General features: G+C 41.4%; 1 protein-coding gene and 1 long non-coding RNA gene across 2 annotated transcripts; both read right to left on the minus strand.

Moving 5' to 3' along the window:
• Window positions 1-812: 812 nt before the first annotated feature.
• Window positions 813-47,518, minus strand: LOC106568709 (fibroblast growth factor 12). Its single transcript, XM_014139284.2, has 6 exons — window positions 46,203-47,518; window positions 44,727-44,774; window positions 40,032-40,142; window positions 25,593-25,696; window positions 5,101-5,299; window positions 813-4,016 (listed from the first exon to the last, which is right to left on the minus strand). The coding sequence occupies exons 1-6, from the start codon at window positions 46,399-46,401 to the stop codon at window positions 3,904-3,906; spliced, it is 774 nt and encodes a 257-aa protein (XP_013994759.1). The 5' UTR covers window positions 46,402-47,518; the 3' UTR covers window positions 813-3,903.
• LOC106568710 (uncharacterized) lies at window positions 20,900-22,989 on the minus strand. The gene is made up of 3 exons (XR_006758739.1): window positions 22,672-22,989; window positions 21,135-21,979; window positions 20,900-21,011 (listed from the first exon to the last, which is right to left on the minus strand). It is a non-coding gene; the product is annotated as an uncharacterized lncRNA (long non-coding RNA).
• Window positions 47,519-72,089: the final 24,571 nt, after the last annotated feature.

The following is a 72,089-nucleotide window of genomic DNA, read 5'->3' on the forward strand; positions in this document are numbered from 1 at the left end:
ACTGTATATAGACATATGCCATTTGAAATGTCTTTATTCTTTTGGAACTTGTGTAAGTGTAATATTTACTGTTCACTTTTTATTCTTTATTTCACTTTTGTTTATCCATTTCACTTGCTTTGGCAATATAAACATATGTTTCTCATGCCAATTAAGCCCCTTGAATTGAATTGGGAGAGAGAGAGAGAGAGAAGGGTGCAAGCCTTTTGTGAGAGGTGTGCATGTGTGTGAGGGTTTTGTGAGTGAATTGTGTGCCTGTGTATATGGGAGCAAGAGAGATTAGAGCGATAATTGGGTCTATCTAACCCTCTCTCTCTCTGTGAGTATGTGGGTGTACACTCATCCCTTGTTGAAGTGCTGCATTTCTTTCAGGTGCTAACCTAAAACAAGGGAGAAAATCCAAATATAAAAAAAGAAAACTCGAACCCAAAAAAAGAAACCGTTCTCTGTGTAGCAGTCATGGCTGAGGAGAAGACAGCCCTGAAAGTCATGGGGCCTTCATCCTCCTCATTCTCCTTGCAGACAGTAGGGAAAGTCTGTTTCCATGACAACAGTAGAATTAAGGGGCGCAGGAGCGCAATCCCAAAATGACACATTGGACTAGAGCCTAAATGATATGATAAATCACCTTCACTGATTTGATACTGGGCGCTCTCTCGCACATAAAGGATACTACCTGAAATCTGGGAGAGAGGGTAGAAAAAGTTATACTCTACATGAAATAGAGTATTTTTGGGGATGTTGTTATCAGGGGGAAGAATACAGTGCACAAGGTTATCGACAAGAACACAGCGGTACAATAAATAAGTGAAAGCTTTTGATAATGTATTTTTATTCTTAAACAATCACTAACTTCATTCTGATTTTTAAATATCAATGCATTTTTTTCATCTCACAATTCATAATGCATATATGCTTGAGTTCCATTTACGGTGAAATCATTTGCAAACAAACATAAATATAATATCTCTTTACACAGTATTGAGCCCCTGCGCTATCGCTCTGGCATTTTAATTTTGTCCCCCAAAAGTGATCTCTTAGTTCACTCGCATATCCCCTATTTTACTCTCACTCCCTATTCTTAACCCCTCATTTCTATCCTCCCTTCTTCTCTGCCAGCAGGTTATGTAAAGTACATCCTTTTGAGTAGTATGAAGTTGATGCTGATCCAAGGTCAGTTTTGCGTCCCTATCCCCTAATGGTTAAGGTTAGAACTGAGGGAGAGTAAGCCGATTACTAGATCTGTGCCTTTGGGCTATTTAAACTGGAGCAACTACTGCAGAACTGAGCCCAGCTCTCTCCTGATCGCAGTGGAAGACTTGTGCTGGTCTTCTGCCATGACCTGCCGCAGTTAATTGAGGAAGTGTCTGACATGACACCCTGACATCCCCTATCTCATGCCCTGGCCAGATCCCAAGACTTCCAGACCCCCCACTCTGCCACCAACACCCCTGACCCAACCCCCCCCCAAGACCACACCTTTGGCCAGGCTTTGTGCATTAGGTGCTGGGCAAGGGTGGCCCGCCTTGTTGTCAGACTCCGTTCATTAGACTGGAGTGGGACTTCCTGAGTTAGACGAACGATAGGATCAGTGGACACGGTGACTTCTCCATCTTGGTGATGGGGGAGATTCCTCCCTGCCTTCCCTACTGGTTTAACCAGCCTTTTTACTCTTCGTATATACAGCCACTCTCCTACATTTGATTTATGAAATGGCGGAGGCTCATTTCCACAATGCAGCAATCGGCTCATTTCCACAATGCAGCAATCGGCTCATTTCCACAATGCAGCAATCGGCTCATTTCATGGCTCACAAAACCTACTGAGATGGAAGCCATTGGGATGCCAGCCTGTAAGTACAAAAAAGTGAAATATTTACAGACTCTCAGGGCAAACGAACCTTCCGGCATCCAAATTTTGTTTTTGTTGGTTTTGGATGGCTGGGCTCCTTCCCGTTGCATTGTGCTAGGTTATTGTTGATTAGTGTCGTAGGTGAAAGGGTAATGATGGAAGAGGATGAGCTCACAGGGGCTTTGTCGAAAATGATCTTAAAATACTTCCTTTGTTTCTTTTCCCTCATGGCCACAGATATAAAGAGACTAATTACATAAAATGAATGCGCTACACCCCATCAACCAATTGTGACATTTCTAGTCTGCTCAGTGTACTGATAACAAAGATAAAGACACAAGGAGAGGAATAATCTTAAGAGTATTGGGACGAATACTTGGATAGCTTTCATAATCACCTTAGCCCCAAGCAGCCTGAGTCTGCTGAGCCCTTACACAAGCCACAACAACGTGCCTTCCCAAGGACATTTTCATAATTTATTTGTACCGGCTAAAAGCATTCTCTGACGCACTTCGAAGAAAGTATTGTCAAAGCTCATAAAGAGGTGAAGTAGACCTGTTCCAAATAATCATGAAAGAATCCTTGATTGGCGGATGCTAGCCAAGTTTCCTTTTCTGGAGAGAATATTGCATTTCACCCTAGGATTGGCCAACCCAGACCTTATTAGAAAAAATACCCTTATTAGTACTGGGCACACCAAACAAAAACAACCAGAAGCTCTATCAATCTTTTTTCCTCCTGGCTATACCCACTTTGCCAGAGTATTGATAATATTACAAGGCTATCCTTTCCCTCTTGACCATTAAGTTCACAGGACTGGATCATTGAGAGTAATGGTGCGTTCGAATGGTCCTCGGAATCTGATATTTCCCAGTTGGTGAAGTTGTAAATACAACATGAGTGCTTTCAAGTGCTCTTCAACCAATGGCATTTTTGCTAGATGGCTAATCTAGCTAACGTTGCTTATGTTGACAATATGTCAAACTATATACTGTATTGATCCACCGAGCTACATTAGTCAGATGGTTACGGTTGTAAATGGCTTTCTTTTATCGTCTAGTGGTCGAAAAATGGAAAGGTCAGTGATGAAACGTCACACCTCGTAAACTTCAGTATCTTCATTCTGGACCGTGTTTCCCACTTGGAACTCAGACTTTGAGGGTCGTTCAATCATTATTCCTGGGTCAGGAACTCGTATTTCCACATTTCCATCAGCACTCGAACGCACCATAATATGCTAGAGGACTACTATGAGGCTTGGTGGAGTAGCAGCCATATTGCTTTTAGTTGTCTAGTCCTGTCATATCAAAGAGTATGTGGAGATAGGAAAGGAATCCAAGATCCACACAACCTATTCCACACCGACAGTATATCACCTGAGCAAAAGCCATCCCACTCATCCATTCCTGTTCCAACCGAGCCCACCAGCGACTTCTCATATATATTCATTCTTTACCCTCACACCAGTGTATGCAGTGTGAAAGTGCATTCAATGTCAAGCAATAAAAAATACCAACAATTTTTCATGTCTACAGTCTCAAATGAAAAACAGAATACCCATGATACTAAATTGGGATGAAGAGTTATCAACACATAAGTAATATTGTTATTATTGGACAACAGTAACACAATTAAGCATGTGAGGGTGCCATAGCGTTCATAAAATCAATGCATGGGAAATTGAACATGTCTTTAAAGCTCATTTTTCACAGCTTAAATTGGAAACGATAGATATTTGTATTGTGAAGAGACCACCATTCCTTTGTCACAGCTTTTTTTTTCTTTTTTGCATAAAACGTAGGTCAACTCCTGATTGAAAATGTTTGTCGTTGTTTTTTGTTTTCCTCTGGGTTTATCTTGATATTCGTCTAAAAGATTTTCACAGGCGAGAGTTCAGTTTTTAGTCATCTTGGGTGTAGCTCCTCCCCCTCGTGGCGGTCCATCCCTTCAGAGGGCATGGTGGTGAGGGGGGTCTGTAGCCTCTCTCCCCTCTATTTAAGAGAGGGGGGACACAGGCCCCCCTAGTGCCCCCCCACCCTTGGGGCCCTGCTGCTAGGAGTTCTGGTTGACAGCTTTCCCTCCGTTCATGGTGGGAGTCCCTGAGCTCTTCCTGGAGCGCTGTTTCTCTTCGATCTCATGCAGCGACGGCTCCCTATACATACACACTGCAGACAGTGTATGTAGTAGAGGACGAAGCAGGAAGCAGTGGGGGATAGAGGAGAACATGGAGGACAAATAATGAGGAGATGGATGGGCAAACAGAGAGACAAAGTCAGATCGAGCTCAGGGACTCCCACAGAGTGTAGGAAGTTGCTCTTGGAACCTGTTTTGGAATAAAATATTAAATATCTGTCCTTAAAAATGTAACTTCCTGTGTTGGGTGGTTACTCTTTCACCATGGATATGTTTTAGGTAATTTTGAGACCTCAGGTACTGCTGGAATGTCTACTAATGGCATGTCCAGCGTTTTGGGAGTAATTACTCAGGTCCTTTATAAACAGGTTGCTTATAAAGTATAGATAGTGCTTTCTTTAGATCAGGTAGCCTACTGCAAACGTCTAATATAAATAAGTATTTATATTAAACACCTTTTACATGGCCTTATAAACCAACAATACATTGTTTAAAAACATGTTTATAAACGCATGAATAACTAGCTTACTGACATAAAAAAGTGTAGGAATAATGAATACTAAAATGGTGGGCAGACTATTTCTAAAAAAAACATATACATTATTTATTACCGGACATAATTATGAGGTGTTACCCACTTGTGTGAGTATTTAATTGGTTCCATTGTGCAAAGTAAATAAATACAGCTAAAGTATTTGACAACATAGGTCAAACATTATCCCCCAGGGGCCATGTTTATAAAACTTTTTATGCTTAATATTAGAATGAGGAAAACTGTAGCGGCAGTGTGAGGAAATGCAATTTGTAAAATTAGTTTACACTAATAATGTTGTGTATATCACATAAAAGCGTTGCGTTTATAAATCATGAAATGTCATGCAAATCCAAGTATATCACTTATTTCCATTCGTCAAGTTTAAGATTTATAAATTACAATGTTGCTGTGGATTTCATCGTACGCACAATGTACGATCAAATCTGTGCATGAAAATGTTTTTTAAAAGAGGGCCCTGATTTCACCATATAGGGCTTGGCTTCAACCAACTTACTCCAGGCGATCAAAACCTGCAAAAGACAATACACAGATGAGATGGCAGATGCATTCAGATGCCTTACCTTCAATGGGCCTGGGGACAAAGTGTGAGGAGGGCTTGGTTTTCTTGACCCTGTTCCCCTTCATGACCTGGCCTTCCTTGGTAAGGCCAAGAAACCAGGCCCGACCGGACTCCTGCTGCCGGTACACAGTGGACGAGTAGATCACGTAGTAATTCTCAAACACCGACTCCTTAAACTTGCACTCCGGCGTGAACATTTCCTGTTTTGGTGCCAAACAACAAAGGGAGTTTGTTGTTAGAGTAATGTTCATGAAGTCGGATCAAAGTTCAGGAAGTCGGATCATGTTCAGTAGGGAACATCACACAAACCGTTTTGCCAACGGCTTTGGAAATCTGTGTTCTTATTAGACAAAGTCAGATTTCACTCTCACGTTTCAAACTGTTTTCTCCCCACTGAACATGACGAGGCAAGTGAGGGTTGTTATTGCGGTAACGAGATGGTTTGAGTTACGAGACGTTGGTGATCCACAAGGCATTCGACAGACAAACGGACACAGGTCAACAGATGATGGAGAGATGGGCGGAATAGACAAGCCTATGAGAAGTCGCTTTGGATTATGTTGTTTTGAGGATGATATTGGGTAGAAGGCACTGCCGTCATTCAAATCCAACAAAACTCCATTGCCAAAAGGAGATGGAACTAGCTACTGTATGTGTGTTGACAAGGTTTGGTTGGGTTCTCTTGAATTGGTTTATCAGACTGTGTATGGTCCAGGTGAATGAGTTTGTTTGGAACTGCTGGGCTAAGTGATTCAGCAGTGTGTGTGGTGATATTTCATTCATCTCTGTCTCCTTCAGGGTTATGTGCCCTTTTAAGGATGTCCCTTTGACTGACAGCCCAATTCTGCTCACTGCTGGAGATGATCCACAGGCAAACTTGTGTGTGTGTGTGTGTGAGTGAGAGAGTGTGTGTGTGTGTGTTAGAGTCAGAGAGAGATGCATGTTTGTGCATTCAAGCCTCAATATGAATACGTAATATGTGAATAGGCACGTGCATGAGGCTGCATGGCACTATCTCACACTGTTTGCGTGAGTGCTCGTTTATAACACCTGGCGGTGTTCGACACGCGGCGGCAGTCTGAAGGACTCTCGGTACGTGTGGGGCGTGTAAGCCGGTCAGCAGGCGTGTGACTGTGGACAAGCCGCAGTGGGGAGTTGGAGTGGTCGGTTTTATCTGGACCTGATGACACTCTGTCAGAAAGCAGACGCCTCTCTATGTGGGAGGTCGCGGGGTCACATCCTTCCTGTCCCACGGTGGGCAACTCAGCCAGGGTTCCTCCACCTCCATCTCCCTTTTTCCCATCTATGCCAAGGTCCCCTCACACCTTGCTCCCACACCCCCGAACCACCCCTCCCTTTGTCAACCACACTGACATATTCTGAAATCCCCTCCAAACTTGGCCACAAGGACATCGCTCTATTAATGTCTATTATTCCTGTAGCATAGCAGGGAAGGTTATACGGTACGTAGGAGGCTTCGATGGGGGAATGATATAGAGGTGTGTATGGTGTTTGTTATCTTGTATGTTGTGAATGGGATGGTGATAGAGGTGTGAGATTGTAAGGATATGAGCGTACATTGTGCACAAGTTTGTGGGGAAAAAACAGGTATAAACAAAAAGATAAGAACCCACATTTGCATTAACACACACGTAAACAGGTCTTGTGCCGTGCTAAAAGTTGGCTCCTCTGCCAGGAATGCATAATGAAGAGAAGCTGTTACTAGCTCACCGAGGAGGGTAAAAAAAAAAAAACACCCCACCATTTTTCTGAGTAACAAGCTGTGCTTGGAGAGTTTAAACTGATTAAAAGGACGCTCATTTATATTCAGCCCCAATTCTGAAGGAGAAGGAAAGAACTTGTTAGTGAAACTGGGCACATGAGGGTGCTCTCACGCGCCTCCATTACGGGGCACTGGGGCAAGCTGGGTGGACCAGCCCGGAGCCCAGTGGAGAAACAGTGGAGAGCAAACAACTGGTAAATGCATGAGGAGCAGATATACACTCTAAGAATTAGTGGTGATTTGATGAACCCTAGAGATCCTCAAGGAACCCTGGAGTTATTCAAGGAACCATTCCAGAAGAAACCCTGGACTGGAGGCATGGCTTAGTAGGTGCGTGGCTTTCAGCTAGATCTTTTTAGGCCACCGGTGGGAGTAAATATCCTTCCTGTTCTGTTGTATTGTTATCACATGTTAAAGTTGAACACTGACAGTTTTGCAGCTTCAAATCCCAAAATGTAAATAGTTACCACTTTATTACCATATGTATATCAGCAATGTTAACATTATGTTCAAACATGTAATATGTGTAAATATTCAAGGAAATTGAAAGCTGCGGTGTACAAACTTAACATGAGGAACAAGAATTACATTTACTGTAACGGGTGGCCAAAAAGAACTAGCTGAAAAGCCACGCCAACAATAAGCCATGCCTCCAATCTTCTGATAGGCTGCCACCTCTACAATATATTATTTAAAAGGTTCAAAATTGAACCCTTCAATCATAAAAAAGGTTCCAGTTTGAACCTTTACATGGGGGTTGAACTGGAAAGGTTCCTCCAGTGTGGCAATGTTTAGAACCACAAATGGTTCTTCCAGGCTCCTTTACTTCGAAGAGTGTAGAGCACATAGACAGGACAGACAGACGAGAGATAGAAATAGAGCAGATGGACACAGAATGGACACAGAGTATACACACAAGACCGAGGGGTCTGTACATGCGGAGCATCAACATATACTGTATGTAAACAATAGTCAGACTGATGCGTAGATATACGCACAGCGTGTGGTGCAAACATGGTAGACCAAGCACACAGTAAGGGTAGAGAATGTAAAGTAGTTTGTGGAAAGACTGAGAGTGAATCCAGTTCAGTTAAACAGACTGAAATTGAATGCAGTTCAGTGTAAATAGATTAAGGCTGGGATACGATCCAAAAGCGTGTTGTTGTCAATGTGCCTTTTAACAGCAATGTTCACAGAGATCGCATTCACAGGAAACGCTGTATATCTCAATCAACGCACAAACAGATTGATTCCCAGCCTAAGAGTGAATCCAGTTCAGTGTAAACTGACAGAGAGTGAATCCAGTTGACTCACCAATATAAAATCCTGTGTTGCCTGACTAGCCCATACCTTTCCTCAGGCTTTAGAATTCCCCTTCTCATGTTGAAACCATACAGCAAATGAAACGACATCAGAATATAAAGGCCCTTCAATTGAATCTGAATCGAGATTTGTTGTTCTGTGGGTCTGAATCCCCTCTACTCGGTATCATTACTATTCCAGCTCGGGGCTGTACCACTCTAGTCTAGACAGCTACCTCAGTGACATTGGGAGTGTGGGAACGACACAGAACCCACAAAGAGGACATATATTACACAGTTAATGACCAAACACACACACCCACAAACAGACACAGACACACATGAAAACAGACACAAGCACACACACACACACACACACACACACACACACTCAGAATTTACAGCAAGGACAATTTTTATGGGGCTTCCTCTGAGAGAGAATGAAATGAATAGTTCTGTTCCAGTGTTCTCTCTCTAACAGAAGGCCACCAGGCTACATGTCATTAGTAGCCGCAACACAGTCTTATCGCTTTATCAGACTGCAGAGCTTGCACCTCCACAGTAATCCTCTCCATTCCACATACTCACATCCGTCTTTGGTTGGAGAACAGAGGCACTGCACAGCACTCCCTCGCAAAAAAAAAAAGAGATATTTTCTCATTTGCGGTGTGGTGGCCCCATCCCTAAAAAGAAAAACTGGAGTCCTGCCTTCCCCTCCTCTCCTCTCCTCCCTTCGGTCACTTCCTCCCCACAGCCTCCACTCTATGGTTTTACTGCGGCACAATTTTTTTGTCTCCGGCGGCACAGGCATAAATAAGAAGCAATAAAGTCAGTGGGTGATTGAGAGAACCAATGGGAACAATTTAGACACCATTTAGAAGGCCAGGTACAACAGGAGAGAGGGCAGACGCAGGGCGGGATTATCAGCAGTCTGTGTGTGTGTGTGTGAGTTGCCTAATTGTATGTATGAGTGCTCGAGTGATAGGTTGCACATAAACTGTACGCTTTATGTGAGGCTTTGCGTTTATAAGGCTTCACTTTCATGTGCGCATGTATGTTGCTTGAGAGTGTAAGTGAGTACGCGCCCCCTGTCCCTTAGTTAAAGATAGATGCTTTTTGAAATACAGCGAGCGAGTGGTTACTGCTGTGCTGCAAAGTAGGTCACAGTGAGTGTTATAAATAATGGAGATCTCCTCACTGGAGATGAACCCCCCACACATCCCAGCTCTCAACATCGGCATCACCCTTCAAACCAAACCAACATCAGCATTGTTGATCATCGTTCTGGATTCCAAGTCCATAGACTGTAGGACACCAAGACTAGCTACAGTACTCAACATCTACAGTACTCAACATCTGAACTACGTAATTTCACATCCACACTGGACTGACCGATAGTCAATAATCTCAATACTTCAACATATACAGTACTCAAAATAACACACAAAAAGCGAACGTCCTAAGTTTGTTGATTTCTGTTGAAAAAGTTGAAATATGGTGGCCGTTTTATAGTGCTGAGTGATTAACCGGTTTTTAAACAACTAATTGACCGACTTCAGTTCAATTATTTTAATTCCACTTTGCTCTGTTTTTTTTCTTCTGTGAGCTCAATGTGCCGTTTCTATAGAGATAAATCAGATCAAGCCTGAACTGTGCGATGTAGTAGGGAGTTGTAGTTTCTAAGAGGCCAATATTCAACATAGTTTAACTACAATGACCATAATCCATTGTGCACCTGCCTACTTGTCCGGTCTGTGTGGAGCACTGAGCTCCATTGCCGTGAAAAAGTATTTGCCCCCTTTCTGATTTCCTGATTTTTGCATATTTTTTATACTGAATGTTATCAGATCTTCAACCAAAACCTAATATAGCACCATGCTTGACCGTTGGATTGAGGTTCTTACTGTGGAATGCAGTGTTTGGTTTTCACCAGGCATTATGGGACCCATTTCGTCCAAAAAGTTGACTCAAGTTTATCAAAAAAGCACCTGGATGATCATCAAGACTCTTGGAAGAATGCTCTATGGACAGATGATTCAAAAGTATAACTTTTTAGATGACATGGGTCCCATTATGTCTGGCAAAAACCAAACACTGCATTCCACAGTAAGAACCTCATACAAACGGTCAAGCATGGTGGTGGTAGTGTGATGGTTTGGGGATGCTTTGCTGCCTCAGGACCTGGATGACTTGCTTAATAGAAGGAATCATGAATTCTGCTCTGTATCAGATAATTCTACGGGAGAATGTCATGTCATCCGTCTGTAAGCTGATGCGCAGCTGGGTCATGCAGCAAGACAATGATCCAAAACACACAATCAAGTCTACATGAAAATGGCTAAAAAGCAACCAATTTGAAGTTTTGGAATGGCCTAGTCAAAGTCCAGACCTAATCTCAATTGAGATGTTGCGGCAGGACTTGAAACATGCAGTTCATGCTTGAAAACCCACAAATGTCGCTGAGTTACAGCAGTTCTGCATGGAAGAGTGGGCCAGAATTCCTCCACAGCGACGTGAGAGACTGATCAACAACTACAGGAAGCGTTTGGTTGGAGTCATTGCAGCTAAAGGTGGCACAACCAGTTATTGAGTGTAAGGGGGCAATTACTTTTTCACACAGGGGTAGTGGGTGTTGCATAACTTTGTTTATGAAATAAATTAAATAAGTATGTAACGGTTGTGTTATTTGTTCACTCGTGTTCCCTTTATCTAATGTTAGGTTTTGGTTGAAGATCTGATAACATTCACTATCAAAAATATGCAAAAGTAGAGACAATTATAAGAACAGTGCGGAGCAGACAGAGCAAACGGAGAAGAGAGAATGCGCGATCGACAGGGATAGAAAGCATTTGCTTCGCGAGGTATCTCTACCTGAAAATACAGGATCTAAGTGATTGATAGTTGAGATTCATCACTCAAGTATGCCTTATTTACTTAGATCTACTAAAATAGTGATTTTGTCAGACAGTATAGGCAGCATCTCTATAGAGATGAGATGTCTTGGAATTAAATCATAAAGTAATGATGAGTAAAGTCACTACCATTAATTGTATTTTTGTCCTTGTATTGTTTTATTCTGTGTTGTTACAGCATTCAACCAACATAATGCATAGTGCATTCAATGAAAAAGTCACAATAAAAAACACAAAAATTGAAAACGGTGATTATTGTTTAATAATCGAAACGAAACTGAAACGTGGTGATATTACCTGGGATGAATGCAAAGAATCAAACCAAAAATTCTGCCACCTGCTATCTTTGTTGAACAGCTGACATGATGTCATTAATGTTCTTAGGTGGAACCGGTTTTCTTGAGCATTGCAGCAAGTACCACTATTTCCCAAACTTTTCCCTAAAACACTCCTGATTTTAAAAAAATCAGGATAACATCCCACTCACCTGGTAGTGAGTTTGGCACATACACAATGGCATACACTGAGTGTACAAAACATTAAGAGTTGCCCTCAGAACAGCCTCAATTCGTCGGGGCATGGACTCTACAAGGTGTTGAAAGGGATGCTGGCTCATGTTGACTCCAATGCTTCTCACTGCTGTGTCAAGTTGGCTGGATGTCCTTTGGGTGGTGAACCATTCTTGACGGAAAAACCCAGCACCTACTACCATGCCCCGTTCAAAAGCACTTAAATATTTTGTCTTGCCCATTCACCCTCTTAATGCTACACACACACAATCCATGTCTCAAATGTTTCAAGACTTAAAAATCATTCTTTAACCTGTCTCCTCCCCTTCATCTACACTGACTGAAGTGGATTTAACAAGTGACAATAAGGGATCATAGCTTTCACCTGGAGTCACCTGATCAGTCTATGTCATGGAAAGAGCATGTGTTCACAATGTTTTGTACACTCAGTGTATTTTACTTGCTCTGAAAAATGCAAGCCTCTGGCCAGGGGGTTAACTTAATTGCCTTCCATGAGGTGTTACCAATTACCAACTTAAGCTTGTATAAAACCACAGATGTCACTTTCTTTTTAGCCAAGCTCTGAAAACATAACATGTAAGCCCACAAAAATGATGTTGTTACACTTAACAATACATTTGGGGACCAGAAATGATCTCCAGGACAATATCCAACCTTAGAATATAATTGCTCAACTGAAAACATTTAACTTTCCAAGATACCCTCTTCAACACTGACCTTAACACCATCAAGCAACATCACACCGATCACTCAACACCCTTTCCCACAGATCAGTGCGATCACCAACTCCCACTTTCATCCACAATTCTTTAACTCACACTCACACCCAGCTCTTCTCCAAGGTCACAGGCCAAAGAACCAAAGAAACACTGAAACTTCTTCCCACTAGTCCCTATGGTCCGGAGCACGGGGGAGGGGGGGGACGGACATAAAAAAAAAAGAGTGACATGAGTGCATGTGAAGTATCTCATTCGTGGTAGCATGAGCAGCATGCCTAATGCCAATCAGAGGTCAAGTTGACTACATTGTAAACCCCAATGTGGTGTCATTAGACAAACCTTGAGGAAACCACTTTGCACTTATATACCCGAGTACAGTTACTTAAAGTTATAAGGCCTTAGTTTGAGGCCTAGCAACCTCAAAACGAATCCAATGGAGTTTCCCATCTTCTCAAAATAATCTCTGAATAGACTTCACTAAAATTCCCAGATTTTCTCAAAAATCCTGGTTGAAGGATTTCCAGGAATTTTCCAACCGGAATTTTGAAACCCTACTTGCATGTCACATTATGCTGGCTTGCAAAGTATTTGTGTAATTCCTATTGGAATCCTGCTGGAGTTAGGGATATCCAACACTTGGAATTTTTATTCACCTGAACAAGATGGCGCCGATAGACATGGTCGCCTCGTTCCTGGCTCCTAAGCAACTTAGCATTAAATATATATGTTTTGTGTTACTTCTCATATTGTTAGATCAGAAAGTTTTGGCATTATTATTACATACAGCCGGAAATAACTTTTGGATACTACGACAGCCCTCAAAGAACTTCACTGAACTTTATGCAAACTGGAAACCACGTATCCTGAGACCGCATTTATTGTAGCTGGAGAGTTTAACCTCTCTGGTATAAGTGGGACGGTAGCGTCCCACCTCGACAACAGCCAGTGAAATTGCAGGGCGCCAAATTCAAAACAACAGAAATCCCATAATTAAAATTCCTCTAACATACAAGTATTAGACACCATTTTATAGATAAACTTCTTGTTAATTTAACCACAGTGTCCGATTTCAAAAAGGCTTTACAGCGAAAGCACACCATACGATTATGTTAGGTCAGCGTCAAGTCACAGAAAACCATACAGCCATTTTCCAGCCAAGGAGAGGGCTCACAAAAGTCAGAAATAGCGATTAAATTAATCACTAACCTTTGATGATCTTCATCAGATGGCACTTACAGGACTTCATGTTAAATAATAAATGTTTGTTTTGTTCGATAATGTCCCTCTTTATGTCCAAAAACCTCAGTTGAAATTGGCGCATTTAGTTCAGAAATCCAAAGGCACAAAGCGCGCTCTCAACATCCAGACAAAAAGTCAAAAAAGTACAATAAAAGTTCATAGAAACATGTCAAACGATGTTTAAAATCAATCCTATTGATATTTCAACAATATTTCAATTATATGCATATCCTAGCTTCTGGGCCTGAGTAGCAGGCAGTTTAATTTGGGCACGCTTTTCATCCAAAATTCCGAATGCTGCCCCCTACCCCAATGAAGTTAACCTCTATGGGCTAGGTGGGACGCAAGCGTCAGTGTAATCCCGTGGCGCGATATTCAAATACCTTAGAAATGCTATTACTTCAATTTCTCAAACATATGACTATTTTACACCATTTTAAAGACAAGACTCTCGTTAATCTAACCACACTGTCCGATTTCAAAAAGGCTTTACCACGAAAGCAAAACATTAGATTATGTCAGCAGAGTACCCAGCCAGAAATAATCAGACACCCATTTTTCAAGCTAGCATATAATGTCACATAAACCCAAACCACAGCTAAATGCAGCACTAACCTTTGATGATCTTCATCAGATGACACCCCTAGGACATTATGTTATACAATACATGCATGTTTTGTTCAATCAAGTTCATATTTATATCAAAAACCAGCTTTTTACATTAGCATGTGACTAGCATTCCCACCGAACACTTCCGGTGAATTTACTAAATTACTCACGATAAACGTTCACAAAAAACATAACAATTATGTTAAGAATTATAGATACAGAATTCCTCTATGCACTCGCTATGTCCGATTTTAAAATAGCTTTTCGGTGAAAGCACATTTTGCAATATTATCAGTAGATAGCCCGGCATCACAGGGCTAGCTATTTAGACACCCAGCAAGTTTAGCACTCACCAAAGTCAGATTTACTATAAGAAAAATGTTATTACCTTTGGTGTTCTTCGTCAGAATGCACTCCCAGGACTTCTACTTCAATAACAAATGTTGGTTTGGTCCCAAATAATCCATAGTTATATCCAAATAGCGGCGTTTTGTTCATGCGTTCAAGACACTATCCGAATGGTAAACAAGGGTGACGAGCACGACGCATTTCGTGACAAAAAAATTCTAAATATTCCATTACCGTACTTCGAAGCATGTCAACCGCTGTTTAAAATACATTTTTATGCCATTTTTCTCGTAAAAAAGCGATAATATTCTGACCGGGAAAGCGTGTTTACGTTCAAAGAGAGAGAAAATAAAAACATCTCGTGCCCTCGTGCACGAGCCCCAGTCTGATGGTCCTCTGACAGGCCACTATCCAAACGCGCTAATGTGTTTCAGCCAGGGGCTGCCTCGATATCATTCAGCTTTTTCCCGGGTTCTGAGAGCCTATGGGAGCCGTAGGAAGTGTCACGTTACAGCAAAGATCCTCAGTCTTCAATAAACAGAGCCAAGATGAACAAGAACTTGTCAGACAGGCCACTTCCTGTAAGGAATCTTCTCAGGTTTTTGCCTGCCATATCAGTTCTGTAATACTCACAGACACCATTCAAACAGTTTTAGAAACTTTAGGGTGTTTTCTATCCAAAGCCAATAATTATATGCAGATTCTAGTTACTGGGCAGGAGTAGTAACCAGATTAAATCGGGTACGTTTTTTATCCGGCTGTGTAAATACTGCCCCCTATCCCCAACAGGTTAACAAAGGATATTTGAGGAAAACGCTACCACAGTTTTACCAACACATTGCCTGTGCTATTCGCACATGAAAAACATTGCTACTATCCCTTCAGGGACGGCTACAAGGCCCTCCCCCACCCTCCCTTTGGCAAATCAGATCATGCCTCCATTCTGCACCACCCTTCATATAGGGAGAAACTCAAACAGGATGTACCCATGGTAACGACTGTTCAACGCTGGTCTCACCAATCGGAATCCATGCTTCAAGACGGTTTTGATCATTCCGGACTGGGATATGTTCCAGGTTGCCTTTGAGAATAACACTAACGCATACACTGACACGGTAACTGAGTTCATCATGAAGTGTATATGGAATGTTTTTCCCACCAAGACGATTAAAACCTATCCAAACCAAAAAAACATGGATTGATGCCAGCATTCACACAAAACTGAAAGCGCGAACCACTGCATTTAACCACGGAAAGGTGACTGGGAATATGGTTGAGTATGAACAGTCCAGTTATGCCCTCGTAAGGCAATCAAACAGACAAAACTTCAGTACAGCGACACAGTGGAGTCACAATTCAACGGCTCAGACATGAGATTGTGTTAGGGACTCTAGACAATCACGGATTATAAAGGGAAATCGAACCACGTCGTGGACACCGATATCTTTCTACTGGACAAGCTAAACACCTTCTCCACCCGCTTCGAGGAAAACACAGTGCTGCCAATGTGGGCCAGCGCCTCTCCCGAGGACAGTGAGCTCGTTCTCCATGGCCGACATGAGTAAGGCATTTAAGCGTGTTAACCCTCGCAAGTCTGCCGGCCCAGATGACATCCCTAGCCACATCCCCAGAGCATGCGCAGACCAGATGGCTGGATTGTTTACGGACATATTCAATCTCTCCCTGTCCCAGTCTGCTGTCCCCACTTGCTTAAAGATATCCACCATTGTTCCTGTACTAAAAAAAAAATTCTAAATCAAATTTATTTATACAGCCCTTACATCAGCTGATATCTCAAAGTGCTGTACAGAAACCCAGCCTAAAACCCCAAACAGCAAGCAATGCAGGTGTAGAAGCACGGTGGCTCAAGAAAGCGAAGGTAACTGAACTAAATGATTATCGCACTGTAGCACTCACTAGAGTTCCAAACTGCCTCTGGAAGATACGTCAGCACAAGAACTGTTTGTCGGGAGTTTCATGAAATGGGTTTCCATGGCCAAGCAGCTACACACAAGCCTAAGATCACCTTGTGTGTCACGTCCTGACCAGTATAGGGGTTATTTGTTATTGTAGTTTGGTCAGGACGTGGCAGGGGGTGTTTGTTTTATGTGGTTCAGGGTGTGTTTTGTGTATGTGTTTAGGTAGAGGGGTATTTGATTTATTAGTCCGGGGTTTGTTAGTCATTGTTCTATGTTAGTATATGTCTATGTTCTATCTAGTCTTTTGTATTTCTATGTTTAGTTAATTGGGGTTGGACCTTCAATTGGAGGCAGCTGGTTATTGTTGCCTCTGATTGAGGGTCCTATAATTAGGAGTTTGTTTTTCATGGGTTTTTGGTGGGAGATTGTTCTTGTTTAGCCGTTTGCCTGACAAGACTGTCCAGTTCGTTTGTGTTTTGTATACGTTATATGTGTTTTCCTTCTTCACCAATAAAAAAAGAAGATGAGTGTACATTTTCCTGCTGCGTCTTGGTCTCTACCCTACGACACCCGTGACAATGTGCAAAGCCAAGCTTTGGCTAGAGCGGTGTAAGGCTCGCCGACATTGGACTCTGGAGTGATGAATCACGCTTCACCATCTGGCAGTCCGATGGACGAATCTGGGTTTGGCAGATGCCAGGAGAACGCTACCTGCCCCAATGCATAGTGTCAACTGTAAAGTTTGATGGAGGAGGAATAATGGTCTGGGGCTGTTTTTCATGGTTTGGGCTAGGGCCCTTAGATTCAGTGAAAGGAAATCTTAACGCTACAGCATACAATGACATTCTAGACGATTCTGTGCTTCCAACTTTGTGGCAACAGTTTGGGGAAGGCCCTTTCCTGTTTCAGCATAACAATGCCCTTTAGCACAAAGCCTGGTCCATACAGAAATGGTTTGTCGAGATTGGTGTGAAATAACTTGACTGGCCTGCACAAAGCCCTGACCTCAACCCCACCAAACACCTTAGTATGAATTGGAACGCTGACTGTGAGCCAGGCCTAATAGCCCAACATCAGTGCCCGACCTCACTAATGCTTTTGTGGCTGAATGGAAGCAAGTCCCTCCGACATCTGGTGGAAAGCCTTCCCAGAAGAGTGGAGGCTGTTATAGCAGCAAACGGGAGACCAACTCCATATTAATGAGTATGATCTTGGAATGAGATGTTCGACGAGCAGGTGTCCACATACTTTTGGTCATGTAGTGTAGCTTAGCATTAGCTCATCATAATCAGTACAACTTGCCAAAAAGTATTTTACACACATTGTATGTGTCCATTAAAATCTATGCAAGAATCGGAATGCATGATTTGTCACCCAATACTTGAAAACGTGAAGAAAACTGTAAATACATTTTGCTCTATACATACATACAGTATGCTCCACTGGAAATGACAACACAACAGAAAATAAGGCACTTAGGAACGCACACATGTCCAAAGTTATTATTTATAAGGAAAACAGCAATGAAGGCAATGTGAGCGGCAGCCATAAAATATGCTAGGGGAAAAGAGTTTGTGCTAGACTGCACAAATGTCTGCATACTTGATCTGCGGAAACACTGTGAAAGTGTTTGGGCTCTCCTCGAAAAGAGGAGTTGGTCCGGCTTAGTAAAGCCTCAAACAAAATTGTCCACAACAGTGAAATGGGCTACTTCTACGTAAATTCATGAGGAGGCAGAACACACCTCAATTCAAACTGTTTTGAATTTGAAATTGACATGTTGAAACACAGCCTATAAATTATTAGCAGTCTTGGTTTGAGGGCAGCACGGGTTAACTGTCCGGTTCGGCTGTTTTGCCGAGGCCTCTGTGATCTGCGTTCTGCCACGTCATGCTAATTTCCCATGATGCATGTCTGGAGAGATGGGCTACTGTATATGGCTGCTCTCTGTTTAATTAAAGTGGGTCTTTCAGCCACAACTGTAAAAGCCTTTATGGCTTCTGACAGATTCCTTATCCTCTTTGTGAAAGGGGAAAGATGTGTGCTCCGGCCTATAAAAGTGATGATGAAGGATTGTGTATCAGAGCCTTAAAAGCTGCTGTTTGACACTGGGGTTAAAGTCTGACCTGGCTCCCAAGATGATGGTAATTGAATGTTATAACCTGACTGACGATAGGGGAGATGCCGGAGAAATGCTGTTCCACTGTCACAAACTCTTTAAATTAGCTTTGCATTGAGTTTATGTTTGTTAAATTACAGTTTAATTCAACTGTAATGTAATGCACATGTGATGTACACAATAATCTGTGATTTGTATCTTTTAAATTTAAATGTGTTTGTACTGGTTGGTGTGTATGTGGTCATTTATTTGTCTCTGTATATATATATATATATATTGTGTATCTGTGATTGTGTGAGTATATTTGTAAAAGTATTGGTGAATTTATGTATCTGTATGTGGGTGTACTAGCGTCATGTGATTATAAATATTTTAGCATTCGTATCTCTATTTATGTATTTATATACATTTGTGTGGATATGTGTGTGTACGTGCAGGCATACATTTGTGTATGTGTATTTCTGTGAACTTGTTGAGACGTCTAAAGCCGAGCTACCCTCTCTGACAGACTCGTCACGGCTGAGCAGCGATCAGATGGCCATTACAGCCGCACCACAAGTCCCTCAGCAGTCAGACACTCCTGGGGGACCACATACCCCTCTTCTCCCCGTACATAGTCTTTAACAGGATTAGAAAGTTGTGCTGCTGTCCGTTACGTAACCCATCTGAGATCCTCCTCTCTCTCTCTGCTGCACCACATTCCCACAAACGTGCTCAAGCCTCTCCCGTCAGTGCAGAGGCATGCATTCGTCACCAATGGGAACAGCTATCACGCACACAAACACACACCCCAACCCCCCACCCACAATTGAGCCCCACAGAAACATTGTCTCATCCTAAATTTAAAGAACGACTGAACTTCCTGATTTGGCCTTGTTTTGAAGTTTGGTCATTAATACATGTTAGCGGCCATGACTGAAGCCAAACGAGAGTTGTCTTGTGGGTGTGGTTTGATGTGGGTGTTTCTTGGGTGTGTCTTTGCAACAAACAAGGCAGTAATGAGTACAGTGAGGTAAACTAAGCTAGCTTTGTTATGGAGAGAACGAAATGTTGAAGTGAAGGACTTCTCCCCTCCTGACTGACTTGTCATCTCAAGGTGGTCAGCTAATTCAGTTCTATGTGTAGGCTAAAGCCTGTGCTGACCTTATGCTTAGCCAAGCTGACAGCAGCTAGCTAGTATAGCTTGGGGATAGCTGTAGCTGTCTAGCCTATCTAGCTGATATTTCTCTGTGAAATCAGTTAAGGCAAGATAGCAAGAGCCAGTGTCTGGTATGCGTTTCATAAGACAATTGTTCTACAACACCTTGCTACCAAAATAGCTTGCAACTTAGTTTCAATGTTTCATCACTTCATGTAAAGACATGTTACTGTGGAAATGGTGTCAACTGAGTTCAATGCACGGTCTTGAGTCAGCTCAGCTCTCCTACAACACTAGTTCTTTAACTGGCACAGTTTTTCTCGTCTTGTCTCTCCTTATGCCCGCTGTTAGATCTACTAATATCCCAACAGGTGTAAGCTACACGTCAACTTCGTACAAATATCGTCAAGCTTGAGTGTAGATACATTTATCAACAACAAAAATGATGTGTGTTCGTGTTACATAGACAAAACATTTTATGCTGTAAATATCATATTGATGTGCTGATAAAGATAGTATGCCTACACTTACCTAGCAAATAAAAATATGTTTATGTATTGTACAACTTCAGCGGTCTAACCAGAACTAGAATGGCATTCTATTTGTCTATTTGGCCAAATCTGACATGTACAGCTCTCTGGGTGAGGTCCTGTCCTCAAGTCTCCAGTGGGTGATGAAGTCCCTTCCATCTATGTCATGTTTTAGAAGTTTTGGACAGGTGCAGTCAGGGGACAGGGGAAGTGGAGTGCATGACACTCCATCCTGGATATGACAAGAGTTTGCTTCAACCCATGGGTCCAGCAGGCCGAGTTCAATAACTACAGGCCGATGTGGAGGATGTCGCACTTCTCATACCACTCTGTAGGCTACTGACCAATTCAAAGCTTCCTCCAGAAGGTTAGTAGCCTAATCACTAATATTAGAAGAGTGCAATTGCTGAACTTATTACATTTACATTTGATATTTTAGTCATTTACCAGACGCTCTTATCCAGAGCCACTTACGTAGATAACTTTCGAGTGTAACAGTTCCATGTAGAATAAACCCTACTTCACATAACACTGTAGAAGCAGTGTTCTGCTAATATAACAACGTGCAAATATTATACGTTTTTGTATGTCCCCCCCCCCCCCACACATTGATAGTACAGTCCGATTCAATAATAACAAAAGACCACAACAAGTAATAGATATTTGTATAATTTGAATGCTGGGTGCAACATCTATGTCTGTCCCATTCAGACATCAGTATCAACCTGAGGACTCCATTTCAAAAGCATCTCTTCTGTCCTCCATCTGTAGTAAAACAAGGATGAGTTAATGAGTGACATGTATTGAAAGAGTGATATTACTAAATACTTGTGATGTACTATCTTATTACTTATCGACTTTTGTCCCTTCTGAGGTGTTTGCCAATACCTGATGTCCATGGCAGCGTAGATCTGCTCCAGGTCCCTCTTGTCACAGATACTTGTCATAAAGGAGCCTGACTTAGGCTCCTATATCTGACCCAACTCGTATATCAAAGAGGGAGGGAGAGAGAAAGTCTGTCACCATTCAGTCATGGAAGCCATACACAATTGAACACAGCCAATTCACAAGGGACACGTGCCAGCTTGGCATTGACTGGTTGACATTATTCACTCAGGCCCAGGAGTAGTCCATTGGCACAGTGGAAGGGGGCACCTCCTTACAACATACTGTACACAAATCAAATCAAATTTTATTTGTCACATGCGGTGAATAAAACATGTGTAGACCTTACCGTGACATGCTTACTTACAAGCCCTTAACCAACAATGCAGTTGATTAAATAGAGTTAAGAAAATATTTACTAAATAAACTAAAGTGAAGAAAAATAATAATAAAAACAATAATGAGGCTATATACAGGGGGTACCGGTACCGAGTCAATGTACAGGGGTACAGGTTCAGCAGTCTTAAGCGTAGAAGCTGTTATGGAGCCTTTTGGTCCTAGACCTGGTACCGCTTGCCGTGTGGTAGCAGAGAGAACAGTCTATGACTTGAGTGGCTGGAGTCTTTGAAAATGTTTTGGGCCTTCCTCTGATTTTTTTGGGGCCTTCCTCCGTCATACAGCACTGGTTACATTATCAATGGTGGTTAGGTGAATTCCAGGACTTTCAACCAAATCAAATGTGACCAACCTTATTCAAGTGTCCTCCATTACTCTGAAGCAGGACTGGTGTCTGGTCACTGCCTCAGCCTTCTGTAACAGCTCCTGATATGGTAGGTTTTGTACGTAGCCTGTGAATGAAATAAAATATCATCAATAAACATTTAGCGAGAAAAATAACTTACTTTAGTTTGGAAGTAATTTATATGCTAATACAGGGGCTGTCACGACAAAATAGATTAAGGCCGGTGATGCTGACAGTTAATATGCAACCAACTATGTACTTTTCTGAATGCTTGCTGACAGAGCCATAGCTATATTTATTTTTGCCCTAGAAAATCCACAATCAACTTTTATGAGAACAGGCATGTTGTTTTGGGTTAGCAGACGAAGACCCCAAATGCTAGCTAGCTAACTCTTGCTAATCAGGGTAAGTTATCAAAATCTTTGCCTGAGTTGAAATGAGTTGGCCAGCCAGCTAACGTTAACTAGCCAGTTTGAGTTAAAACATTATTGAAAGCAAGCTTGCTATATCCTCTGATTAGCTAGTATCCAAGTGCCTGCCCTGTATTGACCCTAAATGCCAATGGGCTACAGTTAGCTGTTGTTAGCAAGGTAGCTAGCTAACGTGAGCTGCACATCTTCCTCTGACAAGCTACATTACACGTTAGCTTTATGTATTTAGCTAGCTACAGTACAGTATAATTCCTCTTTCATCTGTGGTATCATAGCTAGTCTGGCTCGCTAGCGTTATCAAATAATGTTGTATAACCAAACGTCGCTAATTGCTAGTACCAGCTATCTACTTTGCTAAAGTACTCACCGACACCAGTGGTTTCACGGTTGACATGCGGCAGAAGTGACCGTGTCGGAGGTCATCCATTCCTGGCCATTTGGCAATATTGTTGAAATGCATTGGAAGTTTGCATCAACTTTATTGAAGGTAATTGTCCCTCCAATTTGCCGAGTGAAATGTGTGTGTGTGGCACCCATATGCAAACTTGGAAACAATGTCCACATGGCAGCTGGGGAAAGACCACAATGTGTTTTCTCTGGGCAATTGGGCATCATCGGCAAAAGTGGGCACACACAGTCGAAGTCGGAAGTTCACATACACTTAGGTTGGAGTCATTACAACTCGTTTTTCAACCACTCCACAGCTTTCTTGTTAACAAACTATCATTTTGTTAAGTCGGTTAAGACATCTACCTTGTGCATGACACAATTAATTTTTCCAGCAATTGTTTACAGACAGATTATTCACTGTATCACAATTCCAGTGGGTCAGAAGTTTACATACACTAAGTTGACTGTCCCTTTAAACAGCTTGAAAAATTCCAGAAAATTATGCCATGGCTTTAGAAGCTTCTGAGAGGCTAATTGACATCATTTGAGTCAATTGGAGGTGTACCTGTGGATGTATTTCAAGGCCTACTTTCAAACTCAGTGCCTCTTTGCTTGACATCATGGGAAAATCAAAAGAAATCAGCCAAGACCTCAAAAAAACAATTGTAGACCTCCACAAGTCTGGTTCATCCTTGGGAGCAATTTCGAAACGCCTGAAGGTACCACGTTCATCTGTACAAACAATAGTACGCAAGTATAAACACCATGGGACCACGCAGTTGTCATACCGCTCAGGAAGGAGACGCGTTCTGTCTCCTAGAGATGAAGGTACTTTGGTGAGAAAAGTGCAAATCAATCCCAGATCAACAGCAAAGGACCTTGTGCTGGAGGAAACAGGTACAAAAGTATCTATATCCACAGTAAAATGAGTCCTATATTGACATAACCTGAAAGGCCGCTCAGCAAGGAAGATGACACTGCTCCAAAACCGCCATAAAAAAAAGCCAGACTACGGTTTGCAACTGCACATGGGGACAAAGATCGTACTTTTTGGAGAAATGTCCTCTGGTCTGATGAAACAAAAATAGAACTGTTTGGCCATAATGACCATCATTATGTTTGGAGGAAAAAGGGGGAGGCTTGCAAGCCGAAGAACACCATCCCAACCGTGAAGCACGGGGGTGGCAGCATCATGTTGTGGGGGTGATTTGCTGCAGGAGGGACTGGTGCTCTTCCCAAAATAGATGGCATAATGAGGGGGGGTTGGGGGGGGGAATTATGTGGATATATTGAAGCAACATCTCAAGACATCAGTCAGGAAGTTAAAGCTTGGTCGCAAATGGGTCTTCCAAATGGACAATGACCCCAAGCATACTTCTAAAGTTGTGTCAAAATGGCTTAAGGACAACAAAGTCAAGGTGTTGGAGTGGCCATCACAAAGTCCTAACCTCAATCCCATAGAAAATCTGTGGGAAGAACTGAAAAAGCGTGTGCGAGCAAGGATGCCTACAAACCTGACTCAGTTACACCAGCTCTGTCAGGAGGAATGGGCCAAAATTCACCGAACTTATTGTGGGAAGCTTGTGGAAGGCTACCCAAAACGTTTGACCCAAGTTACACAATTTAAAGGCAAAGCTACCAAATACTAATTGAGTGGGAATGTGATGAAAGAAATAAAATCAGAAATAAATAATTCTCTCTACTATTATTCTGACATTTCACATTCTTAAAATAAAGTGGTGATCCTAACTGACCTAAGACGGAATTTTTACTCAGATTAAATGTTAGGAATTGTGAAAAGCTGAGTTTAAATGTATTTGGCTAAGGTGTATGTAAACTTTCAACTTCAACTGTAAGTAGCCCATACCCAACCCTCCAGTAAGTCGTGACGAACTCACTTACAAACTCTGTTTTGGACGAGACTGACTTCATGACCAAATCTATCCTATTTACACTTTGTAGTCAATTTTGAGACAAGAGGGCTTCCTGAGTAGCGCAGCGGTCTAAGGCACTGCATCGCAGTACTAGATGCGTCACTACAGATCTGGCCGCGACCAGGAGACCCATGAGGCAGCGCACAATTGGCCCAGCATTGTCTGGGTTAGGGGAGGGTTTGACCGGCCAGGATTTCCTTGTCCCATCGCACTCTAGCGACTCCTGTGGCGAGCCAGGCATGCACGCTGCACATCAGCATGCACGCTGACACGGTCGCCAGTTGGACGGTGTTTCCTCCGACACATTGGTGCGGCAGGCTTCCGGGTTAAGAGAGCAGTGTGTCAAGAAGCAGTGCAGCTTGGTTGGGTCGTGTTTCAGAGGACGCATGGCTCTCGACCTTCGCCTCTCCCGAGTCCGTACGGGAGTTGCAGCGATGGGACAAGACTTTACCAATTGGATATCACAAAATTGGTGAGAAAAAATTATAATAATAAAAACATTTTTTAAATAAATACATTTGACACAAGAATAAATGTTTCTGACACATATCGATGCCACATAGGCAGTTGTCAAAAGGAGAAGTTTGATTTTAGGGGCAGTTTGTATTTTTTCTTAAAGTGAAACCCGTTTTTGCATTAAGTGCATGCACGGTACTAGAAAGAAAAATTGAACAAGGTAGCAATTATTGCACAATAAAACAAGTGTTTTACACAGCTCCACACAAAAATACAGAAACTGAAATATGTATGAATGTAGAATGAATGTGGCCAATGTGTACCAATGTGGTACAATGAAGGAAAACATTTTACAAAACAAAACAAGAACAACAAATACAAAAACATACGCATGCACACTGCACAACATTAGCATGTATTCATACACCCACAAAAAGACACGCATGGACTCATAAACAAACATTCACAAACACACATACACACGCCTGTGAGAGGCGGTGGCTCTTACTGAGCTGTAGAGGAATCCTTCTCCGTTCATTCCAATGTAGAGGCCGGCCTTCACCCCTTGGATGGCCACCACCCTCAGACCCACAGGAATTAGATTAAACAGGGCTGAGAGAGAGAGATTGAGAGAGAGAGCGAGAGAGAGAAAAGACAGATATTACTCAGCTGAGACCTTTTGACCTTGCACTTTTAGTATTTAACTTTTTCCTGTGAACGGCCTGCTGTGCGCAGTTATAACTGAATTACCCAGGAGATGTATCCCACTTCTGACACCAGTGTGACCTAACTGATGTTCCTGTATGACACCTCTTAAAGTGGGGTTTTTGAACAGTGGCTGACATTGCAGTTATACAGCATGTATTTTCCTTCTGAGGCAGAATTCCCTCTGAAGTGGGCACTCCTTTTGAAGTGTTCCCTGAGAGCAAATATATGACAAAACGTGGACATCCCTCTCTCAGGTGGACTCATTCCTAAAGTGGACTTCCTCTAGTGGTGGATTTCCATGTCGAGTGGTTAGGGATACAGCACGAGCACTAAGAAGATTGTTAAGTGGTGACGGAATCAGATAAAGCTCAGATAAAGCTCACAGGGATTAGAGAGGTGCCAACACACGTCTGTCCGCCCAGCAGATTCAATTTCACTCAATAAAAATCGACATGCCGCTTTCGCCTAGCTATAGTATAAATTGTCCCCTGAGGATCTCCAGGCAGGAGATACACTTACACTGAAAAGGCTTTGTTGGATCTTTCAGCTACTGTACTCTGGGCCCAATGTGGCGGGGTTGTCCAGCATCTCATAGTTTCCTTTCTTTTCCATTTCCTTGCTCTCTCTTTCATTCATCCATCACTCGGTTGCACTTTCTGACGGAGGCCTCTGTTGCTTTGACGACCAAACCAAGCTGACAGACAACAGCTAAAGCTGGCCTAATCTGCCATATGCGAGTGTAAAAAGATTTCCAGAAATATTCATTCATCGAAAGGGCAGACAAATGTGTCAAAGTGACTCAAGAACACCAACTCCTAGGAATGTCAGCCCTCTGAAGGAGCTGTAATCGACCAAGGCGAATCCAAAAGGGAAGGTAAGCCTGTTTGATGCTCTAATATGGGCTCGGTAGATAATAAAACTCCGGGACAGTTTAGAAAGTGCTGGGCTGTGCAAATAGGAAGGGAAGTTCCTATAATCCTAAGAGACATCCTTTGGGTGAAATTTGGTGGGAGGAAGTGGGGGGCTTACTGGGACAGATAGAGAAGGCTCTCTCAGCTACACTAACAGCTAATGCTAAACAAGAGCATTAGCCATGGAGATGATAGAGCAGGCGAAGAACTAGCACTGTATATAGAGTTGGTCTTCCATAACCAGCGATGTCTTCATGAGCCTCAATTTGTGCAGGTACTTATAGAGGAGCGATCAACCGAATACGCAATGAAATTAGTGTCGGGTTGCTGACTCAAAATTGAACACAGATGTTAATGAATTTAATGGTGGTTTCCAGCACTCTCTTGCAATTGTGTACTAACCTACCAGTCAATCATATAACCAATTAGACGCCCACTCAGTACTGTAACTGCAGTCTCCTGTACCCTAAACCAGCTTTATCAACCCACCAACAAATATCATGACATTTAGAAACGAAATGCCTAATTTTGGATAATTAAACAGAATGTTTTGTATTTGTACATGAATTCCTCCTGTTCTCTGAAATCAACAGTTTATCCTTGTCAGATTTGCCTTCAGCTTGCTGCCTAAAGAATAAGCATTCTTTATTGGAGGAAAATTAGAGGCCAAATAAATGTAATTGAAATGTCTATTTGGTTTCACCATCACACCTAGTATGCAGTTAGAGTTTTTTCCGCTGATCCCAAAAGTACAACCAAACCGACTCCTGAAAGTAAATTATTCCTGCCATCTCGGCATCACATAATGTAGCAGAGGTCAGGAGGTCGAGCAGTTCAAGGGTGGAGGTAATCTATTATTCTAATAATCCATCACACAGATCCATAGGTCCTGAATGCCAAGCATTCACTTTCCATTTCTCTCCCTCTCGATCTCTCATCTCTCAACCCTCCCTCCCTTCCCTACATGCCTATTAGTAACTATTGCTCAACAGTTCTCCAGCTCTCTCTTACTGTATTCCAAAATGTTCTATCCTTCCCCCAATGGGAAAAACAGACATCATGGTCACGTTGTATAGTGGTTGTCTAGGGAAAGGTTTTTAGCAAGCAGTTTTTATCTGGTTGTAATCTGGATATCTAACCAGATAACAACCAAAATATGACGTCTTTACCATGACAATTTGAATAATTTGATTTCATCATGGCAAAAATGCATCTTTACCTGGTTTTGAAAGAGACCACAAGGTAAAAAATGACCCATCCAAAAATACCTCAATTGGTTACGAGTAAATGAGTTTGTCTTTCCCAATTGAAAGACACTACATTTGTTGAAACCAATTATATGATTCAATGTCAACTGTTATATTTGATTATTAACAAACCTATATTTCAAGTTCAACTTTTCCCCTTTGGTTAAACCTAATAAATAACAAATACAGACTAATGTTTAATGTAAATACTAACCATCTTGTTTTTACTTTGGAATGAAATACATTCCCTGTAAACTAAGTTTATTCAACAACTTGAACATTTTTAATAATAAAATAGAATATTATTTACAGAAGACCTTCACATTTAGCAAGTACAATGTCATAACCAAGCAAAGGCTACCTTAACACAGAAACCTTATCAGGCTCTTTGCCATCAATGTCATAACCAAGCAAAGGCTACCTTAACACAGAAACCTTATCAGGCTCTTTGCCATCAATGTCATAACCAAGCAAAGGCTACCTTAACACAGAAACCTTATCAGGCTCTTTGCCATCAATGTCATAACCAAGCAAAGGCTACCTTAACACAGAAACCTTATCAGGCTCTTTGCCATCAATGTCATAACCAAGCAAAGGCTACCTTAACACAGAAACCTTATCAGGCTCTTTGCCATCAATGTCATAACCAAGCAAAGGCTACCTTAACACAGAAACCTTATCAGGCTCTTTGCCATCAATGTCATAACCAAGCAAAGGCTACCTTAACACAGAAACCTTATCAGGCTCTTTGCCATCAATGTCATAACCAAGCAAAGGCTACCTTAACACAGAAACCTTATCAGGCTCTTTGCCATCAATGTCATAACCAAGCAAAGGCTACCTTAACACAGAAACCTTATCAGGCTCTTTGCCATCAATGTCATAACCAAGCAAAGGCTACCTTAACACAGAAACCTTATCAGGCTCTTTGCCATCAATGTCATAACCAAGCAAAGGCTACCTTAACACAGAAACCTTATCAGGCTCTTTGCCATCAATGTCATAACCAAGCAAAGGCTACCTTAACACAGAAACCTTATCAGGCTCTTTGCCATCAATGTCATAACCAAGCAAAGGCTACCTTAACACAGAAACCTTATCAGGCTCTTTGCCATCAATGTCATAACCAAGCAAAGGCTACCTTAACACAGAAACCTTATCAGGCTCTTTGCCATCAATGTCATAACCAAGCAAAGGCTACCTTAACACAGAAACCTTATCAGGCTCTTTGCCATCAATGTCATAACCAAGCAAAGGCTACCTTAACACAGAAACCTTATCAGGCTCTTTAGTATAAAATAACAACCTGAAAGCCACACTCCAAATTAGCCATGCCTCCAACTCCTCTGATAGGCTGCCGCCACTACATTGCCCCCACCTATATTCGACGCACATGCGCAAGGTGTTGAAAGCAACTTAGAAGTGTTCATTCAATAAAAAAAAAATCCCATTGATCTGACAAAATCATAATTTGATTTCAGAAAAATTGAATAGAAGGTTGAATGAACCAAAGTGCAATTTTCAATCATTCCAATCAGTAAAAGCACTTCAGATGAACAACAGTGCAGTTGGTTGCAATCTGGTTATGCAATAACTTCTTAAACAGAAATGATAGCATTAAGACATCATGAGCCAGCTAGGCCAGGTTTTTCTCTCCTTTCCTCTCTGTGTCGTCTTCAGTCTGTCTCTGAGCATGAAGCTTCTCGCAGAGGGAATTATTAATTTGGTACAAATGGAGAAGGAGGTATTTTTAGTTCTATTTACTGAATTATTTACTGCAGTTTACTGCACTCCTCCATCCCTGGGCCAGCATTACTGGGTATTGAGAAGAGTTCCCAGATACCACTGACCCAAACCACACTGTAATGGAAAACGGTCATTTATACGGTAATTTGGGGTATTATCAACAGTAAAATACTCAGAAATGTTTTACTGCAGCATACTGTAAATGATGGTGCATTGTGGGATAATGCTGTGGGTGGGGAAAGAATTGCTGTATTTCGAATGGTACACAAAAAAAAATACTGGAAGCAAGTGACCTGTAAGTTACTGTAAAAAAAAAAGGGACAGTATGTTACTAAATTCCAAATTGTATTTATTTATTTATTTCACCTTTATTTAACCAGGTAGGCAAGTTGAGAACAAGTTCTCATTTACAATTGCGACCTGGCCAAGATAAAGCAAAGCAGTTCGACAACATATAAAAACACAGAGTTACACATGGAGTAAAACAACATACAATCAATGATGCAGTAGAAAAAAAATTAAGATTATATACAATGTGAGCAAATGATGTGAGATAAGGGAGGTAAAGGCAAAAAAATGCCATGGTGGCAAAGTAAATAAAGTATAGCAAGAAAAACACTGGAATGGTAGATTTGTAGTTTGAAGAAAGTTCAGAGATAAAATATAAATAATATGGTGCAAAGGAGCAAAATAAATAAAATAAATAAATACAGTAGGGGAAGAGGTAGTAGTTTGGGCTAAATTATAGATGGGCTATGTACAGGTGCAGTGATCTGTGAGCTGCTCTGACAGCTGGTGCTTAAAGCTAGTGAGGGAGATAAGTGTTTCCAGTTTCAGAGATTTTTGTAGTTCGTTCCAGTCATTGGCAGCAGAGAACTGGAAGGAGAGACGACCAAAGGAGGAGTTGGCTTTAGGGGTGACCAGAGAGATATACCTGCTGGAGCGCGTGCTACAGGTGGGTGCTGCTATGGTGACCAGTGAGCGGAGATAAGGGGGGACTTTACCTAGCAGGGTCTTGTAGATGACCTGGATAAACTTTGCCTTGTAAGAGGTATTTATTCTTATGTGGTTTTAGAGCCCCATCAATTGTAAAATATATAGGGGACACATTGGAGTGGCAGCAAGTCTCAAATGGTTGAGCATTTTGTCATGGCCTTTTTGTCTGTTTTGCCCTGTAGTTGCTGCCAGTTTGGAAGCTTTTGTTAAGGCCTCTAGAAGTGTAAGTGATATAAAACACAAAATATTCATTAAGATCACTTTATTGGTCAATTACACACAAGGTCCAACTGAAATTTAACTTCTGCTTAAAAATAGACACGCATATATATGTATGTTTTGAAGAGGTGTGGGCACACAGGGAGCTGTTGTTGTGGGGGGTTAGGTACCTTGCTCAAGGACACCACGGCAAGCAACGGAATCTAGGATTTGATACAACTCACTTCCCAAAAGATTTTTGGGGCAAACTTTCCAAACTGAAGTAGTTTGATGCTGATCTACTTATCTGGGCGCTCAATCCTGATTGTAGGGATTCGAACTGGCAACCCTCCGGCTGCTGGCTCACCTCTCTAACCGTAAGGCTACCTGCCGCCCTATGCTGGAATCTGTAAACATTTTACCTACACTGTAAAAAAAATACTGTTGTTTTCACGGTATCTTACTGGCAGCCAATAACCTGTTGGTTAATACAAAAAAAAATACAGGGTGGTACCATAAATTCCAAAGAATGTACTGTTTAACCAAAGTTTATTTGGAATTTACGGTAACACTTTTTTTTACAGTAACTTACAGGTAACTGTCTGCCAGTAAATTACTGTAAAAACAAGTTACTGTTTTACAGTGTAGCAGCTAACCTGCTTGCACCAATCCCGTAATTACAGTAAACTACAGTGAAATGCAAACCCCTCCTCTCAATGAATTTCATTAATTAATTCATTCATTCTGATTATTTTTACCATTAAATACAGTCAATTCTATGGTATTGTACTGTGTGTCATTACACAGTACTTGCTTTGATACTGTATTTATATTACAGTAGGTGTACTGTAATATGAAACACAATGTTACATGCCACTGAGCTGCCTATAACTTGCTGTCAAATTCACAGAAAACCCTTTTCAGTGCAGCATCACTCCTAGAACAATGCAACAGTTCCGTTCCCAATAACTCATTTAAAGGACCCCCCAGAGGAAGTTGTCGCCACTATTTCAACATAATTTCCTGTCCTAGAGATGAAATGCATGTTTAGGTTCCACCTCCGAAGAATGATGAAGGCTACTTATACACATTCAAGAATTAGGTGTGGTAATTTACCAGTGGAGTTGATGAACATCAACTAATAGGGCTAGCTAGCATGCTAACCTTATCTAGATAGCTAACTAGCTATTTTGCTAACCTTATGTAGCTAGCTAATGTTATCTGTTGTTGGATATAAAAAAATGTACTACACCGTATTCAAAAGATTAGCCAGCTGGCTCTATGGATGGTTCTGGAGCTGGATTTGTCATAAGCATTGATTTAGGGAAAACATTGCCACAGATGGCAACCACTGTCCTATCTTTGACTTCGCCATCTATTGTTTTCTCCAAAGTTTTGTCATCTTCATTACGGCTACGAATCCAGCATAGAAATAGTTATAAATAATAAAATGAAGCGCTGGTAATATGGAAAGATAGCTGATATGCGTTTTTCTACATTGTAATGGACCGCGGTACAGCTGCGGTACAGCTGCGGTAAAGCAAAGCCAAGTCAGCCCGTGCTCATGACTCATGGTTCTTACAAATGATAGGCTACAATGACTTTGCTCATGATCATGCACGCCAGAAATGACACATAACTAACTGTAAGTTCCTTCTTCTTCTTTGGTATTATGGCAATCTGCAAACAGATGTTATAGGTGCAGACTGCCACCTACTATATTGGCTGTGTATCAGCCTACTATTCTGTATTATAAACGGGGTGGTTTGAGCACTAAATGTTGATTGGCTGTGGTATATCAGACCGTATACCACGGGTATGAAAAAACATTTACGTTTACTGCTCTAATTACGTTGGTAACCAGTTTATAATAGCAATAAGACACCTCGGGGGTTTGTGATATACTGTATGGCCAATATACCATGGCTAAGGGCTGTGTCCACGTCCGTGTTGCGTCGTGCGTAAGAACAGCACTTAGCCGTGCTATATTGCCAATATACCACACCTCCACGGGCCTTATTGCTTAAATATGAATTCATTACACTTTGTGCAAAATTACCAACTAACCCTGCACCCATTGAAAACTCACCACTATTCCACTACTTTGGCCCTATCTGATCCTACTCCAGGCCAGCAGCCTGGGAGGACGGGACACTGTCGTTCAAAACATATTTTCTGCAGTAAAACCTCGTACACCCTGTGGTGACCCATCATTCAGGGCAGGTAGGGCAAATAAAATAAAAAATAAAATATATACACTACCAGTCAAAAGTTTTAGAACACCTACTCATTCAAGGGTTTTTCTATTTCTTTCTATTATTATTTTAAAAAATGTACCCCGTTTTCTCCCCAATTTCGTGGTATCCAATTGGTTGTTACAGTCTTGTCCCATCGCTGCAAGTTCCGTACGGACTCGGGAGAGAGGAAGGTCGAGAGCCGTGCGTCCTCCAAAACACAACCCAGCCAAGCCGCACTGCTTCTTTACACAATGCCCACTTAACCCGGAAGCCAGCCGCACCAATGTGTCGGAGGAAACACCGTACACCTGGCGACCGCGTCAACGTGCATTGCTCCTGGCCAGCCAAAGGAGTCGATAGTGCGCGAGGGGACAAGAACATCCCTGCCGGCCAAACCCTCCCCTAACACGGAACCCAAACCGGCTACACGCATGCGCCATTGTGCACCATCATGCATAAATGTATTTTGTCCCCCCTCACCAAACGCGATCACGACACGCAGGTTAAAATATCAAAACAAACTCTGAAACAATTACATTAATTTGGGGACAGGTCGAAAAGCATTAAACATTTATGGCAATTTAGCTAGCTAGCTTGCATTTGCTAGCTAATTTGTCCTATTTAGCTAGCTTGCTGTTGCTAGCTAATTTGTCCTGGGATATAAACATTGAGTTGTTATTTTACCTGAAATGCACAAGGTCCTCTACTCTGACAATTAATCCACACATAAAATGGTCAACCGAATAATTTCTAGTCATCTCTCCTCCTTCCAGGCTTTATCTTCTCTGGACTCTATATTGCGATTGGCAACTTTCAGAAATTAGGTGCATTACCACCACCGTCTTTCAGTCACCTACGTGGGTATAACCAATGAGGAGATGGCACGTGGGTACCTGCTTCTATAAACCAATGAGGAGATGGGAGAGGCAGGACTTACAGCGCGATCTGTGTCACAAATAGAACTGACTTCTATTTTAGCCCTTGGCAACTCAGACGCTCGTTGACGCGCGCGAGCAGTGTAATAATTGAATAATATAGATTTCTACATTTATTTTGCAACGCGAGCGCACGGCGTAGTCAGCCTGTAACCCGGACGTCATTGGGCCAATTGTGCACCGCCCCATGGGTCTCCCAGTCACGGCCGGCTGCGACAGAGCCTGGATTCGAACTAGGATCTCTAGTGGCACAGATAGCACTGCGATGCAGTGCCTAAAACCACAGTGCCACTCGAGATGCAAGTGTTTTTCTTTATTTGTACTATTTTCTACATTGTAGAATAATAGTGAAGACATCAAAACTATGAAATAACACATATGGAATCATGTAGTAACCAAAAAAGTGTTAAACAAATCAAAACATATTTGAGATTCTTCAAATAGCCACCCTTTGCCTTGATGACAGCTTTGCACACTCTTGGCATTCTCTCAACCAGCTTCATGAGGTAGTCACCTGGAATGCATTTAAATTAACAGGTGTGCCTTGTTAAAAGTTCATTTGTGGAATTTCTTTCCTTAATGCGTTTGAGCCAATCAGTTCAGTTCCATCACTACCATGGTAGTGGTGGAAAACAGAAGATAGCTCTATTTGGTAAAAGACCAAGTCCATATTATGGCAAGAACAGCTCAAATAAGCAAAGAGTCCATCATTACTTTAAGACATGAAGGTCAGTCAATACGGAAAGTTTCAAGAACTATGAAAGTTTCTTTAAGTGCAGTCGCAAAAACCATCAAGCACTATGAAACTGGCTCTCAAGTCTAAGTCCTTAGTAAGGGTAGACATTGAACATTTATACCCTTTGGGTCCTGCCATAGAGTTACATTAGAAGAGCCCTTGAGCCAAGAAGCCAAGAAGGCTCAAGGTCATTGGCCACAGATAAAATTACATCAAATCACGTTATATGTACAGTAGCTGATCATGTCAACATCTTACTTTCAAAATCTTAGCTAGCAGTCATCATCATGAATCAAGTCGACAATCTACTGGCAAATCCTTTTTAATCCTTGTCAAATGAAGAGAAATAATGACGAGAAATAATAGATAAAATGTATCGGTGATCATCGGCCATCGGACATAAACATTACACAACAAATTGGAAATCGCATATTCAACAAAGAGTGGTTTGGAAGGAATCAGTGTTATTTGAAGTGTATCTTTTTTGACACGCAAAGACCCAAACTGGTTCACTCTAATAATTTGGTCTATTTTCACCTCTTAATTTCGCCTACTGTTCTAAGTTGGTGGTGCACATGTAGCCTATAACCTGTTTTAGAGAAATGTAATCATCGAAAATGAGCTTTCATTGTCTGCTTATATGCCCCCTTTTATTTATCCTATGGTTCTGATTGGTGTACAGGGAGTACACTGGAAGAACAGCCCATGTTCTGAATTCTGTCCCTGTACATTTCAAAAGTGCTGAACAAATAGTTATATTGACTACGTCCGTCATCACTCGCTTATTAATGTCTTAATCAAAATTACGGTTTGCCTCTTATCCGCTTGTGGTCCCCTTATGCCATAGTTTGTACATCTCAATTGTCAGTAGAAACCACATTTGTTTAAGCAAGTTAGCCATATCAGCTATATTTTTTTAAAGGCAGTAAATAAGGATGAATGAACTGTTTCGCTGCCAGACAAGGCTCCGCTAGGTGTAGCAGTGTTAAGGTGTTGGGACAGCTGTTGGGACTCTGCTGTTGGGACAGCTTTATGTAGGCCCTAACCGTTTGTCACCGTTATAGTGCAATTAATGTATTGTTTAGTGTTGTGTTGTGTAGTGGCTATGCTGGCATGCATCCCACAATTTTTTTTTTGCCCCACCAAGATTTATCTGCTAAAATCGCCACTGCGTACACCCAAGTACTTCTCTAAAGCTTCCACCACAACATCTATCCTCTGTGATTTACGTTCCAGTCCTGCGGTACAATTGACAACCGTGGCCATGAATGCCAAAAAAACAACCTTACTGAAGCACATTATTCCTATCACTCTCTATTGGCCTCGGTCTACTCACAGGTAGCCTCTTAAGATCCCTCACCCTGGACCCATCTTTCTCTACTACTCTCTTCACTGCCTCATCATACGACACCTTCTGTACTACTCTGATCCTGGAATCCTCAACCTGCCTTTCTCTCACCAGACACCTCTGATCTCCAGCACCATGGGAACCCCTACAGTTTACACACACAACTTTTCTCACATCTAGGAAACTCCCTCATACACACTGCTGCCACATGACTATAAGCTTGACACGTAAAACAACGTCATGGATTCGAGACAAAAGCTCTCACGGGATAACTGACCCATCCTAACTTAACTTTATCTGAACTCAGTAGTACAGATAGTGTCTTCTCTGTTTCACCACACTCTCCACTGGGTCTGCGTCGCACCAAACGGCGGGTGTCACAGACACTGCGAACTCCTCAACACTTAACACCACTCCAGTTATCACTCCTTTCAGCAGAGCCCTGCTCCAGAGAGGAAATAAAGTCACAGTTCTTGTCCTACAAGTTCCTTGAATGTTCTTTTGCATGTGCCTTTTCAATATCTGGATAGACACTTTTTTCTAGCTAATGTTACACCAATCAAAGCAGTGGAGCGTGTAGTGAAGAATAACTTTTGTGGTCAGAACCATTCATCTTGGGGCGATGGGGGGAGATGGTTTGCAAAATGCTATCATCTCACGCAATTACACAATTGATAAAATTGTTATATACACTACCGTTCTAAAGTTTGGGGTCACTTAGAAATGTCCCTGTTTTCGAAACATAAGCACATTTTTTTGTCCATTAAAATAACATAAAATTGATGCCAGCATCCCTGAGTCGCCTCTTCACTGTTGACGTTGGGACTGGTGTTTTGCGGGTACTATTTAATGGAGCTGCCAGTTGAGGACTTGTGAGGCGTCTGTTTCTCAAACTAGACACTCTAATGTACTTGTCCTCTTGCTCAGTTGTGCACCAGGGCCTCCCACTCCTCTTTCTATTCTGGTTAGATCCAGTTTGCGCTGTTCTGTGAAGGGAGTAGTACACAATGTTGTACGAGATCTTCAGTTTCTTGGCAATTTCTTGCATGGAATAGCCTTCATTTCTCAGAACAAGAATAGACTGACGAGTTTCAGAAGAAAGTTATTTGTTTCTGGCCATTTTGAGCCTGTAATCGAACCCACAAATGCTGATGCTCCAGATACTCAACTAGTCTAATGAAGGCCAGTTTTATTGCTTCTTTAATCAGAACAACAGTTTTCAGCTGTGCTAAGATAATTGAAAAAGGGTTTTCTAATGATCAAGTAGCCTTTTAAAATTATAAACTTGGATTAGCTAACACAACGTGACATTGGAACACAGGAGTAATGGTTGCTGATAATGGACCTCTGTACGCCTATGTAGATATTCCATAAAAAATGTAGCCGTTTCCAGCTAAATTAGTCATTTACAACATTAACCATGTCTACACTGTATTTCTGATCAATTTGATTGTATTTTAAATGGACAAAAAAAATGAGCTTTTCTTTCAAAAACATGGACATTTTTAAGTGACCCCAAACTTTTGAAGGTAGTGTATATATATATATATATATATAGAGAGAGAGAGTACCAGTCAAAAGTTTGGACACACCTACTCATTCAAGGGTTTTTCTTTATTTTTACTATTTTCTAAATTGTGGAATAACAGTGAAGACATCAAAACTATGAAATAACACATATGGAATCATGTAGTAACCAAAAAACTGTTAAACAAATATATTTTAGATTCTTCAAAGTAGCCACCCTTTGCCTTTATGACAGCTTTGCACACTCTTGGCATTCTCTCAACTACGGTTCCTAGAGGGCAAAGTAATCCTTGAGTAGCGCCACTGGCCCCTAGGAAGCTGTTGTTCGTCCGACATAAATACTGATCCTGGGGCTTACCCTATTCCTGAGGGATTGTTCACAATGCAGAGACTGTTACCCCCTGAGACACTTTCCTCCAGGGTGACTCCTTTAGGGAAAGCTGTTTCTTCACTGTGACAAGGTTCCTAGGGAGACACTGTAAAGATTACTGCTTCGGTGCATGGCAAACTGATTTGGAGAGAGCGACCACTGTAAAAGTGGAGGGAAATGACTCGTGGAATGATCCTTTGGACCAGATTTCTCCTGAGAATGAAGTTCCTTCGATTGGATTTATTCCCCGCCATGAACATCCACAGCGAAAGTGCAGTTGTGATAATCACAGGCTTTAGACCTGAATAAATCAAAACACTAACTATGTTTCCATCCAATTGGCGACAGATTTTCATGCGAATATTCTAAAATTTGCATTAAAACAATATGCGCAATTTCCCACCAGATGGGTTTACCATGAATTTGACTTGTTGCGGATAAAAGGCTGTGCGTGATGATGTAATGCACATAAATAAATTTTGCGGTTAAATTCCCATGCATTGAATAAAAAATGCAAGTTAAATGGGTTTTCATCGCATTTTCAACTCCACTGATGGTTTTCTCACCACAAATGTTGAGTTATATAGCATGTGCCCACTCTGGTATTGGCACTTGTGCTCTAGCCAACAGCTCACAGATACAGTGTGGGTATAGCCTACATTATGAGATAATTATGGACAAAAGAGCAAAACTATTTGAATTTGTCAAACGGCAGCTAAACATCGATGATGATGTGACCAGAATAAGACCCTCGATATTTATTGGAAAGGAGCATCAAGCTCACCACCTTGCACTTTCCCCACCCTGTGAAGTTCATTATAACTATAACTTATTTAATCTGTAGCCTAATAAACTGCATGCTTTCCTGACAAGTTGTAGTGGGAGGACCACACGTCACCGCGTGAATCCAAGTTTACTTCGATATATATGCTTATTATATAAATATTTGTCCATAAAAGCATTTCTACCGACATTTCTCGCATAATTCATTTTACCGGCAAAAAGATCCTAACCTTGTCTAGCATATTTTGTTTTGTCGACAATTGGAACGTTTACTGACACATTTTTTGTTTCCATCAGGCGTTTTGACATTCTTTATCCAAAGTGTTTGACTTGCATAAAAAGGTTGAATGGAAACCTGGTTAATGTGGCACTTACATCCACACAGTGGCACACAAGGGATGTGTTACATCCACACAGTGGCACACAAGGGATGTGTTACATCCACACAGTGGCACACAAGGGATGTGTTACATCCACACAGTGGCACACAAGGGATGTTTTGCTAGGCGCCGGGAGGTGCTTCCATTTGATATAAAAAACAGATTTAAGTGTTCTCAGTTGGACATGCAAATTTTAATCCAAATAGTTTTTCTTTTCAATCAAAATTATAATGGGTTTGACACAAACTCTAGGCTGTTTATTTCTCAATATTACACTGATGTGTAATATTGTCTAAAACTGTCACAAGAGGCAAAAAATGATATATGCAAATTGCTAATCTGCATGACATTGTTTAAAAGTTCGACCCAACTGATTGTTCGCAGCTGGTGTATTTTACATAGTTATATATCTTGGCAGTAGATGGTGGCACTTAACTATAACAAAACTGCACACACATCTGCACACACATTTTGTTTCACAGTAATACTAAATAGCAGGCCAAATTGGCTAGCTTAGCAAGTCTGTCATGCTTTGATCATACAATACCATAAAGGAAGTCATACTAAATGGGGTAACGTGAGTATCCCAGTTCAGAGTCTTTAAAAGTGCATCCTTCCTTCCTTCCTTAAAGTAATCACTGATTAGAAATGACTAGACAGGTGAAAGCTATGTGGTGGAGCCCTTGCGTTCACCTGTCAAATCATGTCTAGCCAGTATTCTGTCAAGAAAGGAAGGACACACTTTTAAGAAACTGGAATTGGGCCAGTGACCAGTGGTCACCATGCGGCATGCTGGGAGTCGTAGTGCCGAACCCAATTACTCACTGTAGTCGCTGTTCTCGTCCTTGCTGCCATCGATAGAGCCGTCCGGCTGCATCTGCAGGTAGAAGCCCTGCTGGCTGAACAATCGTGTCACGATGCCTTTCAGCTGCGGCTCTGAAACAAAGGACAGACCCCCACCACGCCCCACCCCCCAGGGGCACATCAGACCACACCCCTATCACTTCACACCTCGCCACTACTGCTCACATTGACAAACTAGTAAAACAGATGTTGGGGATGTGGTTAACGGTAAAAAGCCTGGGTGCCAGATTGGGGTCAGGGGTTAGAATTGACTTGGCGTAGAACAAGAAAATTCAAGAGAATCAATGGGTGGGCCTCGTAGTCACGACAGTAACCTATGCATCTTAACTGTTACCTTGTTTTACTGCCAAATTGCTAGCTAAGGTATCTCCTAACATCTATCTGACAAACTGACCCTTCGAATCCGGATGCATCTGTAAAAATGATGTAAATCTACTGCACTCTTGTAGACTGGTGATGTTAATGAGTGGTTCTTGAAGGTAATGATATCATCTGAAATGTAATACAGTATATTATGGTGCAACAGCAACTGGCCTAAGTTTTGGGGTTTTGAGGGTTGAGATTTGCCTGTTCTTCACAATTTTTATCAGATGATTGCCTTGTGGGAATATTCAGATTGTCACCGTTCCTTACCTTTTAACCTTTTATGTGCTTAACTGAACTTTTGCGTAAATAATGAACTGATATTTGTCCAAAAACAACAGTTGAGCAACAATCATCTCAAACTGGTATTCTGCCCTAAGTAACTGTTTGCTCCTAGATGGGCCTGGTAACGTTGGTGAGCCGGGACTTCATAATGTGGGTTTGAGTAACAAAAATCCACAAGTGTATGTTGATTGTGCCGTTTAGGGCTTTCAACATCACAACTGATCCCCCAATCAAAGGCTATGGTTATATCCTGAGGAGAGTCGGCCCAAAATGTTATACCATCTATAAATAACTCTGAGTTACCTTCCAACTTGGTGGTGCTGATGATATTTGGAGGAGAGCCGAGCTAGCGCTGGGCTCAGGTTGCAGCAATCAACACTTGTGAGGGAGCAGGTGGATACGGAGTTTTAGCCCAAGGCTATGGGAGTCTTCTCTCCCAAGGCAAGAAAAAAAATGAATGTGTGAATGAGACTGTTTATCGTTGGGAAAGAGGTGGGGGTGCTAGAAGATCAAGTTGTGAGAAACAATAATCTGCGAACTCTCAGGAATGATTCACATGCCGTTATTTTGATTGTGTGGATAGTTTCATTTCGATGGAGCTCATCACCAGTAGCACTTAGCAGTGAAAATAGATTCTGAGAAAAAACTATCTTGCATTTGGGATTTTTGGTCGTTCAATATTTGGCCTTTATGAAAGCACGTGTTAGATTTGGATTGAACAGCAGAGGAATGAAAGGAGCACCTACAGTGCCTTCGGAAAGTACTCAGACCCGTTGACTTTTTCCACATTTTGTTACGTTACAGCCTTAGTCTAAAATTGATTAAATAAATAAAAATCTTCAGCAATCTACACACAATACCCCATAATGACAAAGATAAAACAGACTTTGAAAAATGTTTGTTAATTTATAAAAAATATATACTTATTTACACAAGTATTCAGACCCATTGCTATGATACACGAAATGGAGCTCAGGTGCATCCTGTTTCCACTGTTCATCCTTGAGATGATTCTACAACTTGATTGGAGTCCACCTGTGGTAAATTCAATTGATTGGACATGATTTGGAAAGGCACACACCTGTCTATATAAGGTCTCACAGTTGACAGTGCATGTCCGTGCAAAAACCAAGCCATGAGGTTGAAGGAATTGTCCCTAGAGCGCCGAGACGGGATTGTGTCGAGGCACAGATCTGGGGAAGGCTACCAAAAAAATGTCTGCAGCATCGAAGGTCCCCAAGAACAGAGTGGCCTCCATCATTCTTAAATGGAAGAAGTTTGGAACCACCAAGACTCTTCCCAGAGCTGCCCCCCTGGCCAAACTGAGAAATCGGGGGAGAAGGGCCTTGGTCAGGGAGGTGACCAAGAACCCAATGGTCACTCTGACAGAGCTCTAGAGTTCCTTTGTGGAAATGGGGAAACTTCCAGAAGGACAACCATCTCTGCAGCACTCCACCAATCAGGCCTTTATGGTAGAGTGACCAGACGGAAGCCACTCCTCAGTAAAAGGCACATGACAGCCTGCTTGGAGTTTGCCAATGGCACCTAAAGACTCTTAAGACCATGAGAAACAATGTTCTCTGGTCTAATGAAAACAAGATTGAACTATTTGACGTGAATGCCAAGCGTTACATCTGGAGGAAACCTGGCACCATCCCTACGGTGAAGCATGGTGGTGGCAGCATCATGCTGTGGGGATGTTTTTCAGTGGCAGGGACTGGGAGACTGGCAGGGACAGGATCAAGGCAAAGATGAACAGAGCAAAATACAGAGGTCCTTGATGAAAACCTGCTCCAGAGCACTCAGGACCTCAGACTGGGCGAAGGTTCATCTTCCAACGGGACAACGACCCTAAGCACAAAGCCAAGACAATGCAGAAGTGGCTTCGGGACAAGTCTCTGAAAATCCTTGAGTGGGCCAGCCAGAGTCAGGACTTGAACCTGATCGAACATCTCTGGAGAGACCTGAAAATAGCTGTCCATCAAACCTGACAGCGCTTGAGAGGATCTGCAGAGAAGAATAGAAGAAACTCTCTATATACAGGTGTGCCAAGCTTGTAGAGAAGACTCAAGGTTGTAATCGCTGCCAAAGGTGATTCAACAAAGTACTGAGTCTGAATACTTATGTAAATGTGCTATATCCTTTTTATTTCCTTTTTATCCTTTTTTTATTATAAATTAGCATACATTTCTAAAAGCCTGTATTTGCTTTGTCATTATTGGCTATTGTGTGTAGATTGATGAGGGGGAAAAAACAATTTAATCGATTTTAGAATAAGGCTGTGACTAAATGTGGAAAAAGTCAAGGGGGCTGAATACGTTTCGAAGGCTCTGTATATTGTGGAAGTGATGCTGCTTATGGAGTCATGCAAAGGTTAATTTGAAGCACGGTTGAAGTTAAGACAGTTCTGATCCAACTGGATCAACCATCGTATAATCTGTGAAAGTTTAAAATAACCATCATCAAACTGAGAGTAAATGGAAAGTCGCAATCTGGAAAAAATGAATCCTTCACTTTGCCTGAGCTAAACAAACAAAATTGTGTTTGGATGCAAGTTCATTATTCAATTGAATTTTCTTGGTCTTTAAATTAAACAAACCATTCATTGATCAAGATCAGATCTTTAGAGGTGTAGCGTGAACATGTGGATGGGTTCAGATAGGGCTGATGGTGTAGCATCAGAATCATGGCTAGTGTCCACAGTGGATCTGTAGGCCTCCAGAGCTGGTCCTGGAGCAGATTAGTGGCATTCGATCCATACTGTAGTTGAGCCCAGGGTTGGCCTGCAAGCTGACCTCGCAGCAGTGGAGGTTCATGTCGCCTCAGCTGTACACTATTCTGTCCATCAACCTACAACTCACTTCCCTTGGGGGGGGGTGGAGCCATCAATCTCTGGGACAGGCCCGGCATCATCCATCATGGGTAGGGCAGAGAGAGTGGGGGCTAGCTGGGGGGGACCTCACTAAATCACATGTGATAACTGCACTTCTGTAAATAAAGGGCTAAGTAATCACTGACAGCAGAGCACGTCAGCTCCATTCAGAGGGGCGGGAAACAGAATGAACGTGCGTGTTGTGCGTTGTGTTGTGTGTGTGTGTGTGTGTGTGTGTGTGTGTGTGTGTGTGTGTGTGTGTGTGTGTGTGTGCGTGTGTGTGTGTGTGTGTGTGTGTGTGTGTGTGTGTGTGTGTGTGTGTGTGTGTGTGTGTGTGTGTGTGTGTGTGTGTGTGTGTGTGTGTGTGTGTGGGTGGGTGCGTTTACGTGCAAGTGAAGTATGCTGGTATGTGTGAGAGGAGAAAGAAATAGAGAGCGAGGGAGTGTTTAAGTATGAGTTTGAGAGAGACGGGTGGACAGTGAAGGAGCAAATGACCTGTTTTTGCACTTGGGATATGCCTAGTATGGGAGAATGTGCCTGTGTGTATGAATGCTGACTGGAACCATTCAAAATTGCACAACTTTACGTGTACCGATGCAGAGACATACACAGGGACATTTGGGTATGTTGACAAATGGCGTTATGACCATGAAATGGTGAATGATCACCTCAACTACTATCGTCGACAAGTTAGACAGGGAAAACACAGCAGGTCGATGCACACAAATAAACAGACCGTCACACAGCAATACTCCACATGTGACATACATGTTAAACACAAACAAAGACACACTAGAGGAGGAAAACGAAGAGAGAGAATAAAAACTGATCGGACACATACGAACTGAAAGACTGAGACAAAAAAAAAACGAGAGGAGGGAGAGAGTAGCCAAGGACAAAGAGACTAACTGGAAGAGAGCGTTACAAGGAATAAAGACAAATACAAAAAGAAAAATTGAAAGCATAGTGTCAAACAAAATCAGCAGAGGGGTCACCGGCACCAGACAGGTGTTATAAGCTATCACCCACCCACCTCCCCTCCCTCGCAACAGGGGTATCGACATGGGCGCGAGATGGGGCGGGGGGTGAGACGGGAAAAAAACACAGCACACACGGATGGAGGCTGAGCTACTGACCTAGCCTGCCGCCCTTACGGGACACCTGTGGAGGTTTGGAGGGTGCATCTTACGGGGGATAAAAGGAAAAACAAGATTCTTTTAACAGACAAATTCCTCCAGCATTGGCTGTTTGTCAAAATGCTCAAATCATTATAGCAGTATAGGGATATGAGGTAAAGGACATGTGCTGTCTGTCTGTCTGTCTGTCTATGGTCCAGTTCGGTCTGTCTGTCTATGGTCCTGTTATGTCTGTCTGTCTGTCTATGGTCCAGTTCGGTCTAACGGTCTATAGTCCTGTTCTGTCTGTCTGTGGTCCTGTTCTGTCTGTCTGTCGCTCTATGGTCCTGTTCTGTCTAACGGTCTATAGTCCTGTTCTGTCTGTCTGTGGTCCTGTTCTGTCTGTCTGTCTACGGTCCTGTTCTGTCTGTGATTCTGGTCCGTCTGTCTGTGGTTTTGGTCTGTCTGTGGTTTTGGTCGGTCAGTTTGTCTATGGTTCTGGTCTCTCTGTCTGTGATTTTGGTTTGTCTGTGATTCTGGTCTGTCTGTCCGTCTGCGTTTCTCTTCTGTCTGTGGTTTTGTTCTGTCTGTCAGTCTGTATTTGGTTCTGGTCTGCCTGCCTGCCTGCCTGCCTGCCTGTCTGTCTGTCTGTCTGTCTGTCTGTCTGTCTGTCTGTCTGTCTGTCTGTGGTTTTGGCCTGTCTGTCTGTCTCCCTGTCTGACTGTGGGGATGGTGCACCTGCTGTACATCACATGACAGCCTTTGGTTAGATAAGGAGAGGAATGATTTGCCCGTTCCTCTTTATCTGTGCACCAGGAGGATGGGAAGAATGATCCCTTAGCATAGTAGGAACGGAGCCTGTGTCCATCAATACGGCTGGGTAGCCTCTTAATCACTATAGCTACCTCACTAAACTGCAATAAACATCCCCACTGCAATAAACATTTACCATTAAACATTTAATCTCAAAAGAGCCTTGGTGCACTGCGGTGCAACTTATCTTCACTAAGTCTCAATTTGCATTCATTATTGATATCTTTAAGGTAGAATTATTCTACTTGGCAAGGGAGATGTAAAAAAAAATCCGGATTAAAAATATATGTTAATATATGTAAACCAATATTTGCCTTGCCTTCTAATAGAAATGCACAGCATTTGACTATATGATAGGATGGCAATAATGGTGCCAAGATAAACGATCATTCTGACCACAGCAATATAACATACATATTGGTAACGTCACAACATATACATAGTTTTACATTGAGGCTGATACGGTAGGATGTGGGTAAACTGTTGTGTCTTGCGGTGGTTCTCGACAGAGCTATGTGAGCTATGGAACAGGTGGAATTTTCGCATCGCATTCTCAGGCACCGCGGATAAATCTACCTGCAGCCTTTTAGATAGGCTAGCTAGAGCCTTCGACTGCGGTAATGCCTTAGCTCGGCTCGGTCGAGGGACAGGGGGAACCGCTGCACACAAAACTACAGCACTGACCTGGTCGCCGCCGAGCGGCTGGTCTTTTCTTGCCACTGCAGAAACGGACTTTGCTGAAGACCCCCAAGAAATGCCGCTCGCATATGGAACGTGGGTCTTTGCTGGGGCTGGGGCGCCGTTTAGTAGTGGAGACCCGGTCACTGTTTGACTCCCTCGCCTGGCGTTTCTGTCGGATCAAGGAGCTGGCGATTGCGGCCATCTCCCTCGCGGGCGAGCCGAACCGAAACCGAGCCCAGAATCGTTGGACAGATGTCGAGTTGTGTGCGACTGTTTGGTGCAAAAAAGAACCGGGTGGAGAAAATCGAATTTACGGTCCACGGGGGTTTACTCAAATGTCATTCCGATCCCCTTTAGAAATTCCACCAAGTCCCGCGCATCATCGGGCTTCATACTGCATCCTGGGGAACAATACCAGCCTACAGTCACAAATTCCTTGCAGGGAAAGCGTCACATGCCATTGACTCATAAAACATATGCCGCCAATTTACGCACGGATAAAATCATGGCTACAAAATGTAGGCTATTAAAAAAAAAATGTTACAACAGTGGTAAATAAGTTTGTGTGTTGTCGGAGCGTGCGTGCACACAATTGAGTCCCAGGTATTCCAGTTGAATGGCGCCAAGTCTGACAAGATCGACCGTCTCCCTCTGTGCAATCCTCATTTGCACGGAAAGTCGGTAAGTGGCAAAATATCCAGCACCATAATGCATTCGAGACACCTTAAACTTCACTGTAAACAATTTCGTCAACAGCTGCGTTAATGCAACGCCTCATAACTTTTCAACGTATTAAGCCAAATACAACGCCGAATGGAGAGGCGACGAGAGCTAGGCGACTGTCTATTTGGCTGCCCCACTTGCTCCCGAGGACTACGGGCATTTGTGCCAGCGCGCCAGCCGCTCTACCAGTAGCAGACCCCGCGAGCACAGCCGGGGAAAGATAATGGTCTGCGAGAATGCAGCAGCAACATGGTGATTGGGCTTTTACGATGTGAGAAAACAAATATGCGTTTTGTTGTTATTATTTGTCCGTAGGTAGGCTATAAAGATTTCCCAAAACGCCTTTTTTTCTTATTGCCTACAAAACCATTGGTGTAGCCAAAAGGAGTATTTCCAATGCGTTCCGTGTGGATGTGTGGCGTGTGCTCTCGCCGACAGGCAAGCGTGAATGGGCTCACCTTTCGATCTCTCTCTCACTCTACGCAATCATACGTGATTGAGGTTTGGATGAGGAATTCTCTGGGGCACAGAAAAAAATGAGAGGAGCACGGAGAGAGCGAGAGGCAGGAGGGGCAGCGGAGCAAGGGAGAGAGTGTGTGTCTGTACACGTGCCTGTTAGAGAGAGAGAGAGAGAGAGAGAGTACGTGTATGCGTAAGAGAGAGAGGGTCAGCGCGGATCTCCAAAATAACGGTGTGCTGTGGTCGTCCCTACACCCGGCCAACCCCAAACTGTCCACGAATTTGAGACGCACGTCGGCACCACATTTTTTCATGGGACAATGGGACTAGAGTCTTTCTTCAGTTTGAAATGGAGCAGTGAAGAATGTCATATCATCTAGTGCTACAGAGACAACTTGGCCCAATGGTTTTCACACTATACCATTCAAATTCCATTGGTTTATGAGTTCATTTCGCAAACAGCAGTTTTATATTGTATTGTTTTGTATACTGCAGTATTCAAGTACTCCATATTTAATTGGGTCTCACATTAGTTTCGAAGTGTCAATGGACACGTGATGGCTAAAGAGTTTATGCAACATCAATCTATACGAATCCCAGCGCACAATGCAATGCACATACTGGTAGAAATAAAGCACATAAGGCAGCGACAACACAACAGAAAGAAAGTACAGACATATACACACACACATGGATCACATGAAATACAGTGACTTTATGTGAATTTTAATTTGGTGAAAGTAATATTTTCTGTTCCATGCGTTATTACAGTGTCATTACATTACAAGGGTGTCACGACCCGTTATAACAAGTGTTATATCAAGTCTGCCGGTGTTAAAGTGTTCTGGCAGTGGCAGGCCCTCTCAATGAAAGTGCCAACTCCTGACCTCTGTTGCATTAACTGATGAACGGCGGTGTGTGTGTGTTTGTTTGTATATGTGTGTGTTCTTTTTTTCTGGTGCCGTGTCCTATATGACGTGTGTGTCCACATGTAGGAGCACACACACGACAGTGGCATAGAGGGTGGGAGGGAGAATGACGTGAGTCGTACAGTACATGGAAAACCTCTTGCCTCCCTGCCACAGAGAGTTGGCATGAAACATTCAGGGGGAAACTTTGTCTGGGTTTGACATATCTTCTCTGAAAACGGAATCAATGATTGAGGAAGCTACTCCCTCGCTCCTTGTCTTGACTCTACCCCCTGTCTTCTCAAGTAAGTTTCAAAGTAAGAGACAAAATTGTCAACCTAGGGGCCACTTGGGATCCATAGCTTATAAGTCTGGGGCGGTGAAAGGGGTTTGTGTGTGTGTGTGTTTGCCGTGTGAGTTAGTGCCAAAGTGTTCATGCATATTGTTAGGTGGGGTGGTCCAAGCGCATATGTGGAAACTGATATTTAATTTCTACCAGAAAATATAAATCAGTAACAAATCCCAAATGACTTCATTATTAATTTTTACTGTTTGTCGCCCTGAATGGCACCCTATTTCCCTAATAGTGCACTACTTTGGACCAGGACCTATAGGGCTTTGGTCAAAAGTAGTGCAATATGTAGGGATTAGGATGCCATTTACTGTGGGATGCATCCACTGTCTGTCACCCCACGTAATTCTCTGACATACCGTTCCGTGGAGAAGGGGTTCATGGGTATTATGGAGAATTCTTGGAAAGGGGAAGTGGCTCCCACATAATGAAATTATATATATCATCTCTTACAGAATACAAATAGAATAGCTCTCTATGGTGGCTCCACTGTGGTGGCGAATAAAGACCAGGCCCAAATGGGACATATGTCATTGTCACAATAATATATATATTATTTTTATTAAAAATAAGCTTTTCTCTAATGGGTAACTACTTTACGCAAAGTGAATTGTACATTATATGTAAGTTCTCTCTCCTCAAGATGCCTACTGCCTCATTCCATCTGTCCACACACAATGTCTTCTTGTGTGTGGTGCTATTTACTGTAACACAAGTAGTTGAGAAACCCCTCAACATTTGTTTTCATTTTGTGGATGTTATCATTGTTTAACTCTATTCAATCTGTATTATTGTGCTGAAATGTCAACATTAAACAGTCTCTATTACATGACCTATTCTTGTTTTTGTTTGCTCTATAGTATATACCCCTATAGGTAATATATTTACTGTATAGCATTGAACTTCATTATTTTATACTATCAATAACCTGAAATGTCTCCCATCAGAGTCAAGTGAGTGATATTTTTGTTGTTGTCATTCCTGTTTTTTTTTTTTTATGTTTTATGTTTTTCTACTTCATAATTTGTCATATTGTAGACATGAATCAACATATATCATAGCATATCAGTATATGTGTATGTAAATGTTAGTAAATACTTTCTGTGTAGTTGTCACTGTTCAAATCCCACTGGGCACAGACATCAGTTCAACGTCCAGTTTTGATTTACCATTTGGTTGAGTTGTCAACTAACATGAATTCAACGTAAAATCAAATAAATGTATCACCATGTCATTGGATTTAGGTTAAAAGTTGGGTGAAAAAAAACATGAAATGCTCTTATGTTGATGACAATTAGTTTTCCACGTTTATTCAACGACATCACAAAGATTTTTAGGGTTGAAATGACATGGAAACAACGTTGATTCAACCAGTTTTTGCCCAGTGGGATACACATGCTCCTTTATTTGTTGATCAACAAAATGAAGTAATTTTTGTCTCAACAAAGCTTAAAAGGTCCAATGCAGCTGTTTTTACCTCAATATCAAATAATTTCTGGGTAACAATTAAGTATATTACTGTGAACATTTTTCTATAAAAATGGTCAAAAAGAAACAAAAATAGCTTCTTAGCAAAGATCAATTTCTCTAGCAAGAATGTTGTTATTACTGTCTGGGAGTGGTCTGAGTGGAGAGGGGAAAACTGAAAACGAACTGTTATTGGCAGAGAGGTTTGGAACTCCCTTATTGGTCTATTAACAAATGTAATGCCTGGTGATGTCACCAGGCAGGCCAAAACTCCATCACATCAAAACAGTTTGAAATTTCAGGCCATATTTTCAAACAGTGTTTACACTAAAAAGGCATTATCATAATTTTCACAATTAAACAGTATTATTCCAACCTCCTAGTGTGGAAAAAATACATATAAAACATAGGATTTCACGTTTTTTTTGACTGCACTGGGCCTTTAATCAGCATTCAGTCTGTTGTAGAGTGATTCTCGTTTTACTAGACAGGAAACTCATATCACCAACAAAATTAGACTTTTAATAGATTCTTTCAAATTCTGAAAATATTGAAACATTTACAACAACGTGGCCAAAGTGATCTTGTTCACCAGCTGTGAGCCTGTCAACCCTTCGGTGCAGTGCCACCAGCAGGCCACTGCGTTCCAAGAAGAGCACTACAGATTTCCTTAAATCTACCGCCATCTTGTGGACATTGCGTCTTAGTCACGCGTCAAGTATTTTAGTGCTCAATTTCAGTTGACTTGTCGTTAGAGCATACTGCATTTGTTTTTTTCTGTATATAAAACTATTTACTGTACTGGAAATGCGACCATGACACAAAGGGAAGTGTGTTACCGAACTTTTTCATGATATAATAAGAAGTGCATCTTAGATTGTGTTACGTTGTGTACTCTATTGGCACTCTTGTCACTATTGGAATATATAGTTGCAACCCTCTCCCCCATTATATAAACATAATGCAGTATTATGGAATGTCAGTTTTAGTGCCCTCGGGAAATAAAGTACACATTTCATGCCCATGTTTTAGCACCATGGCATTGAACTCCATTTTTTTTATCTTTATTTAACTAGGTAAGTCAGTTAAGAACAAAATCTTATTTTCAATGACGGCCTAGGAACAGTGGGTTAACTGCCTTGTTCAGGGGCAGAACAACAGATTTTTTATTTTGTCAGCTCGGGGATTTGTTCTTGCAACTTTTCGGTTACTAGTCCAACACTCTAACCACTAGGCTACCTGCCGCCTATTATGTGAAAGGTCAGAGTAGATACAGGTAACTGCCAAAATAAAGGGCATACTTGAGTAAATGAGGGATACAAAGTAAGCAATTATCTTCTCATCATACTCAGGGTCATGTATAAAAATGCCCAGTTGCCCATTATTTTGTCTAACATCGCTAGAAAAAGAGATCTCAGTGACTTTGAAAGAGAGGGTCTCAAAGGAGCATAAGGAAGCTGTTTAAAGTGTGTGTGTGTGTGTGTGTGTGTGTGTGTGTGTGTGTGTGTGTGTGTGTGTGTTTGTCAGTCACTGGATCTCAACCCAATTGAACACTTATGGCAGATTCTGGAGCAGAGCCTGAGACATTTTCCACCACCATCAACAAAACACCAAATTATGGAATTTCTTGTAGGATAATGGTATCGCATCCCTCCAATAGAGTTCCAGACACTTGTAGAATCTATGCCAAGGTGCATTGGAGCTGATCTGGCAGCTCGCGGTGGCCCAATGCCCTATTAAGCCACTTTATGTTGGTGTTTCCTTTATTATACCAGTTACCCGTAGATGCCTTGCCTTTATAAAAATACTCAACGTTTTGCTTATAGACATTTATACTTGTGTACTAGTCAAGATTTTGTCCTTACTCTCAAAAAGTAAAGGAAATACAATGACAAAGACACATCTCAAGCCCTCTTTTTAAAGTTAATTAAAGTAGAAATAGAGCATGCACACACACACACACACACACACACACACACACACACACACACACACAGACACACACACACACACACACACACACACACACACACACACACACACACACACACAAGCGTTTGGATATTCCAAGTATGCATGCGATGAGGTCAACTTCTGACATAAAGCAGGCCATGATGGGGTCAAATCTCTGGCAACCTACATACTTGTTGCTATCATCTTTTACTATTGATTCTGTTCCCGAATACCCCGGTGAAATTCTAATGAGGAATTTGTGTTATCATTGGAGATGGTAATAATGTCAGTCAATAGACACAATGTTGCTGGGCGGGAAAGTGAAAGGTTTCAAATCCCTCATCCGGCTTGTTTAGTTTGATTATCAAAAGGATGCCTAAATGTTGTCCTCCAGTATTTGCTGTCTTACTTTTCCACCAATGAAAATGTGCTTCCAGCCCATTTGTAACTGTTATATGATTTATAATATGCTGGGACTAAAATTGTGGTAAAGGACAATGAGGAGAGGGAAATGGGGAGGATCGATGTGAATAATGCTCCATACTGCCTTTCTCTGTACTCCCTGATAATGTACATAAAATTCCCAAAAAATTGGATCACAAAAAATGAAAGAGGGGAAGTTAAATGAAAGCCAGTTACTACTCTGCTTTCATTTTCATATGAGAATGACATCAGAGTGACCACAAATATAAAGTCATTTAGCTATTAGGTTTTAAAGTGTGTATGATATTAACAGGCATATCCACCTTTTAAAACCAGTATAATACTGTTCACAAAAATTATTCTGTAAGGGATGACGTAGCAAAGAACCTGGGGCCAGATTTACAAAAAGTTTGCAACTGTGTGCATGTATCAACCTGTTATTTACAGAGGGGAACGGATCACAGAATGCACCTTTAGTTACACTTTACAATAAAATATGATCTGTCTTTACACTTAGTGCCACCCTTTGCATTTGAGTCCCTCTTAGAATGAATGAATGACAATTTTTGTGTCAAATTGCCAGTTGGCAACCCATCCCTTACGGGTTTAATTGACACATCAACAAACATTACAATGATTCACAGTGATAATTCTTCTGGGTTTCTGTGCAGTGCGCACCACATAAATAATGAAAAAAAATCAATACATTATAGTAAATAAGGTTATCCAAGCAATAATAATAACCCTAAAGCAGTAAAAAAAAAGAGAAATACAATTAAAATAAAACACGGATAAAAAAAATACAGAAAAATTCAAAGGAAGGCATTTAAACTCGGTCTGGCACAAATAAAAGATTCAAGTGTGAGAGATATTTGCCTACAGGCATACAGTATGTGCACTTTGCTATATGTCTGAAGATAAATATTTTTATACTTTAATTATAGGTCACCGCTTTTCTTTTATTCCAGGCTTTAACTAAAAATTCTGAAAACATTTCAGTTTCTCCTCATCGCTCAGCCACATAATACCAGGGTATATCTGGTGGGCTTTCTGGAATAAGAGCAAGCGCATATCGTATTAGAAAGTTCAGTAGAGGATAACGTTTATTTCATTCTCGATCTCTTCGAAGTCACAATAATTACATACTCTTTCCTCTTCCATTTTCACCACAATACTGACCTGTTTCAATACGCTGATCTTACCTGTGCACATAGCGATATCTTGCTTTTAGGTAGGTTGTACATAATATATAATCGCAAGCACAAATTCACTCAAAGCCCCTTCCTGCAGTCAAATGACCTAGTGGCCTCATGGGTGGAATATTAATAATATGTTTTATATTTTAATAAATATTAAACATTATTAATAAAACAGCCGAGAATCCGGTCAATACCGTTTGACAATCTATGTCAAACGGTTTTGTTATATTTCAGTCTTCTGTGAAGTGTAATATTGGGATGCAAACTCAAAATTGAATACATTTTAACTCTATATCTGACATGGTACAGGTGTCTTATTTTTCTAAGCCCATAACCATGTGTGTGAGGTGTATACTTTTGTTTCAAAGTAGATTTGTTTAAGACTACCAAGAATCACTCTGGATGACCCTGATTTAGCCCAATGCAGTAAAAAGTTAATCAAACAAAAGGTTCTCAATTTGGGTTTATGATTAATCTCCTCCACCCATTTATTTTCATATTGCAGGAGAATAACACGTTTTCACCTCCCATCTGAATTGCAGTTTCCACATGTGAAATGTGCAGTTTCACATGTGAAATTTGCAGTTTCACATGTTAAAAACATTCACATGTAAGGGGCCTCCTGAGTGGCACAGGAGTCTAAGGCACTGCATCGCAGTGCTGGAGGTGTCACTACAGACCAGGGTGTTGTCCCATTGCGCTCTAGCGACTCCTTGTGGCGGGCAGGGCGCATTGGTGCAGCTGGTTAAGCGAGCAGTGTGTCAAGAAGCAGTGTGGCTTGGCGGGGTCATGTTTCAGAGGACACATAGCTCTCTCCTGAGTCCGTACGGGAGTTTAAGTGATGGGACAAGACTGTAACTACCAATTGGATATCACGAAAAAGATAAATAAATATATATATAATTTCACATGAAAATTGGATATGTAGTTTTACATGTGAAAAAAACATGAACATGTGAAAATCTCACTTTCACATGTGGAATTGCAAGTTCATATATGAAAAACAATCATGTGAAAATCTAATTTGCAGTTGGAAAACTCCACTTTGTGGGGTTGAAATACTGTTATTCTCTGTGAAAAGATGGTGTCAACATATTACCGTAACAATGTCTCCACCAGTGGAATTAGGGTGACCACATCTAAAAAAGCCCAAATGTGGGACGGGAACAATTTTGCGGGACATTCACAGAACAGAATATATTTTTTGGGGGGCAGGATAATGGATCAATCTCAAATGGCAACATAGTTCTGCTGTATGAAGGTCACTGCCTGTTAAACGGGTAATCCTTAGTTGCTACATCAATTTGATTCTTGAAGAATGTTAAATGCCTCATGAGCTTATTTAAACTGTTGTACCCAATCAGAACCCAAAATATAAGCTTGTTTTACTTCAATGTTTGTAAACAAAGTAAATGTAAACAACCATTGTTTAGCCTAAAAACGTGGTTAAGGGCTCTATTCAATCCGTAGGGCTGAAGATCCGCAATACTTCAGTGGTACGGATTGAATCCAGCCCTAAAACTATCATGTTGATATCATGGATGGTCAGTCCTTGCATCGATAACATAGTCTATAAATTTGAGAGTGGTTACATTTCTCCAGCCCCATCCCCCAGCTTTTAACTTAAACTGTGGTGGGGAGTAATAGTATAATTGAGTAATAGTGTTATTATATGGTGCAATCGTTTATCTGACTCATGAAAATAAAATAAAAACACGTGATTTTTTTCATGTTTTTTTTTGTAAGGGTCCCTAAATTTGGTTTTCGTGCAAATGTTCACAGTCAGACTGTTGGAAAAGGTCAGACATTTTGGTTGCAGAGGCTCCCCCTATGGATAGATCCATTGAAAAACTTGGCTGGCTGTTCTGACAATTGGCATAGCCAACAGTCTATCACCATGCACACCTTCCATCTCACCTCACATGGTTCCGAGCCCATGTCCCCAGTTAACGCCAATATAGGCACAAACTTGTGGACCTAAAAGAATAACGCATTGCTCTGTTATGGACAGGACACACGCGTGTCTGATACAGTTTGGCATAACCAATATTTCTGAGAGTTTCTTTTTTCTCTCAAGAGCTCGACCTGCTGAGCTGCCGATAAGAAGGGTCATATATTAGTAGTAAACTCAAGAATTTCTTCACCAAAACAAAACGGAAAGACTTCTCTTCATACCGGTTGTTTTTCTGATTTATGAGCCTCCGTCTTTTACACCTATTGAACTGCACATAATAACAAACATGGAAACAAAAACAGGAGCAAACTTTGCACAGGTGAAACCACTTAGCAAGACAGGGCACTTGGTTTTAACTGCTTCATTGTAAATTGAAACGATGGTTCGTGGGACTACTATAGATATTTCATTGACACAAATGGTCATTTGCATTATACTGTTGGAATGTGCTAAACTTTGATCATTGAGGTAGTAAATGAATGATAGGAAATGAAAGAGACTGGGCGTTATGTTAGAAGGGAATGGTTCTCTGAAGAAAGACAGAAGGCTTTGGAATGTGATGGAGGAGAGGAAGAGTGATGTGTTGATACAGGGGAGACAGACGGACATCTGTGTATTAGATGAAAGAGGGGTTGAGGTCAGGAGGTGAGGACAGATTCTCTTAAGAGAGTAATGCATGTTTGGAATCCTGTTACCCTCTTTATTAGCTTCCTGTAGAGCCATAAAATGTAAGGATTGGAGAGAAAGGGGAGTGTCTTAAGTAGGATGCATATAAACTGTGAAGTCTGAAATCTTTTGCTGTCTGTTTTCAGCTGTACAGAACCTTTGGGGAATGATTAAACTTGGTTAAAGCTTCTATAGTGTCCGTGAGATATTTACTCTGAAAAAGAATAACCTAACAATACACATCATACAGACTGTACCATGTATCTATTGAATGAACTAGCCTGGTCCCAGATCTGTCTGTGCTATCATGTCGACTCCTTGTCATGCCAAATGACAATGAGTGGAAAGGAGTGGCATGACCGCACAGAGTTGTACCGAGGCCAGGAATGAACCCTCCCCTAACAATTGGGAAACAAGTGGGAACAAAGCTAACCCCAAGAATAATCTGCATTGCATACAGTCAGAAACCTGCAATAGTAGGCTAGTTTTAGAAAATCTAGTTTAGTCTGCAAAATCTCAGTCATGCACCATTGTCCAATAAAAATCGACTTAGCTAAACTCAGCAAAAAAAGAAACGTCCTTTTTCAGGACCCTGTCTTTCAAAGATAATTTGTAAAAATCCAAATAACTTCACAGATCTTCATTGTAAAGGGTTTAAACACTGTTTCCCATGCTTGTTCAATGAACCATAAACAATTAATGAACATGCACCTGTGGAACGGTCTTTCTGACACTAACAGCTTACAGACGGTAGGCAATTAAGGTCACAGTTATGAAAACGTAGGACACTAAAGAGGCCTTTCTACTGACTCTGTAAAACACCAAAAGAAAGATGCCCAGGGTCCCTGCTCATCTGCGTGAACGTGCCTTAGACATGCTGCAAGGAGGCATGAAGACTGCAGATGTGGCCAGGGCAATAAATTGCAAGGTCCGTACTGTGAGACACTTCGCATTTATCGTTGAAGGAATGAGCGTTACACCGAGGCCTGTTCTCTGGAGCAGGATCGATTTGGAAATGGAGGGTCCGTCATGGTCTGGGGCGGTGTATCACAGCATTATCGGACTGAGCTTGTTGTCATTGCAGGCAATCTCAACGCTGTGCGTTACAGGGAAGACATCCTCCTCCCTCATGTGGTACCCTTCCTGCAGGCTCATCCTGACATGACCCTCCAGCATGACAATGCCACCAGCCATACTGCTCGTTCTGTGCGTGATTTCCTGCAAGACAGGAATGTCAGTGTTCTGCCATGGCCAGCGAAGAGCCTGGATCTCAATCCCTTAGAGCACGTCTGGGACCTTTTGGATTGGAGAGTGAGGGCTAGGGCCATTCCCCCCAGAAATGTCCGGGAACTTGCAGGTGCCTTGGTGGAAGAGTGGGGTAACATCTCACAGCAAGAACTGGCAAATCTGGTGCACTGCAGTACTTAATGCAGCTGGTGGCCACAACAGATACTGACTGTTACTTTTGATTTTAACCCCCCCCCTTTGTTCAGGGACACATTATTCCATTTCTGTTAGTCACATGTCTATGGAACTTGTTCAGTTTATGTCTCAGTTGTTGAATCTTGTTATGTTCATATAAATATTTACACATGTTAAGTTAGCTGAAAATAAACGCAGTTGACAGTGAGAGGACGTTTCTTTTTTTGCTTAGTTTAGTTCATTTTCCCAAGTTGTTTCAGTAAGATTTCCAAGTTGCTGAAGATACCATTTCCTGTCACATGGAAGAATGGAAAATTCTCATTGTGAAACCTAAAACAAAGTAAGAATATGGAACAGTGACATCTGTGTAAGGCACCGTTTCACCAATAAGCTTAAGTATAACTCTTGTCTGAAAAAGACAGGGAGTCTAGTACCTATACTGCTTTCTCTATAGGGGCATATCTGTCTCAAATCAATGATATTACAATCAAAATGAAATGGTGAATTAGCTTTGAAGGAGATTGTTGTAGTTCCCTTCACTCAACTTCTTAAAGGGTATCTTCACTATTTAAGCCACTAAGTCCTTTTTACCACTCATCTGTGATGTCTTAAAATTGACACTAGAATACTATAACAAAATAGTCATAATCATATGCCGTTTTAGCCACGATTTGACTCTTGTTGTATAAGTATAATTACAAGTCTAATAAGTTCACTTGAACTTCTTCAAAATTGCTGTATAGGATAGTCAGTGACTGTGCTTCTCTATTCAGTTGATCCCAGTGTGGATGCTGCTTTTGGTCCAACTACCCCCCCCCCAGGAATCAACTGTGCTTAATGGAGTTTCTAATTGTCTCTGCCCTGAATCTGAGAAGCGCTAGAACTGAAACGACTTGAGGTCCTATGTGATGAGATGAGACAGAAGTGTGAAGGGATGGTGTTGCCTTTGTTTCAATTGAACAGAAACTGGATTTGATCAGATCAGGATGAGGAATATTAATAGTGTTTCGTGTCATTGATGAAGGAAGTGAGTTGGATCATTGCGGAGAGCAGCGTTGCAGTGTGTTGTGGGACGAGGGGACTGCAGGACTTGCCAGGGGTCTTCAAGCCTAACTGGGTGAACTGATGCTGGCATCTTTCACTAACAAAGACTATGAGTATGTATGCTGTCCATGGTGCTGAAACATAAATATTGAGTGAAATGGTAAAAGCAGGGGAATCTACTCCCAGCAAAACTGAGTTCAAGACTGCCACTATGTATGCTGTCCATGGTGTTGAAACGCAAGCATACATAGAAAGACATGAGTCGTTGTCTATGGTGCTTAAACCTAAACGTATTGAAAGCTCTGGGTTGCTGTCTAGTGTTATGAAATGTATGAAATGACATTCCAGGCCACGTAAGTTTAAGACGTGAACCCGTTTTGTCGCCTATTGGCTGTCCTGGTGGCCTGCTTAATATGCAGTGCTGTAAATTACTCCTTCCTAAAATAGCATTTCCAAATAGCTCTATAAATGCCAGGTATCTCACATAAAGCTGATGAACAAGACCACATGTCTGAGGTGTGTTAGATTGTATGAGGACTTGGAACACAAATACTTGGGTCTTTCTACAGTAGTGTTGGGATGACGAGTCCCGCGCACTGCCGTCACTGCGCCGCGCTTCGGCGGGCGAGAGGCAAAACTCGGGACAGAGGCAAGTGCAAGGGGAGCCTGTTATACCGCAGACTCGGAAGATGTTACTCACACACTCGGGTGGCCAATGAAATTGTTTCCCCCCTCTTTTTCATCATCGCCCAAGAGTGAAAGCATGCAAGGGTAGAGGCTATGTCTCACCGGCGGTAATTGTGGTCGACTTCGATCGTTCTCCACAGAAACACTGCAGCATATGCGCTCCTTTCTGAAGGAATGGCCTCAGAATCCTCATTGATTTGGGTTGGTGGGAGCCTTCCTCAATCCAAGCAATCCGGACACACTATCACAACACTGGGTGAGGTAGCATAGCGTATAGCCACCTCGACTCAGAGTAGCCGCTCTCTAGGTTCACAAGCTTCAAAACGCCGGAAGGGCACAGTCTCCAGGACAAATTACGCAAAAATGAGGCATAGTGAGTGTTTTTTTCCCCCCTCTTCTATTCTCGTCCACCGACGGTCATTCAGAACACCCTGTCTTCCAAGGCTAGGCTACGCAAGGACGTTAGAATGTGCTCCTCATTTGTACAGCTCGTCTCCGCGTCTTCACTAGCGGACGTAATATCAGGGAGGGGGAGGGAGAGAGAAAGAGAGTCCTAGTGCAAGCAGCGTGCACGCAAAAGTTAAACTGCAGGGGTAAGTGGCGGGACGGCCATGAATGAGGTAATGCGGTACCGTGCTGTTTGTCCAGCCGAGACAAATGCGGGAGACGCTGCACAGCTGTTGGGATTAAAACGCCAATGTTCCGCGATCCATAGGAAACCCGGAGGACAACGTATAAGCTACGTCAGATGCAGCCGACAGTTTAAAGACAAAAGATGAGCAAATGCACGGTCATGATGAAAGAGTAGCGTTTAGAAACGTTTAGCCAATAGCCTACCATGCAGATGTCAAGTCTATTACAGAGGTTGACTCACTCTGAGTTCTACATCAACTATTAGCCTACTGTGCATAGACATATCAGTGGTCACTGTCTGGTGGTGACGTAGGCAACCTAGACATCTGAGTAGTACGACTATATTTGGCAAGGACAGATTTTTTTAATAATGTCTTGCAGTACCAATAGGTACCAGTACCAATTCTGCTGAACTCCCCAATCTTAGGTGAAATAAAACAGACATGAAAGTTGCTGTGACTTGTGAATATCTTAATGATAAGTGATATAATAATATGATATGGTGTATTAATATCAAATATCATTGTCTCTTGATTGTCTCTCTACAAGTGCTTAATTTAAGCTTTTGAAAATAAAGAGGAATGATTATTGTAATTTTTTTCAACACTATTATTTCTATAGAACATCTTGAGTTGTTCTATTATTACATTGAAAGATACTGATATAATTAGTCATTTAGTTTATTTTTAAACGTCTTTCTCAAAACAATGCTGTTCCAACTTTGATGTCACTACCGAAACACACATTAAAAGACTAGAATGTGTGTGCCTTATGCCACACCCCGACAAATATAATAAGGCAAAGAGATTCCACCCCTCTCCAGCATGGCCACATGGTGAGTAGTCTGTGTGCAAACATTTGAGAAAGTGAATAAGCAAGTTGGTAAATCTTCATGTATTTTTAAGAAGTGTCAATACCGAACATCTAATATTTCAAGAAATATGTAAAGTATGGTTTTGGGACTAAAATATATGTTTGCTGGGATGTACTGTACATTTGTCCAAATGAAAGCTACCCAGCCATATGCTAGCTATGGGGATTAATTACAGTAAAAAATAAGTATAATTTGTCCAATCCGAAACTGTCACAATCGAAACAATTGACACCATAGAGATATAAAGAGGCCTCATCTTTGTATCTGTGCCATTATGGTCAGCTGTATATAGCGCTCTCAGAAACAAGTGGCATTTTCCATTGTCAATGGACCATTCTATAACTAGAGGTCGACCGATTCTGATTTTTCAACGCCGATACCAATGCCGATTATTGGAGGACCAAAAACCCCGATACCGATTAATCGGCCGATTTTTATATATATATATTTGTAATGATGACAATTACAGCAATACTGAATGAACACTTTTATTTTAACTTAATACATAAATAAAAATCTAATCTCGGGAGTTGATACGCTTGAAGTCATAAACAGCGCTGTGCTTCAAGCATTGCGAAGAGCTGCAGGCAAACACAGGAAATTTCTGTTCGAATGAATGCTTACGAGCATGCTGCTGCCTACCACCGCTCAGTCAGACTGCTCTATCAAATATCAAATCATAGACTTAATTATAATATAATAAATACACAGAAATACGAGCCTTAGGTCATTAATATGGTCAAATCCGTAAACTATCATTTCGAAAAAACAAAACGTTTATTCTTTCAGTGAAATACAGAACCGTTTTCTATTTTATCGAACGCGTGGCATCCATAAGTCTAAATATTCCTGTTACATTGCACAACCTTCAATGTTATGTCATAATTATGTAAAATTCTGGCAAATTAATTCCGGTCTTTGTTAGGAAGAAATGGTCTTCACACAGTTCGCAACAAGCCAGGCGGCCCAAACTGCTGCATATACCCCGACTCTGCTTGCACAGAACGCAAGAGAAGTGACACAATTTCCCTAGTTAATATTGCCTGCTAACATGAATTTCTTTAAACTAAATATGCAGGTTTAAAAAAAATATACTTGTGTATTGATTTTAAGAAAGGCATTGATGTTTATGGTTAGGTACATTGGTGCAACGACAGTGCTTTTTTCGCAAATGCGCTGGTTAAATCATCACCCGTTTGGCAAAGTAGGCTGTGATTCGATGAGAAATCGGCACCGCATTGATCATTTGCAACGCAGGACAAGCTAGTTAAACTAATAATTTCATCAACCATGTGTAGTTAACTAGTGATTATGTTAAGATTGATTGTTTTTTTATAAGATAAGTTTAATGCTAGCTAGCACCTTACCTTGGCTCCTTGCTGCACTCGCGTAACAGGTGGTCAGCCTGCCACGCAGTCTCCTCGTGGAGTGCAATGTAATCGGCCATAATCGGCGTCCACAAATGCAGATTACCGATTGTTATGAAAACTTGAAATCGGCCCTAATTAATCAGCCATGCCGATTAATCGGTCAACCTCTAATTCTAACTATTGGGATGATGGTGTTTTTGTCTATTATGATGAGGCATGATGAGGCATTCTTTTTTAACCAGGCAACAATGATGTTCAATTACACCATTGCTTTTGGTGCATTGCACAGGGGACCCCCTGATATGCCAAAACTTGTGACTGAGTTTCCGGTAATTAATAATAAAGGCGATCAGCATTACACAGTGAATGCTCATCCCCTTAGGCTACATACCATTGAAAAACGAGAGGTACGGATATAGTTGAGAGCGTTAACAGTTTATCAATTGTGTACATTTTTAGATCTGTGTTGAAATGTACTGTATCTATAGCAGAACAGCAATGATTCTGCTAAAATTTAAATGAAAATGTCATTATTAATACAAATGTACTGTTAAGTGTTTTGTTCACAGAATATTAAGTCCTAAATCATCATCTCCAACATTGTGACCTTCCATTATAGAGATTTTCTTTGGTGTGGATTTATGCCTATACATTCATATCAGTTGTGTTCTTCCATTGTATTTACCTTTCCTTATTGCTATTGTGGATTGTGTTTCTGTGCGCCAATGGAAAGTCTACAAAACTATGAGCAAACCAAACTTTGTATTGAATACATGGAATTGGATTGTGATGATACCGATGAATGAATCCTTCACACAATGTGCTTATTTTAATAATATTTTATTTGAAGTGTATGAAATTGTTTGGTGGAATATGCATAAAAGGAGAGTAATTTCCCATAATTCTGCAACTTTGGATAGTTGTACTTACAGTTTTGATCATCATAATTTAGTTAATGCAAAGAAAATGTATTGATCTAGTGGGATTTTCTAAAGACAGACTTCCTGCTTGCATTAATCTTTTTGCCGATAGTTGTGTTCTTTTGATTAATGCATTTCCAATTTTGATAGTATAATATAGCTTTTGTATTTATGTTTTGAGAAGGCAACTACTGTTTTGAAAAAGTCCAGAGTTCTGTGTCTTTTGGACTCTGTTTGAAAATCGACAACATTATTCCAGAAAAATGCTTGTACGCTATTGCGAAAGACTGTACTATCACCGTTTCAGCACAGAGCCTTTTCGTTTCTGGTAAAACCATAGAGTACTTTCTCACAGCACGGGAAGAGTTTTGTTTCCTTTAACCCTGGAATCTAACAGCCAAAAGAATGAGGTAACTAAAAATCACCCAAGACCAGTTGTGATTGGATTATGACCCTATAACACATAGCCAGAACAAAACAGTGCTTACATCACATCATTTTGTTAACAGGCAAATGTTTCCAAACATTCATTCATTTGATTATTTACATTTCTCTACACAGTGCTCACATTAAAAAAGTCATGATAAAGCAATATAAGGACAGTCTATTATTGCTCAGCGTTGCTTAACACAATATAACCACAATACATCCCATTTTACAGTAGAGGGCGCTGTATGATTACATTTCCATGGAGAGTGAGCTGAGAAGAGAATATGAGATTTGAACAGGGAGCGGGAGATAGACAAGGGTGAGGGGAAAGGGAGAGGTAGAGAAAGTAGCATAGTTCAAGACATTCACAAAGTTCGATCAAGGTTCCCGGCCAAGACATATGCCATCATTCATTGGTAGGTGCGGAAAGTCAATATTCTTTTGTGAGTGGTTGTGGTCGATGTGTTCAGAGGGTCCCTGGTTCGAGCCCAGGTTGGACTAAGTAGAGGGACGGAAGCAAAACTGTTACACTAAAAAGCTGGATCGAGAACATGTGTAAAACACAGTAATGGTGTCCAAGCTCAGAGACACATTGAGGACAGGGACTGGTAGAACTGTAGTCATGCCTATGTGTTCGGATTGCCCTGAAGCAGACATAAACCACATGTGGGCTTTGATTGAATTAGGACGTTGTATAAGAGGGCTTAGGGATGAGTGGGGTCTTGGCTGGGGGATAGAGAGACAATAGAGAGAAAAAGAGAGCAGAAGGAGGGAGAGTGGGAAGGTGTCATTGAAGGGAGGAGCGGGTTAAGACAAAAGGAAGAGGGAAAGAGGGAGCAGGGGGGAGGTAGAGAGAAAGAGAGAGACAGGATGATATACATTGATTATGCGGGATGGGGATGATCCGGTTTATTTTATAGTCCTATTTCTGGAATTCACTTCATAGTGAAAGTGTGTGGTACTGTAGCAATGGATACTTTTACATACTTACTTCAAATGATTTAACACATTGAATAATTAAACACAAATTGATAACATGCCAAATGACATGTAGAGGGGCTCGTTTTAATGAAGCTGAAATAAACAAGAATTACAAGGTTTGTCATTTTCCCCTTTTAAGAAGTAATATGTTTCAAGGCCCTAGACAGACAGCAACAGTTCTTTCTGGGGGAGTTTAGCATTTTTGTCTGCATTGAAAAGTCTTAAAAAATATTTTTTACTGACCAAACACACACACACACACACACAATATTAGGAAGGTGTCAATGTTTTGTATATGCCATTATTGCTTTTTGTGCTGAGTTTCACTATTTATCAAGGCCACTTGGCGCTTATGATGTTTAGGATACTGATGTTTTCATCATTTGGTTGGGGTATAGTTTTTTATTTTGTCGTTATAAAAATTATAAACTGTTACCATGTTCCAACACATATGCTTTCTGTTTCACAGTTGTAACAAAGGCACTCCATGAATAAAATTGATTGAACACTTGAATTTTGGTGTTTTTTGGTTTTTACATATAGCCTACAGTAACATAAACTAATTAAAAGGCTATTGTGTTATTCGAAATAAAAGAAACATTATTGTAATATTACCCAAGTCCTTCATAAACACAACCAAATGATTATTTTTGCAATAGCATATATGACATTTATTAATTACACTGTTAGAATGCTGCAGACAGAATGACTGCTCTTTAACTTGAAAGAGCGTCCCTCGAGGCCCAGCGCTTCTGAAGGGGCGTCCCTCGAGGCCCAGCGCTTCTGAAGGGGCGTCCCTCGAGGCCCAGCGCTTCTGAAGGGGCGTCCCTCGAGGCCCAGCGATTCTGAAGGGGCGTCCCTCGAGGCCCAGCGATTCTGAAGGGGCGTCCCTCGAGGCCCAGCGCTTCTGAAGGGGCGTCCCTCGAGGCCCAGCGCTTCTGAAGGGGCGTCCCTCGAGGCCCAGCGCTTCTGAAGGGGCGTCCCTCGAGGCCCAGCGCTTCTGAAGGGGCATCCCTCGAGGCCCAGCGATTCTGAAGGGGCGTCCCTCGAGGCCCAGCGATTCTGAAGGGGCGTCCCTCGAGGCCCAGCGCTTCTGAAGGGGCATCCCTCGAGGCCCAGCGATTCTGAAGGGGCGTCCCTCGAGGCCCAGCGCTTCTGAAGGGGCGTCCCTCGAGGCCCAGCGATTCTAGTGTTAAGGGCATGTCTCAGGCTGGACACATTGGCAGTCAGAATCTTTAGTCTCCACCGAGCGTTGTTAACACCTCATGGTTCCCTTTATCCAATAGTCGGTGGAGAAACAGCGTCGGCCAGGGTTGGCCGGGGTAGGCTGTCATTGTAAATAAGAATTTGTCCTTAACTGACTGCCTAGTTAAATAAAGGTTAAATATATATATTTTTTTAAATACATAAACAATACAACCTTAGATTTTGAGTTAAGATACAGTAAGACACTTGTACTAATGAATAAGGTCATTATTTATAAGTTATAATTTTTCAAATATCAATATATCATTATCTGAACATTGAATAGCAGGAAGTCTCACAGATTTTGCCCTTAGATGGAAATGGCAAAGGAAGGGGACAAAAGGATAACTATGAGAAGATAACATAGACCCTAAACAGTGTGCAGATAGAAGGGGTGTACACCAATGATGTTGTGTTTTTACAGTATAAACTGTACAAGACTATTCTCTGCTAACCCATATGGAAAGGATTCATACATATTTTATTTATGTCAGTCTTCATATAAGTCAATCTTATATGATTATTATGGCCTACTTCATATAAGAAAACACACAAAACATGTATAATTCGTATACAATTCCTGTGTTTATCACATATACAGTATGTATATACAAGGTATAAGTAAAACATATGAATATTGTACTATTTCTGTGTATGATTGTGGCCTATGTCTTATAAGACATACCACATACAGTTGAAGTCGGAAGTTTACATACACCTTAGCCAAATATATTAAAAAAACTCAATTTTTCACAATTCCTGACATTTAATCTGAGTAAAAATTCCCTGTCTTAGGTCAGTTAGGATCACCACTTTATTTTAAGAATGTTAAATGTCAGAATAATAGTAGAGAGAATTATTTATTTCAGATTTTATTTCTTTCATCACATTCCCAGTTGGTCAGAAGTTTACATACACTCAATTAGTATTTAGTAGCAATGCATTTAAATTGTTTAACTTGGGTCAAATGTTTCGAGTAGCCTTCCACAACCTTCCCACAATAAGTTAGGTGAATTTTGGCACATTCCACCTGACAGAGGTGGTGTAACTGAGTCAGGTTTGTAGGCCTTCTTGCTCGCCCATGCTTTTTCAGTTCTGCCCACAAATGTTCTATGGGATTGAGGTCAGGGCTTTGTGATGGCCACTCCAATACCTTCACTTTGTTGTCCTTAAGCCATTTTGCCACAACTTTGGAAGTATGCTTGGGGTCATTTTCCATTTGGAAGACCCATTTGCGACCAAGTTTTAACTTCCTGACTGATGTCTTGAGATGTTCCTTTAATATATCCACATAATTTACCATCCTCATGATGCCATCTATTTTGTGAAGTGCACCAGTCCCTCCTGCAGCAAAGCACCCACACAACACGATGCTGCCACCCCCGTGCTTCACAGTTGGGATGGTGTTCTTTGGCTTGCAAGCCTCCCCCTTTTTCCTCCAAACATAACAATGGTCATTATGACCAAACATTTCTATTTTTGTTTCATCAGACCAGAGGACATTTCTCCAAAAAGTACAACCTTTGTCTCCATGTGCAGATGAAAACCGTAGTCTGTTTTTTTTATGGCGGTTTTGGAGCAGTGGCGTCTTCCTTGCTGAGCGGCCTTTCAGGTTATGTCAATATAGGACTAGTTTTTCTGTAGATATAGATACTTTTGTACCTGTTTCCTCCAGCATCTTCACAAGGTTCCTTTGCTGTTGTTCTGGGATTGATTTGCACTTTTTGCACCAAAGTACATTCATCTCCAGGAGACAGAATGTGTCTCCTTCCTGAGCGGTATGACGGCTGTGTGATCCCATGGTGTTTATACTTGCATACTATTGTTTGTACAGATGAACGTGGTACCTTCAGGCATTTGGAAATTGCTCCCAAGGATGAACCAGACAATTTTTTTTCTGAGGTCTTGGCTGATTTCTTTTGATTTTCCCATGATGTCAAGCAAAGAGGCACTGACTGAGTTTGAAGGTAGGCCTTGAAATACATCCACAGGTATACCTCCATTTGACTCAAATGATGTCAATTAGCTTATAAGAAGCTTCTAAAGCCATGACATCATTTTCTGGAATTTTCCAAGCTGTTTAAAGTCACAGTCAACTTAAGTGTATGTAAACTTCTGACCCACTGGAATTGTAATACAGTGAATTATAAGTTAAATAATCTGTCTGTAAACAATTGTTGTAAAAATTACTTGTGTCATGCACAAAGTAGATGTCCTAACCGACTTGCCAAAACTATAGTTTGTTAACAAGAAATTTGTGGTTGAAAAACGAGTTTTAATGACTCCAACCTAAGTGTATGTAAACTTCCCGACTTCAACTGTATGTTACTTAAAATGTTTCAGGAGTACCCATATAAGAATCCGTATATGATTCATATAGATTATTTTCAATATGGGAATATATCAATGCTTGCTGCTTGCCTCTTTCCATTTCCTACCAAATTATGCAATTAAGAATACATTTAAAAGGGAAATATCGCAATGTAGAGCCTTTGATGTATAGGCCTACACATTGATAAGTATGCTATCAGTATATATTCTATTTGAGTCAACTCATTATTGGCTGCGATACTGGTGTTGCCAGAAGCTTGGCCCGACCCCTCTCTCCTTTCACATAATTATGTCAACAGAAGCGAGGTTAAAATGTTCACCTTGTAAGGTGATAGGAGCTTAAAACCAGACAGTAACAGGAACTGTAAAGCTGAACGCTCAAAGTTAAAAGTGAAAGTTAAATCTTATTATACGCCATAATAATTATCAGTAAATAATATACAGTAATCAGTTGAGATCCCTCATAACAATAATCAAATGTGTCAATATCCATTTATGTGGATATAGAATAAACAATAACAATTTCTGGAACATGCCATGTCATAGTGCTGCAGCTTCTTAACAACAGCAAGGTCACTATTGTTCAGGGAGGGACTGGGAACAGAAATCGCCCTGGGAATTTCTAACACACCAGGCCATTTTTTTCTTCGAGGCCCCCACACCGGCCCACTTTTTGATTTGAGGACCCAATGATTAGCCAAATAATGATCATTCTGCACTTAAACCCCAATTTATACAGGCCCACTAGGCTAAGAATGGACAGTCCGTCTCTGCTATTGTTAGATTACACACTGCTGCATGTGTAATCTTTTTTATGGCAAGTTGTTATGATCTAAACTATTCAATTACAGATAACGGAAATTCTATACAAAATTAACACATTCCGTTTGCAATTCTAACATGTTCCATATCATGTGAAATGACTTGATAACCTGTTATTCAAATACATGTTTTATGTATTTAGGCACTAAAAACGCACTCCACATATGGAGTGAATTTAGTACCATAAGTCTGTGAATGGTAGCTTTTATGAATGTAACATTTGTGAATGTAAAAATCAACCCTTTGTAACAACAAAGGTTAGTTGTTAACTATTTAACAAACTAATACACATTATTATCAGTGTAAGTCCAAATCATTTCTGTGTGGTTTTTTTTCAACTTTCACTTGCATGTAAGATTCTTTCTTTAAGTGTGCAGAACTGTATTCCACCCACAGACTTTTGGCACTCATCTTGCATAGAATTCAGCAGGCACACACAACAAAAGGTATGCTCTTTTTTGTTAGGCACTTTTTGTATTATTTTGAGCATGGAATTCAATTAAGCATATTTTTGCGTCTCAGCCTCCTTGATTTTTTTCATTTTTATGGTTTGAGCGCGATTACCTGCTGAATATTCTTTCTCTCACGCACCGGCCACCATTCATTCAAGACTGAGCGCAGACCCTCATACTGCTTTTCTACTCCTCTTGCATACAAATTACATTCGTAGTGGTAATTTGGGGATTTGTACAGTTGTAGAACTTACCTCACAGATTACAGAAACAGCAACCGCTAAGACCATGCAGCAGCTCCACTTCATCAGCTAGCCACAAGCATTAGACTGCTACACGATTGTGGTGACTTTGTCACAAGGGTAAAGGGTCATGATCGTGCTTAAGTAAACAACAAGCAAATAGCAGCGGTCAGATATTTCAATACCAGCAGCAGCAGCGAAATCGGAATCCAACGTGACAGTGCCCAGCAGCTGTCTCAGGTGAGAAGAGAAGAGGCCTACACGGGAAGAAAGAAGCAAGACACCTGAAGGGGAAGACTCCCACACAAACACTATGCTAGACTGTAAACAACCCAAACTTTTCTTCCTTGCTTTCTAAGTGTTGTAGTTACCTCAAACTATCTACTGTTTAGCCATTTTTACCCAACTTTTTGGTAAAAAAATGTGGAATAAATCTGCAAATATTTGAACTAGACATCTCCAGTAATGCTTTGAAACTACATTTCCACCATCTCTCTCTACCGCTATCCCCAATTTGGAGGCCCAGCATTAGCCTGGTCCCATGTCGGTTTGTGCTGTACAGCCAACTTGGTCAATGCCGAACATGGCTCCCCAACCACATCTGTCCTACTGACTTTCCCTAGAACTCCTTGTAGGTCTATACAATCCGTCCATACTCGTAGCCCGGAACTCTGGGATTTCATGAAGTGTTTGGCTGTAATAAACTTGTTTGTGGGTGTGCAATGATGATGATGATCGTGATGATCATGAGTTAGTGTGCCACTAAGTTAATAATCAGGGGCCCTAATAAACATGAATGAGTTAGCATGCCACTCTTTTGCTGATAGATCCATCGGCAGCCCCCAATGCCCTCCGGGCCAAAGCAAAAATTGGTTGAGTCAACCTAGTTTCCCATTATTACAACTTCATTTATCAACGTCATCATGGTCCATCAACGTAGCTGATTGGTTGAATTTGTTAAAAGTGAACAACGTACACAGTCTTTGTCTCATTTTAACCCAGATTTCAACCACAATTCACCAATAGAGTTCCTATGGTTGGTTTATTTCTAATTGAATTTAAGTTTGCTGACCACTCAATCAAATATCAACCAAAATGGTATGGTGATCTGGTGTCTTTGCTCAGAGAGTAGATGGAGCTCTGGTTCAGGGCGTGCGGCTGGCTGGGTGTCAGCAAGCCGAGCGTAACACCTTGGATCAGAGCTAGGGGAAGAGGAATAGCAAGAGATCTATAAACTGAAACAAAAGGACGGGGAAGAGGAAGCTCCCAGTTGGCTGAAATGACAACGAGTGAGCAATGGCATCTGGAGCTACAAATCACAAAAGCATGACTGCAAATCTATTTAAGGTGCCACAAGAGTACCATTGGTCTGTCTGAGGAAAACATACCTACAATCATGAAGTTTGAGATTGAACGTGCATGAGTCTGCAGCAACAAAAAATGTTATCTGTCTCTGCAGAAATGAACTGTACAGATATGACAGATATCACATTTCACAGATATAACTATTTGTCATTTTAAAGTGTTTTCCATGGTTGCAAACCGCATTTCTAGAATGAGCCAACCACATATGAAATTCCCATAAATAAAGTTGTTTTACTGTGTTGTTGTTATATCTGTATAGTGTATCTGCATATCATGACTTCTACACATGTACTGTAGTATTACTGAATCAATTCTGACACATGCATAATGTATTATGTTGTGTATGTAGTCCCATGAGATGAAAATTAAGTCTCTTTGGGGATGTTACGGTAATACGGCGAATTTGCCCCAAGACGCTGATCTTGGGTCAGTTTTTCATTTCCCCCACTAATGGTTAAGGTTAGGATTGGGGGAGGGGAAGTGGAGCCTAGATCTGTACCTAGGGGAAACTTCACCCCCAAGCATAAAATACCATGAGAAGGGCTTTCCTCCCATCCCACAAGCATTTCACTGCACCTGCGATAACATCTGTAAATCTGTATACGCGACCAATATACTTTTATTTGGAACTTCTAGTCCAACTCAATATAAAAGGTAATATTTTAAGAATACTTCAAGAATTGCATTATAAATGCCCTTACTTACTTAACCAATGCATTTAATTGGTTAAGGTTGCAACCGTCAACACACCATGTCGAAACGATATGTCACATGTTTTGGAGAGAAGGGGTTGAAAATAGAGGTCGACCAATTATGATTTTTCAATGCCGATACCGATACCGATTATTGGAGGACCACAAAAAGACGATGCCGATTAATCAGCCGATTTTTTTATTTTTTTTGTAATAATGACAATTACAACAATACTGAATGAACACTTATTTTAACTTAATATAATACATCAATAAA

Source organism: Salmo salar, chromosome ssa14 (assembly GCF_905237065.1).
Source record: "Salmo salar chromosome ssa14, Ssal_v3.1, whole genome shotgun sequence".
Classification (NCBI taxonomy): Eukaryota; Metazoa; Chordata; class Actinopteri; order Salmoniformes; family Salmonidae; genus Salmo; species Salmo salar.

Coding starts and splice junctions, on each gene's coding strand:
- LOC106568709 (XM_014139284.2), bottom strand. CDS start 46,401: ATGGCCGCAATCGCCAGCTCCTTGATCCGACAGAAACGCCAGGCGAGG. Junction 40,143..44,726: donor CCGTAAGGGCGGCAGGCTAG/GTCAGTAGCTCA, acceptor CCTTTGTTTCAG/AGCCGCAGCTGAAAGGCATC. Junction 25,697..40,031: donor GGACGAGAACAGCGACTACA/GTGAGTAATTGG, acceptor TCTCTCTCTCAG/CCCTGTTTAATCTAATTCCT.